The sequence below is a fragment of the Cervus canadensis genome, chromosome 11 (assembly GCF_019320065.1).
Source record: "Cervus canadensis isolate Bull #8, Minnesota chromosome 11, ASM1932006v1, whole genome shotgun sequence".
NCBI classification, from domain to species: Eukaryota; Metazoa; Chordata; class Mammalia; order Artiodactyla; family Cervidae; genus Cervus; species Cervus canadensis.
Window position 1 is genome coordinate 77,018,575 of NC_057396.1, and position 71,750 is coordinate 77,090,324.

Here is a 71,750-nt window from a genome sequence, read left to right on the forward strand (position 1 = left end):
CTCGCATTAAATACCGTAACCTGCGCCCTCCCCCACTACACTCGGAAAGGTGAGGGCAGCAAGCTGCGCTCAGGACAGTCGGGTGAGGTCCATCAGCTGCAGTCTTCCTAGGGCTGGCATCACCAGGGACCTGGGCCCTCATCGGGGGAGGGGGTGCGGGGCGGGAGAGGGTGGTGACCGGGCGCAGGCCGCCCCGCCCGGGCGAGACCAAGCGGCAAGGGCAGCGCTTCCGCCTGCGGCGCGGCGGGCAGCGGCCTCGGGAGGTGCGGCGGTTCCCCCGGGACACGGAGTGGAGGCAGGGAAGGGGGAGTCGGAGCGTGGCTTACTGCAGCGGCCTCAGGAAGACGGGCACGGGTGGTGCAGCTGCGCGGGGCAAGCGGGCTCCAGTCGGCGTCTGCCGCAAGCCTCCGCGCACCCGAAGGCACGGGCCCAGGCACCCGCGGCGGGAGCCGGACGCAGGCTGACCGCGTGCCGCCCCCACCGCGGTGGCCAGGACCGAAGGGAACCCGAGCGGGGAGGAGACTAGGGCGGCTCAGCTGAGAGCCGGGCACCGGCCAGCCAGGAGCTCCGAGTTTACTACGCGTGCTGCACACCCTACACTTTATTAGAACAAGTAGAACCCATCAAATTAATCACAAGATGGATGAGGAACAGACTAAAAACACATCAGCTGGTTTGTGGTTAGAGAAGGGATCGTGTGTCAACTAAATTTCTCAGCCTAAACTCGTTCTTTAAGGACCCTTTGGAGACCACATAATCGTACAAATCCGGGGTGTGTGCGCGCATATATATATATATTTCTACTTCATCAGCTTTCCTACAGTCATATTAATAAGGGGCGAGGAGGGAAGGAATCCTGTGGCAGGCTACGACCTACTCTGAGCTGGAGCAGTGGTGGGGGGATGAAGGGAGAGGTTATGTTTGTGTCTCGAGGGCAAAGAAAAGGCAGAATGGAGAAGAATCTAGTCAAGTGGGACATGCAGGACTGTCACACAGAAGGTAAGGAAACCAGCACAAGGATGAACCCAGCCACATTTCACAGAGCAGTGGGCAGTACCTGGCATTCAGAGACTACCCCTGTGAGTGGGGCTCGGTCCCACCAGACGCTCTGGGGAGTGAGCTACCTTCCCTCCCTCGTTAAAAACCACACTCCACTGGTGACGGCAGCTGAGCGGGAGGCAGCCAGAGGCCAGGACACGCGTGGAGCCTTTACCGTATCCCCTGAACTAGCCTGCGGCACAAAGAGAGAGAGGAGACCGTGTGAATGAGTTCAGAGAGCAGTCGCCTGCCCCAGAACCCCAGCCCGGCGTGACCTCTCCTGGACCCCAGCTCTCATCTCACTGGGAGGCTCTGCTGCGGCCACAGCGCTTTCATCCAGCAGACATTCGAGTATTTCACAGAAGTCTTTAATCTCTTCCACCGGATTCATGACATCCTACGCCCCTCTCACCCCCAGCCTCCTCAACGTAACTTCTAAAGTGCCAACTTCAGTGAGATGTGGAATTGTCCTGTTTCCAACTTACTGCAGTTTTGACTCCAGCAAGTTCAGTTTCTGTCGGTCAACATAACGAGAAAAGAGGGATACTAGGTTTGTGGGTATAGAGATTGGCTTGGCCAGGCCCGTCTGGGGAATCCGCAAAAGTTCTCGGGTTGCCACGAACATCACCTCCGTCCTGACAGGGAAAACCGATAATAATAATAATGTAAGAAAGGAATACAAAAGAGGACCTGAAAGAACTACAAAGAAGAAACACGGCCCAGACTGACCACGGGTTGCTTTGCGCCGATTCTGAAGCGGGGTCTGAGCTCTGTAGGTCTTCCCCGCGGCTCAGGACGACGAGGAGCAGTGACAGGCCGAACTGTGAGGAGACAGAGGGCGTCAGATAGCACTGCGCCGGCGCCGCGCCATGGCCAGGCCAGGCGGTCAGGGGAGGCGCTGAAGGCAGGCCCCCGCGCCGTGCTGCTCTGAGCCACTCAGAGCCGAGGCGGCCCCTCCTGACCCAGCAGTTCAGGCCCTCTCAAGGGCAACAGGAGCCCCTGGCTCCCCCATCCCACCCTTTGACTACAAGCGAACTCTTCCCTGCCCCAAGATAAGGCGGGGGGGGGGGAGGGGGGTTAGCTTTTCTCCCAGAAGTATAAGGGAAAGTCACATGAAGACAAATTTTGAAACAGAAAATTAAAGTTTATAGAACAAACAAAAAAATACAAATAAAAAATAGAGTTTGAATTAAGAAAACAGGTGTTAAAGCCCTGTGAGAAAATATACAAAGAAAGGGAAATGGAATGATCAGGCTGTGAAGAAAACATTTCCTTAAAAAATGACATACATATCTGGAAATATAAAGGCTTAGAGGATGTTAATGAGAGTTTAAAAGATAAAAAGAGAGAGAGGATAAACAGATTCATCCACCATATCTAGGACTGTTAAAATTTAGCAACATGCTGTAGAGAGATATATAAATATTTATTTTACTCTGTGGGCAGTAACAGCAGAAATCATGGACTCTAAAGGGGCACAAACATGAACAAGACCGAGGTTAAACGCGTGAATCATGGCTATCATCAACCATGAAAAGAAGCTGGGCAGATTCTGGGATTCCATCCCCCCCTCTCTGAGTTCACCTCACCGAGGATAACTTTACCTTTCCACAAAGTTCCCTTCATGTCACTGTCAGAGACTGCCTTTATCAAAATTAAAGCTAAGAGACCAAATAACATGGAAGGCACATAACCTGGGGGCCCCGGTCTTACGTCCCAAGGCACTGTCACCCTCTCAGTCTCTGGGGTGCTCACGGCCCTTCGAGCCAGGCTCTCCAGGTTTGCAGGTGCCAGAAGAAAACCCTTGGGTCTCCTTTTCCCTTCACTGTACCGGATGGTCCCCAGTGAGCGCCACTGTGTACCCAGCATTAAACTGCATCATTCACGGCTGCCTGCTCATCTAAGCAACGCTGACATCACCTCCACTTTACAGATCAGGAAACCGGGGCTCAGCAAAGTGAAATGATCTGTTCATGGTCACAAACCTAGGACACGGTCGACGAGGAGTGGAAACCTGTTCTAAAAGCTCACGCTCTTCTTCTGTATTTACGCTTCCCCTGGGAGTCTCTGGACCTTTAATCTGATATAAAGGAAACAGGAACTGGGATGTCTCGTGGCAGAGACCACTAATTACCTACATAATCTGCTTTCCTCCTGCTAGATCTGACTTCACCCGTGGTGACAATGGCATGAACTCAGAGGTGTTCCAGCTTTCCCTGCACTTGGGTGTGGCACGTGACGGAGAGCTGGCCATTGAGATTAAGTAGAAGTTGGTGGTTACAGCTCTGGGAAGAGGTCCCAGTGAGGAGGCCAGCTCCCCCAAGCCCCTCAGCCCTCTAAACCCACCTCTCCTGATGCAGAGCGGGGCCCTGCACCCACACCCACCATGGACCCGAGAGGACGCAAGCGGGGCAGCCGCTGCTGGGACGGCACAGTGGGGGCCGGAGGAGTCTGCACCCCGACAGAAGCAGGTTTTCTCCACGTGCGGTACAGAGCACCCTGTCCTGTGAAAATCACTACATCTCCAGCTTCTGTCACCACGAGCTAAATGGAACTCCCGGCTGAAGGTTTCAGTTCCAACCCCTCACCCTCCTCTTCCCCCACCCCGACGGCCACAGCGCTTACTTTCAGCCGTAACTCAGACTGCGACGGCTCGCAGGGCTCAGGGCTCACCTTGTTCTGGAGCACAGCACAGAGGTGTGGGTTGGACGGAGCTGGGGCCGCTGCGCTCTGAGGTAGGTTCATCAGCTGCTGCAGAAGGCTGGTGACAGTCACTGGTGGAAGATGGTAGAGGAGGAGAGAGAAGGGACTCAATAGGCATGGCAGCACCTACGGAAAACAGAACGGACAGGCCGTCACAGTCTGCTACTGTACTTCAGCCTCACTGCCCCAGGCAAGCTGCAACAGAGGAGCCTGACAAGCAGCAGATGCTGTCAGCATCTCAGCAGCGGATTCCATGGGAACTGCTGAGGATTTTCCCACTCGCACAGAACAGCGTTACCTGTGTGAACCAAGGGTGCAAAATCACTTCTTAAACACATGGCAAGATACATGATAAAACATCGGTATTCATTCTGCAAATACTCAGATGCTCACAACATACCAGGCACTGTGGGCTAAAAACATGGTAAACAGCACACACCCTCAGGGCTCTAAACAGAGAAGCCGTGAGTAAACGGGCGACTTTAATACACCACGAGAGGCACTCTAGCACAGGTAAATTCTGAGAGTTAGAGACTTACTGAGAAGTATTTTCAGACTTAAGTGTATCTTGATTTATCTTTATAAAAGCTCAATGAGGAAATGGAGAATGATCAACCAATGTTTATAGATCAGAGAAGCAAGTGATCAGAAACTCAAGACTTTGATTACAAAGCTAGTAGCTAGAACCAGAATTCAAGGCTGTTGGATACCAGCCTGCTAGTTCACTCATTCTGCTTTGCCATAAGGCCCAGACTGGGAAATTAAAATACAGAGCTACTGGTGTAACTAGGTTATGACGCTTGAAAGGAAATCGAGGGTGCTTCCAGCACTCAATGACCATAGCATAAAAAATGATGGCTGGTTCTACTTTAAGTAGCATTCAAGGATAGAGAAGACTCCTTATCATGATCAACTATTCTAAATAAACAGCTTTAAAAATTAAAGCATTCTTGCGTGCGCACTAAGTCACTTCAGTTGTGTCCAACTCTGTGCGACCTATGGACTGTAATCTGCCAGGCCCCCCTGTCTATGGGCGTCTCCAGGCAGGAATCCTGGAGTGGGCTGCCATCCTCGCCTCCAGGGGATCTTTCCGACCCAGGGACGGCACCCATGTCTCTTCCATCTCCTGCACTGGCAGGTGAGGTCTTTACCACAAGTTCCACCTGGCAAGCCGGAAGCGTTTTTAAACATACACAAAAGTACAAACAACAGTACAGTGAAGTCCACGTACCCACAACCCAACTTCAACAACAATTCAATCAATAACAGGCTGCCAACCTCATTAAATCTACGTTCTTCCCATATCACGTCATCTTTTTCATAAACAGCAATACTTCAATTCTCTCACAATACTACCGTAACCGTGGAAGTTTAACTCCTTAATTATCATCTAATATCCATCTCCAAACTCAAATTCGTCCGACTGTCTCAAAAATGTCTAGGAGCTGATTTGTTCTAATGATGATTCAAATCAGACCCACACGTTGCATGTGGCTTTAAGGCTTTTAGAATCTGTTAACAGGTCCTCCATCACTTGCCCATCTCCTTTTCTCCAGCCATTTATTTGAAGAAATTGGGTCATCTGTCCCAGAGTTTGAATCTGGCTAATGGCACCTCTGTGGTGTCACTTAACAATGACCCGATCTTCAGTCTTTCCCCCATAAAAACTGGTAATTAGGATCAGAGGTTTGATTGAACTCCAGTTCAGCAGAGGGGGCAGGGTGGTTCGCAGCAAGGACACCCCACGGAGGGCCAAGAGCTCCCTGAGCGGGGTCAGGGAGCGCACAGTCACGCTGCTCCCCTCCCTGGGGCTGACGGTCATCTGTGGGTTCAGGTGTGGCCAGCCTGCCCTGACCAAAGAAGTGAGAAAAGCCCCATTCATCTCTAACCTCACGCTTTCAGCTCCAGGAATGGCTGCTGCCCAGATGGACTGTCTTTTCCATTAGGAGCTGTAAAACAGTAATTTTCTTGTTTCTTTGGAATTAGCTGAAATTCTTCCATAAAGAAGAACTTCCTAATATCAACACTCTAGTCACCTTGACATTTGGCTGTAATGTGGCAGGGAAGTGTAATTATTATTTTCAGTAAATTATTATTTTCAGAATAATGAGTTGATGGCCGAGCAATCTCTCAAAGTGTTTAGTACATTTTTTTCATATCATTATGAACTCATTAAACATATCTAATCTACATCAATCCACTGGTATTAATTTTTGTTTCTGACACAAATTATCCCATTGTGACCGAAAGGAGGTTCCTTCAAGTTGGTCTGTGCATCTTTTACACAGAACCACAGTAATCTTTCAGCTTTCTTGGTTTCTGACATGATATTCCATAATTATCTTGTACGTTTTATGCCTCAGACCTGGAACCTGCTATTACTTCAAACAAACAGTATTTAGAAATGTGGTCTATTACTCTTTAACACATACAGGTAAAGTCTTAGCCTCTATATTCAACCAAGTTTTCCTCACTAGCAGGTAAGCTCCACTACAGCAGGCCTCTCGGGGTTCCTAACTCCTAGCACCAAGAACTAGGCGCTGTACTTATAGGTCCTAATCTGTGTGCCTGGTACACAGAAGTGCTTAGTAAGTATTTGCTGAGTGAAGAAATTCTTTCAATTCTATTATTTCAGAAAGAATAATTTTCACGTCTTTCGGGTTCACTCTCAAATTCCATTATTCTGAATCTCATACTTAGTAATACTAGCCCTTTGTGCTAACTGTATCAATTTCTTGCTTTGAACTACTAATACTATTTCGAATTTTGCTAATCTTTCAAGCACTGTGATAGGAATAAGCAGAGGGCAATTCTTACAAACTTGATAATCATATTTCAAATTCTAGCCCATGGCTTCCCTAGTGGCTCAGCAGTAAAGAATCTGCCTGCCAATTTAGGAGACATGGGTTTGATCCCTGGTATGGGAGGATCCCACATGCCTCGGAGTAACTATGCCAGTGTACCCCAACTACTAAAGCCCGCACACCAGAGAGCCTGTGCTCTGCAACCAGAGAAGTCCAAGCACCGTAACCAGAGTGGCCCTGCTTGCCGGCACTGGAGGAACGCCCACGCAGCGACAAAGACCCAGCACAGTCAAAAATAAATAAAATTTAAAACACTACTACTAAGAATAAAGAAAATAAAACCCACAAATTCTAGCCCAGTTTAAACTGCTTAAAAGCACTGGCCCAATTCCTGTGGGACACCATTCAAGTAAGCCTACAGGTCAGTGTTAAGCCACTAATAACAGCCCATGAATGATACTTTATATCCAGCAAGGTAACCAAGATCATAAACTGCAAATACTGAGCGGTCAGACCCAGCTGGGGGCCTGATCTTCTCTCCGTAAATACCGATTCAGCAAGTCAGGTAAGGCCGAACTATTTGCTTCCAAAGCAGTTCTGATACAGATCACAGCTTAACAGCTGTGTCAGATAAGATGGAATTACTGCTTTCCTCACGTTTAGGAACATGGTCTGTTGGATAAAGAAGTGGCATTAAAATTACAAAGGAGTAGTTTTTGCTTTAAATACTCAAATCATTAAGCCAAAGATTAGGTAAAAGAACACAAAAGGGAAAAGGGGGAAAATAAGAAGTCTGGCTTCTAGAAATCTTATCCACTGTGAAGACCCAAAGGAAAGAGGACCCCCACATGGCAGGTCACCTCATCCTGGGCGTCCTTCTTGATGAGGAAAGGGAGGTTCCTGGCTGTTGTCATGAGAATGTCAGCTGCTTGCTCTGTGGAGAGGAAAGGCAGAATCCGGGCCACCATTCTCTTCCCCTTTCGGATACACATGATCTGTACAAAGTGGTCATCACTTGGCCTGCGGGGGAAAACTTAGGTCAGCGAGAACAATGTAAAAACCCACTTTCCCCTCTCACATGTTACTGGATGAACACACTGCATTTATTTTCGCTCTGCAATGATCTGTACTACAAAACAGTGAGAATTACTTTACCAACTCTCAACCAAATAATAAAAAGTAAATTCTTCGAGTTTCATGAATACTGAAAATCATTTCAACACTTGTACATTAAAAAAACTAATCAAACTATAGGCATTGATTTCCTTTATTAACTTTCAAGTAACTACACAAATGACATAGTTAAAACAGCAAAATCTGAAAATATATATAAAAAATAATAATATTCATAATCTCAGAGATAATTTGCTAGTGTTATCATTTTGAAGACATTTCTGTTGTGTATATTTCTATCTTTCACTTTTTAAAAAGGGGGGGAACCCATATAATTTATATGGCTTGTTACTTGACTTTTTTTACTCAACAACTTATGAGCACTTTTCCATGGCAATAAATAACACTTTACACAGATTTTACTGGCTGCATAATAGTCCAATCTACGGAGAAACCCAGATTTATTGACCAAGCTCCCTGTCAGTCCAACCCTGAAAAGATGTGCTAAAAAGAAGGTCCTTTTCAAAAAGTTTTGTTTTGCGTATGTCCTGGCTTAAAAGAATCATCAATTCTCTTGAACGGGCAAAGACAAAGGGAGCGTCCTCTTGCATTCATCAAATAAATATTGTGATTTATAGAACATTTACCATTGGCAAGATTGTATTCCAGATACTGGGTGGGAGAGAGATGACAGAAAGACAGAGAAATTACACTAAGGAGCTTAGTCTCCACTGGAAGACTGATTGGCTTCCATAGCAAATAAGAACTGTATGGTAATCCCAAGAAAGTATGAATGTTTACACTTTCCATCTTAGTGGGAAAGAAAATACATAGATTACACGGTTGAACATTAGTAAGCATAAACTAGATACAATCTGTAAGCTCAACAAAAGAAACTAAATAATGTTTCCCACTGTCTCCAGCATCCAGAACTGTTCCTAATAGATATTGCAGAGGTACTTGCAAAATAAATGGATTTGAGATACATATATTTCTTCTCCCCCCGCTCAAAAGGATTCTAAAATGTTTTATATGGGGTGGCATTTGAGTTAGGCCAAAAGGAAAGACTCTGAGCTTACTGCAATGGTAAGGAAGGGTAAGGGCAGAATGTATAAAGCTCAAAGGAATCTAGCGATACTAATGTTTTTACCAAAGGACACAATTCTTACCTCTCCTGTCCAGGCAATTTCCCCCTTAAGTTGTCATACATGCAACAAACTTTGTGCTTTCTTTCATCCATCAGGGCAGGTCGCTCTTCTTCCACACTTAGGAGGTAACGCCTTTCGTAATCCTCCACGTCAAGCAGTAAACTGTAGGTCTGAGAGAGACACAGCAGGCCTCAGCAACTCAGAGCATCAGGTAAACAACCTCGCAGCTTAGGACTACCAGGCAACAACACAAGAGTGAGAGCCCACGGAAATAAGAATCAGAGGGAAAAAACCTGCTCTTTTAAACCCAGAGAAACACAGTGAAACAACTTAAAAAAAAAAATTCCTTCAGGTATCATTCCCTGTCCCTTCTTGACCACTTTCCAAACTTTCCAGCAGCAGCAGCAGCGTAGTAATGTAAACGATGGGAACCACGGCGCCCAGTGACGCCCTCTGTCTGTAAAAGCGGTAACAGCTAGCTTGACTACAGGGTCCCAGGCCCTGTCCAAGCACTGTGCAAATACTCACTCACCGGATACTCACCACAGCCCAGTGAGAAACAGACTCCTACCCCTTTCATTTTTAAAGATAAAGAAACCAAGGACAGCACAGAAAAGTTAAATAACCTGCCTCAAGTCACAGACTTGGTGAGAAATGACTAAGACATGATTCGGAGCCTGTTCTCAGAGTCTGTGCTCTTAACTCCTATACTCATGCCCCAAAACATGGTGTTTTATACTTCAACACTAACTGCCTACTACTGATTTTCCTTAGAACCCAGGACAGTGCCCAGCACTCAGGGAATGGTCAATAAATATACATGAACTGACTGAACAGACAATCAATTCACAGGCAGAACAGTGTAATTTTTCTTTTCGTTTTCTTAGAAAGATGCCCTGCCCTAAAACACTGAGCCGTTAACTGAACAAGCTTGGACAAAACCCCAGGACTTCTAACTGTAACTGCAGTGCCTTCTCCATGAGGCCATAGGTGAGGTAAACCACATTCCTTTCCAGCATGCCCTATACACAACAGGCACTTTACACAGACATGTACATTAATTAAAATCACAGGACACTAACCGATTGCTTACTTTCCCACGTGCTGCGTACACATATATTTCACAGTTTGCTTAACTGAAACTACAGCAACTTTAGCAATGCTAAAACTTACTTTCTCAATTATGAAAAGGGTTTTTCGTCTTTTGTCCCGAACCTGTTTTTCTTTTGTCTCCTAAAAAAAGACAAGACTTTTTAATATGAACTCTCATGTTAAGAAAAATTTACTGCTGGTAAATTCTATAGGTAATTCTATTTGTCACAGTACTGTGAGGATTAATAACCAAACAAAAGTAACGTGGAGAAAGGTCACAGAGTTGACTGAATTAACCCACATATAAACTATTAACTAAATTCATAGCTAAGCAAAAGGTATTGGAGAATGCAATGGAAAATGAAGATATCATAGGAAAATCTTAAACACATAGAAAATGATAGTTTTAAAAATTGGAATAAACAGCTAATGCTGTTTGTAGCCAGGGTTACCCAGTTCAAAGGCTCCTGCCACCCCAGGTCCTGCCTGGCTGCCTTAGAATTTCAACCCAGGGACCCTTGAAGAAGCAGCGCTGACCCAGACTTCCTTAAACACACAGTTCTGTGGCTACTTACATCATCCTCACTCCGAGATGTCACAACAGCATCAATCATTTTTCGGGGATTATTCACACTAGAGACAGTGAGCTTTCCCAAAGAGCCCTCAAACTGCACTGCAAGGACAAAAAATTGCCAACAAGTAAAAACCCAGCAACGCAGGCAGACAGCATTCAAAGATCATTGCAGTCTCTCTTTTCTGGCCCCACTGCGTGGCCAGTTGTTGTTCAGTCGCTGAGTCGTCTCTGACTCTTTATGACCCCATGGACTGCAGCCCACCAGGCTCCTCTGTCCGTGTGATTTCCCAGTCAAGAATACTGAAGCAGGCTGCCATTTCCTTCTCCAGCGGATCTTCCTGACCCAGGGAATGAGCCTGCGTCTCCTCTGTCCCTTGCACTGGTAGGTGGTTCTCTACTACTGAGCCTCCAGGGAAGCCCCACTGTGTTGCATGTGGGGATTTTATTTCCCCTGACCAGGGATGGAACTCAAGCCCCCTGCAGTGGAAGCACAGAGTCATAACCACTAGACTGCCAGGGAGGTCCTATGTTCTCTAGTCTTTACTCAGGACCTAAAAATTTACTACAAAAATCAATGTATTATCTAAGGCAATCTCAAAATCTATCCTTTCCCAGTTTTTTTTTTTTTGGTTGTAATAATAAAAAGTCTGAAATATCTTCCCCTTATCTATTTTATGGATACTAGAAATTACAACATTTTAAGAAGTCATGGAATCTCAAGCAGAAATGGACTTAAAAGGTCATCTGTCAAACTATTCACTCCATGTTGAATAAGGCGGACCTCCCCACCTGTCAAGGACGACAGCACCTTGCACGTCAAACATCTCCGTCCCGTCATCTGCACAGTTGCCGCTGTTCTGTCAGCAGCACAGCGCATCTCTCCGCTGTGGGTGTGGGGACAGGGACCTCACCTGGCTTGTAGGTGTGCTCCAGCTTGGCCACCTGAGGCGTGATGAGCTTGGTACGCTCCTTTTTCGGGCCATCACCTTGCACTTCTTCAGCAGCTGACAGTTTCTCCAGTTTTTCAAAGTAATTCTACCACGTGAGAAGATGATTTCAGTTGCACCAAGCACAGAATATGACTGCTCTTTACCACGAAACAACTTATACCAGTGGCAGCAATACTACTCGTACTCTATAAACGTATTCGTTTTTAACTTTTGTTAGATTGCCAAGAATTTACTTTATCAAAAAATCCCAGCCTTCCAAATTAGCATCAATGAAAACATCATTAGACTGCCAAAATTCTTAATTTAAGAACCACAGTACTGATGCCAAAAAGATTTGAAAATATTGGTTTGAAAGTCTCTACAGTTTAGAAATAAAAGGCATATATGCAAACCTTTCAGTGAATATTGTGATTCTTCGGCTTGAAAAACGGGACAGATTTCTTACTCACTTGAAGACTACCTCAGAAGAAAATTCTACCAATATTTAAATGGGTACCTTCACCAGGGTAAGCGACTAAACTTATCTTTCAAATGGCACAGAGGACATACCTGGTAATAAAAATCATCCAGGTAGGGATCAGTGCTTTGCAGTTGCATCATCTGGATTTTAGAGACCCAGTCTTTTTCTCGCTGCAGCATGAGGTTGGCATACGGATCCTTTCGGATATGATCCTGATGACTGCTCCGGTGACCCCCTCTGTCTCCTGCACCGTTGAGATTCCGATGCTGACTGGAAAAGAAATACAGGCCACATGCACTCCAAGTGGATACATGAATTACGTCTTGTAACAATACTGCAGTAAAACAGGCCAACTAAAAAAAAAAAAAGATTCCCCTTTGCTTTTATTAAAAGAGGAGCGAAAAAGAATAGAATCTTAACAGAATTTGAGAGGAAAGAGCTATGCAATACATAATGAGAGGACTAGCCTATGATCTGAGTGCCTTACCGTTAGCTAAGCACTTTCACCTATGGACTTGTGTATAAGCCCCACAATAACCCTATGAGGTTTGTAGGTTTATTTTCCCCACTTAAGACAATAAATTGAGCTCAGAAGAGATCAGGTAACTTGCCCAGAGCAGTACTCCTGGCAGCAGTGGGAGGTCTGAACACAGGCCAGCCTGACTCCATGTCTACATACTTTTCACAATGTGTCGAAAATTATGATATACTTTAAACAGAAAAGTCCAGCAAACATTATTCAAAAATCCATTTATTCACAATCTGGACTTAATGAAAAAATTATTGGGTCAAATTTGCTTCAGATTTTTAAAAATTAATATTAAAGTAATACAGTGCTATGTTTACAGTTGAAGGCCCACCTACAGCCCTTGAGATCACAGTTTCCAGCTTCCCTTCCTTCCTGTAGGAACCACTATCCTGACTTTGATACATATCCTTCATGAAATATTTTTATACTTTTATTACTTGTACATCTACCTTTAAATATCATACAGTAGTATTCCATTTTACATAAACGGTATTAGGCATAAAATTCTGCTCCTTGATTCTTATTCAATATTATGTGTTTCATACTTGTCCACACTGATAATATACCCAGGTATATTCTGAGAAGTAAAACTGCTAGGATTCAATGTATCCACATTATCAACCTTATTGTTTATTGCCAAATTCTCTCTCCAAAGGCTATATATACTCCATTTCTGCTAACGACAGTGTTGAGACACTTCATGTTTTGCTGAGGATATAAAATGGTTATCTAATTTCAATCTGCACTCTTCTGATTATAAGTGAGCCTAAAAATCTTTTCGTTTTTATGAGCCATGTAGGTTTCCTCTATTGAAAAATGCACACTTGTGTTTGATGCCTTTTGTTATATGGAAGTTTAATATATTTTTACAATTTCATTGAAAATATTTGTAAACACCTTTATTCAGTGATAACTGCTGTACAAAGAACTGTACAATTTAATGTATACAAGCTGTTAAGTCTGGACACATGCAAACACCGGTGATGCCATCAGCATAAACAAGGCACTAGACATATACACCCACTCCTTGGGTCTCTTTGTTCTTCTTCCCTTTTTTGGGGGTGGGGGGGTAAGACACTTAACATGAGATCTACCCTTTTAAATTCTGAAATGCACAATACTATAATGTCAATTGCAGGCCTGAGAAGTTTCGTATTTTAACAATCAAATGTATTATCAATCTTTTCCTTTATGGTTTGTATTTTTTGTGTCTTAAAGGCCCATACTAGTTTTTTACCTCTGCAAAAAATATTCTGTAATTTTTTTTTGAAAGAAAAAGGAAATTATACACAAAGAACCATAAAAGGGAAGGCTGAGAAAATTTCAAAGTTGTGTATAATTCTCTTATGTATAAGAATGATGATAAATGATGATAAAGCTCCAGGAAAGCAAGGGTTTGGTATGTCTTGTTCTTTCAATCCCCCAAACTGACCACAGTAGCTGGTACACAGCTGGGGCCACATATATAAATATATATTTGAATGAGGATTAAACAGAGGCAAGAAGAAAGTGACTGTTGGCTTTACATAAAACCCAAACATAATGCTAGAGACTATACTTCAAGACCGCCTCTGAGCCGAGATGGTAAACAAAATGCAGTTAAAAGTATGGGAAGAACTTGGTAAGAAGTGAGTATAATATGTTGACCACCCCCCACCCCAGATCTGCATTTCAGAATTTTGTTAACTTGGAAATAAGTTGATAAGCTCTAGTCATTCAAAGCTTGTGCATTAAAAACATAAAACAGCACATATGATCTGACTTAGCCAGTTGAAATAAGCTCAATATTGATTAAATTTACTTAAAAAGCAAGCTAAATTAGGTTTCAAAAATGAAACCTAAATGAAGAAGCCACGAGAGGAGATAAGCACTTACCTTCTACTCTGCTGCTGCCTCTGGTGCAGGAGCCGGCGGTGCTGTGGGTGAAGGTGGGTTGTGTCTGGTCTAAACACTGGGGCCTGCGATCTAAGAAAAAAGGCAAAGATGATCAGTTCTGTCCTTCTGATGACCTGAAGTTTTAAAGAATGTGGTCAACACTGGATCACTTCACACAGGTTCACCCAAGGGAATGCTGGTGTCTACGCTAAGATCTTTCAGAAGGAAGATATAGCTGTATTTTTATGTATTCCACAAAAGACAATTCTCAACTCCTAAGAAGACAATCATAAAATCTGAGTAAACCAGCAGTAAGCTAGTTTAATTCTCTTTGCTCCTAACTGTTAGAGAAGTCTCTATCTAAATTTAATGTACTCAAATTCACATTTGGAAATGACACTGAAAATATACATGTGATGGTTAATATGTCAACTTGTCTAAGATACCCAACTGTTTGGACAGTCACTCATCTAGATATTGCTGTGATGGTATTTTGTTGATGCTATTAACATTTACAATTAGCTAACTTTAAGAAATAGAGAGATGGCCCTAGATAATGTGGGTGGGCCTTGCCAATCAGCTGAAGGCCCTAAAAGGAAAACCAGTTTCCCAGAGAAGGAATTTTGCCTCAAGACTGGAACATGGGAAGGCCTGACTGAGTTTCCAGCCTGCTCACCTGCCCTACAAATTCAGACCTCAGGTTGCAACCACAAGTCCTAACAGAATGTCCAGCCTGCTGGCCTGCCCTACGGATTTTGGACTTCCTAACCCCACAATCATGTAAGCCAATGCCTTAGAGTAAATCTGTTCTTTATTTATGTATACCCTATTGGTTTTGCTTCTCAGGAGAACCCTGAGACAACGTGATATATAAAAAACACAATTTCACTGAAGAAGCAACTTAAACCTCTCTTATCGTAAAATCACAGTGGAAGCAAGCAAGTAGCTAAGCACTTTGATTAGCTGACAACTCAGCATCCATATCTCTGTTCCTCTTTTTTTTTTTTGGCTGCATGATCTCAGTTCCCCTGACTGAACCTGGGCCATGGCAGCGAAAGCATGGAGTCCTAACCACGGGACCGTCAGGGACTTCCCTCTCTGCTGCTTAGTGTAAGACCATTCTTGTTAAGTGAGAAGCACTGTGTGCATGTATGTGTGTGTGTGTCAAATGGATACATAAGACATAAGAAACTTTAGAAGAAATGAAAAAGGTGACTAATGTGCAAATGTAAGCAGGAAGCATCTTGTTGTTGTTTAGTTGTTCAGTTGTGTCCTACTCTTTGTGACCCCAAGGACTGTAGCTCATCAGGCTCCTCTGTCCATGGGACTTCCCAGGCAAGAATCCTGGAGGGGTCGCCATTTCCTTCTCCAGGGGATCCTACCAACCCAGGGATGGAACCCACCTCTCCAGCACTAGCAGGCAGTTCTTTATCACTGAGCCATCTGGCAAGCCCAGGAAGCAAGTGACTCGAGGGAAATGTGATTCATATGAAACCTTGGAGACCTTCAAACATTTCTGTGTTTGGCAACTTGAGGATCAAATAACATCTCAAAATACATCATTTGAAAATAGCAAAGAGACTTCTACCTTCTACCACTAAACGTCAATGATCAAGACGCTCAGTGGACAAGGAATAGACAGCGGCACTTTCTGTATACCTTAGGTTTTGCAGGTGGGGTCCTGGACCGGGGGGGTGCTGCTGCGGAGGTGGCGGTGTAGCGGGGGGTGGGGCGCTGAAGAAGGCGCGGAAGCCTGGCGCCGGGGGGAGCATCTGCCCGACTCGCCCTTGCAACAGCTTGGGATTCATGGCAGCAAGCGGGCTGCCCACGAATCCAGGGACCCGTGCAAACTGGCTGGGAGACATCCGTCCGGGCTGTAGCTGCAAGAACAAGATCTTGGATTTAGTTGACTGGCAGGTCCCCTTACTTTCATCCATAGAATAGTGAATACTGCTTCCATCAGTAACTTTGCTTGAGAAAGTAATGGGGGGAAGAAAGAAGAGGCAGTAGGAATTGACTAGTAGCAAAAAAAAAAGGGGGGGAATGTGAGCTAGTGAACCTTAGGAGGGTAAGGCGAGCTCTTGACGGGCTGAGCTAATCCTAGGCTTACCTGCGCTCCTCCAAGAAGCTGTGCTCTCTGGAGGGGGCTGAGGACAGGAGGGACACTAGGGGGGAAAGGGTGGCCCAGCAGGGAGGAGTTCTAAAAAAAAAAAGGAAAAGAAAACATTAGAGTCATACCATAAAAACAGGGAAATAACAGCGGAACTCAATAGAAATGCAGAATAGACGTGGACAGGAAAACTCTCAAAGGGTGGAGCTGAGCTGTCCACTGAAGGAATGTAAGAGAGAGCAATGCTAGAAATCACCAAGCACTAGGATTATGTAACGTGAAAAAGAAAGCAGTAGACTGAAGGACTGTAATAGCACGAAACCAGATCATACCAAGTTTAGATCTTTAAAGATACGAAATGAGTTGAGGTAAGAAATAGCTGAACACGATGAACCATTATCTCCTGACCTGGGGACTCTAAGATCCAGAAATTCAAGTATGGAGATTATGAAAAACATTATCATTTAGGAGGCATCAATACACCAGGCACTGATCAGAAAATACACACTGCACGTCTTCACTAGGTTGCAGAGTGACATACCGGGACACTGCAGAGCTGGTTTGGAGACATCCTCTCACCATAGGGAGCAGGATACCGTGGTGGCATTGGGGGCCGAACATGGACAGGCTTTGGACACAGAATCTACGAGGACAAACATACATACAACTACACTCAGTGAAGTCAGTTTTTCCTCCACCTATACTCCCTCCCCTCGAGCACTGGCAGAGACACAGAACTCAATGCAAAGCCCTACTTCTAAGCAAACTGCTATGGCTCTGGTCCACATGTAGAACCTTCAGTCACTTCCTCTCACAAATATCAAGCAACGTGCCACTTTTTAACTGAGGAAGATTTAGCTAATTCTCCAGTTATCCCCACCCTTCCATGCTATCTGAGGGAGGTACCAGCAGATATTCTGACTTGCAAATTCTCTCCAAGAGGATATGTTTTGGTAGCAGTGAGGGAGATGGAATGATAAGAAAGCTGGAGGATTAACTAAGTCCTATTCTGAAGCCCCTGTGATATGGCCGCCATGCTCAGCTCTTTCGTGTCCACTGTGACTCCACCATTTCAGAGGATATTGAGCCTAACTAGGCCATACCAGTACCACCCTCCCCCCATACCTTCCACATTGGCCTTCCTTTCCAGCTGCTGGTTTCAGGTGGAGGGAAGTCTATGGAACAGGACTGCACAGGCTCTAGGGAAAGCAGGGATATCTTAAAGGTAAAAAGGGATGTGGACAATGCTCTGTGTTCCCACTCCCCCCAGCTTTCAGCCACCTCTCTGCCAAGGTTGTGGGCAGCCAGCAAAACACTTTAAAAAGGATATTTACACTAAATGTGGTTAACTACCCTTTTTCTCCCCCAATTAAAAGGCAGCAGCACCAGGAGCAGCACCAGCAAAGGGCATTGGGGAATGTGTCTCTTATTTGTGCTAACTTCTCCTCTAACTGGCTATTTTTCTTTCTAATCTAATGCCTACCCCACACTTCCACCCTCCTCCCAGTAGCACATTTCCCAAAGAATTGTGCCCAGATTCCCAGTATCCTGGGCTGAGTGCCTGTTGATGAGAGGTACCTGCTGGTTGAAGCTGGGCACAGCCATCTGCTTAGGTGGGGTGCCTATGGGGACAGCTTTAACAGGAGGACTCCCAATGACAGGCGAGGTGGACCGCCTTGGTAATGCACGCTCGGAAAGGTCCCGATCGTCTTCTGGGCCCTGGGGGGGCCTCTGAGGCAAGGCATATTCTAACACAGACACTGTAGGCATTTCCTATTTGAGGAAGTAGTGTTAAAAAAATTAGCTAGCTCGAAATCTCTTAATCACCTTTCCAGATGCCCAATACCTTGAGAAATTATTTTTAAAATTTCTATTTAGTTTCATTTCACATCCAGTAAAATTTACCCTCTGTGGCATATAGAAGTAAATTCTGATAAATGTACCAAGTCCTGGACCTACCACCAAAATCAAGACACAGAAGTTTTATCACTCCCCAAACTTCCTCAGTACCACCCCTTTGTAGTCTAAATCTCCCATTACCCTCAACCACTGCAAACATCAATCTGTTCTGTCCTGACAGTTGTGCCTAAAAATGACTGTGTGTGTGTTCAGTCGCTTGGTTGTGTCCGACTCTCTGCGGCCCTGTGGACTGTAGCCCGCCAGGTTCCTCTGTCCATGTATTCCAGGCAGGAATACTGCAGTGAGCTGCCATTTCCTACTCCAGGGCATCTTCCTGGCCCAGGGGTAGAACCCATGTCTCTTCCAGCTCCTGCACTGCAGGCAGATTCTTTATCACTAGCGTCACCTGGGAAGCCCCTAAAATGATTGTAATTGAAATTGAGATCATAAGCTGCCAAAATTTTCAAGTTCCAACGGCTCCCTTTCAACCATTTCCAAGGAAAGCACAACCAAGTGCGCATTACCATGGAGTCTGAGGCTCAGCTGTGGCTGCTGGACGGTGAGATCAACACGAGGCCAGCAGGGAGCACACATCTATACATCGCCCCAGCAAGGCGGCGGGGGGGGGGGCGGGCAACAACAAGAGCCAGGCTGTGGATGCTAGGAATTTTATATAATGAAAAACGTCTAGTACCTGAGCAAGCAGGGGTCCTCGGATTCGCCTCAGAACTTCGGATCCATCCCAGATGCTGGAATTCAGACTTCCTGGTTGGGGCTAGCAAGAAAGGAAAACACACACATAGTGTGGAATAGTGCAGACTCTCTGGGCAACTTATCAGTTTGTGCAGAAAAAAGCTCCCAAAGAGCTGCAACTGTTGAAGATAAAGAAACTATAGCATTCTGTGAAAGAGAAAGTGAAGTCACTCAGTCCTGTCCGACTCTGCGATCCCATGGACTGTAGCCTACCAGGCTCCTCCGTCCATGGGATTCTCCAGGCAAGAATACTGGAGTGGGTTGCCATTTCCTTCTCCAGGGGATCTTCCCGACCCAGGGATCAAACCCGGGTCTCCTGCACTGCAGGCAGATACTTTACCATCTGAGCCACCAAGGGAGCCCCTATATAGCATTCTAGAAAATACCTTATATCCCAATGTCATCTCCTGAATTGCTATCATAAGGAATAATATCACCAAATTTCTATGGCACGTGTAATTCTCTCAGTATAATAAATGAAATCAAATAGCAGTCAGTTCAGTTCAGTTCAGTTCAGTCCCTCAGTCGTGTCCAACTCTTTGCGACCCCATGAATCGCAGCACACCAGGTCTCCCTGTCCATCACCAGCTTCCGGGTCTACTCAAATTCATGCCCATCGAGTTGGTGATGCCATCCAGCCATCTCATCCTCTGTCGTCCCCTTCTCCTCCTGCCCCCAATCCCTCCCAGCATCAGGGTCTTTTCCAATGAGTCATCTCTTCGCATGAGGTGGCCAAAGTACTGGAGTTTCAGCTTCAGCATCACTCCTTCCAATGAACACCCAGAAATAGCAATAGCAAAGCCCAATACTCTGCTTCAATTACTAGTCTGCTCCAGCTCACAGCCACTTACTTGCAACACTGGCCTGGTCTGTACCGCCCTCATGATAGCTGGGTCTTCGAGTTCATTTTCAATCACCATCTTACTGAGCCTCTCTGCCAGATTTTCCTCATGGTCACCCAACAAGTCCATCTCATCCCTTTCCCCATTGCCGGTTTGTTCATTAACTGCTGCAGGCAGCTTCTCTTCCAGTTCAGCCAGGCGCTCATGCGCTTCCTGCCAATCATCATCTACGAGGAAATCAGAAAAAGAAACAGAGTTCATATTGGAATAAAAAGTTTCATGAAATTCTTCTATTAACCAAATAAACAGTTCCAACTCCAGAAGACAGGTGGGAAGTTAAATTTCCACCTAGACACATGAAATAAGGTTTAAATTAACAGGGTGCATTTGAAGGGGGCTTCTCACTATTGAGAACAAACATCCTATCAGGAATAAAATTCAAACGTTTTGAGTAATAGATTAATACATTAGCAATGGCATCTAGATTATATTCTGAAACTGATTTCTAAATTGGTGATATATACGTATACTACACCTGTGGGTTTGAGATTCTGTGACATTTTAGGCAAAAACATGCTAGCATACAACTTTCTCTTAGATAACTGTCACCTTCTTTACAAGCTTTTAAATCCATTCATTTCATCCAGTTAGTGTGTTTTGAGCATCTATTATGTGACAAACACTGTTCTAGGTGCATGGCATACATCGCCATAAGAAACAGACAAGGAAAGTGACATTTGGGCAAAAATTCAAGAGTTAAGAAGTTAGCCATGTGGATATCTAGGGGAAGAGTGTCTCAGGCAGAGGACGGTCAGTATCGAGGACTTAGGATGGGAGACTGACAATTTTCAGAAGCAGCAAGGACTGTGTTTGGACTGAACAAACAATGGTGAAGAGTAGAAGAAAAACGAGGTCGGTGTGGATCAGAAGGAACTCTCGAAGGTCCTTTAGAGCTGCTCTGAAATGGGGCCCCTGGAGGTCAGGATGTGGCTGGACTTGCTGAAAGAATCGATCTGGCTGATGTGCTGAGAACAGATTTGGAGAGAAGAGGGTCACACTACGGAAAGCATGGAGGTCTGTTAGGAGGCTACTCCAAGTACGCCCAGGGTAAAGGTGAGGGTCGGCCCTCTTCTTTAACTGTCTCCATTTCTGTATACTACTATAGAGTCTGTATCACTGATACTAGGTTAGTTTCTCATTGTTTATGATGACAGAGCATCATTTCGCAGATGAAAATCTTCAGAAGCCTTTATCAGCTTCTCCAGAACTAGACCTCACCTCCATCACTTCTCTCATTCCAGGCTCCTTAACCACATCACTCATCATTCCCTTCTACCTCCATCATAAAAGCGCTACTATTTTGCTCCTTTTAGCACTCAAATTCAGATACCTTTCTTTCCCTCCTCACTGACGCTTTCTCTAAATAATCTTTTCATTTTAATTCTTACCATCGCCTCATCTAACCCACCAAAACCCCATGTATTCTCTTGCATAAGTTACGTATTTTTATTCTTATTTTAGTTTTGTATGTTATGCAAAATCCAACATAGAGAGACAATAGGTAATTCTCTTTATAACTAACATCACAACACAGAATTCTGAGAACTGTCCTTAATGACAATCCTCCCCATTTAATTTTTCTATATATCTCATTTAAAGAAAGGAGAAGGACTGCAAACAACATGCAAAGAAAAAAAAAGTGTCTTGTATATACTCAGGGTGTAATAAATGATAGTTACTTCAAAAAAAGATTCAGACTTTCATATGCAACTTGTTAAAAGTATCTCTCCTCTTTTTTCCTGTTTACAATACATGTTTGCTAAAAAAATTTAAACATTATACAAATATGTAACTTCATGAAACTTCCCCACAATTCTTCAGTAATGTTAAATTTTTAAAAGTAGAAACATGTAACTACTGATAAAAACAAGGTTAAGTGGGATTTCCAAATTTATAATCTGATACGATCAGAACCACTGTGTAGTCTTGGAGCACTGTGGTAGATTTGAATGTACTATGTACAGTAAGGGAAAAATATAGTTTAGACGAAAATTTATAGTACTAAATCATCAGTTATTAAAAAAAACAATAGCATAATCAAAAATCAATTGTGACAATATTTTGTGCCATCTTTGCTAAAGAAGAGTAAGCTAAGCATGCTCTGAAGACCAACTGCTTTTTCCAACCTCACTGACTCAACAATGCCAAAAAAGGGGGGAAAAAAAAAGAAGTAGTCTATAATCCCAAATTATGGGATTTTTAAAAAACATTACCCAAATTTAAGAAACTGATTTGTTAATGGATTAATTCTAATGTAGAAGAGTTTCCATTCACTTCTCATAATCCTATTTACTAACTTTACTATATGTAAAGTTATAATCTACTTGTCCTTAGTAATTAATTTAAAAAACACTGATTAGTAGCCATATTCTGTAAGAAAGGCTCTGTTGTGAATTGTTACTTTTTCAAACATGTAAGTAAAGAAATCTATGCCACAGAACACCATCGTTGTCATTTTAGGTATTTCTTGTTTTGTGAAGCAATGTCAGAGAACACACATGTCCTTGGTGTAAAAGGACACTTCACTCTGTATCTTCTTCGAATGACTGAAAAAGAGAGTTACTTACACATGCCCTTGTTTGTTTGACCTCAACCCACGCTCATCAAAATGACAAAGGGTAGGGGAAAAAAATAACAAGAGAAATGAAGTGAAAGATATACCTATTTTCCTTCAACTAATTAACCTATACTCTGGGACTTCCCTGGTGGTCCAATGGCTAAGACTCTGTGCTCCCAATGCAGACAGCCCTGGTTCAACCCCTGGTCAGGGAACTAGATCCCATATGCCACAATGAAGATTCTCATGTGACAAAACTAAGACTCAGTACAGCCAAATAAACACAAATGTTTAAAAAAATTAACCTATACCCAGATGTGAGTTACTAAAACCCTGTCTGCTTTTATAAACACGTACTTGTTGTGGTAGTTCCCTTCAAATTTGTCTCAGGGATATATCTGAATAAAAACAAAATAAAGAAGAAACAGAGTTAATTTAATTTTAGAGCAATCTCAGTCTCTAAAGATTTCAGCAGCTATCAGTAAAAAGGAGGAAGAAAGAATGAGGATCCTTCCACGTGGAGTCAGAAGATTTCCAAGGATTCCCCAAAGACTGTTAAAACATAACTTGTAGTTTACACTGATTGTATTTATAGTTACTTAACCTCTCTGGCACTTTCCTTCTTCATTGGCTAAAATGACGATAATAATAGTACCTACTTCATAAGGTTGCTATGAGGATTAATAATATATGTAAAACATTTAGAATGGTCCCGAGCATATAATAAGCACCTTGGAAGTGTAAGCTTTCATTTTTAGAGAATGAGTTGAGGTTACTGTGGCCCATTTATTGCTCAAAGATGATGCAAATGTTTTTTTCCATGCAAAGACACTGACTAGTTTCTTACAGAAAGGTGACATCAGAGCATTTGTAGCCAGTGACTTAAAATAACTACTGTATTAACAGGTACTACTCAATATACTCACTCCTGGAGTTAAAAACCATCAAGTCAAAACATATATCACAGGTCTAACATTCTACCTTCTTGTTTAAATTCTCTACCCACCTATGGAAATATATTAAACAAGTCACAGGTAGATTTAGAAAGAACTTTTCTTTTATAAATCTGTATACTATTTATATCGAGGTGTCAGGAGGAACTAGGATTTTAACCTTACAATTGCCTCAATGTTAAGGGCTCACATTTGAAAATCTTTTCTCCACTACAGACTCTGTAGACCAAGAAGTCCTTAATCATCCTTGTGCCTCAGGGTACAAAAATGGGCTACCCACATGCTATTTCACTGCTCTTACTTTTTACCACCTGTTCTTTTACTGTGTAACCCTAGGGGCTTTTTCAATGTGTGTGCATTTTTCGCTTTTCCATCCCATAAAATACAATTCTGCATACTTTAAAATACTTTTAAGGCAATACTTTCCTTATCTTGGGAGAAACACAGAAATTCAGGAAAAAAAACTGTCAAGCACTCTGGAGGGCAGGGAGAAGGCAAGACCATTTCTCTCCTGTCCAGGTTCAAAACTGAGGACATTTACTATATCTCACCTTAATATACTTCATTTTAATACAGACTAATTTGCTACAAAATGGTAACATTCAGTACAATATTTTAAGAGAGAAAGAGTTCCAGAAGCAAGCACACACTTGTTTGTAGCTTTATCGTATTCTTTAGGTTTTCACCTAAAGTTTCAAATATAATCTGCAATTCCCATCAGTTCCCTGCTTTTGTCATTCTCTGTTCTTCCTCCCCTTCCCTGTGATCTCCATGGAGAAAGAACAGCATCTTAGATCATGTCATCCTCTTGGATGAGCTCATCCCTTAAATTACGGCTGTAATCCAAAAGGTCTTCAGTTCCCTGTTGTAATGAGCCTTGCTTCTACCTTAAATACTTCTCTTGCTGCTCCCAAAAGCAGCAGTTTTAGCTCTCCAGTGAATTCTGTAAACCCTGACTGAACAGAGAACATTTTTTCATTTTTGCCAGTTCACTCAACTCGGTCTAAGCTTAAACAAACTTAAGCCATTTTGGTCACTGCAAAACCAGTAGCCAATATGATATTTTTAAAGACCTCTTGTTTGTTTTTAATGTTCTACATTTTGGGGTTACCCCATACTGATAAGTTTCCTCTTCTTCTTCCTTATTACTTAAGTTTGAATATTTGTTGCTTAGACAGAGTTCAAAGAAACTCCATATATTCACACATCCCAGGGTAAATGTGGTCATTGTTGTTTTTCAACACCATCAGTCAAAGCAAAGGGTAGCTGCATCTCTCTCTTTTTTTTGGCCTCGCACATGCTGGATCTTAGTTCTCCAACCAGAAATGGACCCCAGGCCCTTGGCAGTGAGAGTTCAGTCCTAAGCACTGGACCACCAGGGAATTCCCTTACCTATTCATCTTTTAAGTACAGTTTAATTTTAACTTATAAGAATGCTTGTTCTAGAATCTCAATTTTCGAACTTTATCATATAAACTTGCCCCCTAAATTTCTCATCTCAGTAATTATAACTGTGACCTCTACTTTAGTTTGGCTGTTTAATTTTTTAACCTCTTCCAACTCCCGAAATATTTTCTATCTCCAGGGATGAGAAAATCCCATCTGTGCACAGCACTTTTCTAACTTATGAAGACTTTCTATCACCGAAATTCTTGGAATCAAAAACTCTATTTTACTGAATATACTACAGTACAACAGCAGGAGCATGCTATATACTATTGATCAACTAAATTTTAAAACATACATATCTGAATCTGAGTTTTCTTCTAGGCCACTAGTTTTCCTTAAGTTATATGTTCCAGAAAAAATATTTCCTTCTTCTAAGACTATTTTAAGCCTTTATAAAATGTGCACTTCTTTAATCACTTGATTTTCTCATAGTGTCAACTGAGGGCCACAGATCATAAAACTGGAAGGGACAGGGCTTAGAGAAACACCTGGTTATGCAAGTGAGGCAAACAGAAGCCGAGAGGAGCAGGGTAGATGCTCGGCGTGAAGAACAGAAGTCTGCCAACTCTGTGAATGAGGATACTCCTGCTAAGACAAAAGTATCAATGCTGATAAAAAGACAGCATTTGAAAAGAGCAGGAGACCAAGACATTATAAAAGAAAGCTGTCACTTACCAACTGCACCTGACCCAAATGTATCATCATTGAATTGATCAATCTCTTCGTCCTCCTCTCCCAGGCCCTGAAATGCATCTTCATCTTCATCCAGAGGACAATCCTCCAAAGACTAAAAAAAAAAAAAGAGAAAAAAGATTAGCTATTCAGGAAGTTCACAACTTCATTTTCAAAATGTTCTAAAAATGTTCTTCTTACCTTACCAATCAACACAATAGCTTCATTATGACTTTCTGTACAGATGGCATTTTTTCTATCCCCCAATTTCCCTGACATTGGAAGATTCAGTACCTTTTCTTTCAACTTCTCTTTCCTATTTATTTAACCTCTTCCCCCAAACTTCCATTTCTCTATTTATCAAGGCTCTAATAATAGCATTTCCTCATGCAACCAAGAAATTAGGCCTGCAACTTCCTTTCCATCACTGGTTACAATGACAACTGAAAATGAACACTTGCCCGAGTTATTATTTTTCACTTAAATTCTCATCTTCCCCATGTTCATGTCATATTCTCAACTATGAATCCCTTTTAAAGCTTTCTCTTCATTTTCCTTCACCCATTTTGTTTTTCTATAGGCTCAAACTTTGTAGAGAAAGCTAAGTTTTCAATCACAGTGAACTCTTGAAAAACTGTGATGTGACAAGTTCGAGCTCCGTCTCTACTCCTCCAAGTGATGCCAACCTGGACAAGCCACACCCCTTCTGATTAATTCATTCAATACTTCCTGAGCACCTACTGTGTCTCAGGCTGTGTTAAGACTTTAAACCACAATCTCTTTTAAGTGGTAATGCAGGGACAATACCATCTCCTTCAGAGGTGTTGTGAGGCTCAAAGAAGGCAAAGTTTTAGACAAACGCTGGATATTGCTAAACAATGCTAGATATCACCATAACAACCTAGGTGTGTTCTAAACATTCCCTTCCCTCGCCCTTCATTTCACTTCTCAACTGATTAATTTTCCAAGTTTTCTTGGGAACTTTGCCTACTGCATCTCATCACTTCTCTCCATATTTACATAAAGCCAGTTTGATCTTGAGCCATTCCTATCAAATAGCAGGTCTATGTGTCCACAGTTTTCAAAGACTCAGGGTCGGAACTCCACACTCTCTCTGCAGTCACATTTCTGATATATCTTGACTGACCACCTCTCAGCAAGGCTGTTCCCAAATGAAAAGTTAGGTTCAAGGGCCAGTCTACCCATCTTAAGTACTCCCAAACCCAACACGAAACAAGCAGGCGACTGCCTCCACATCAGAAGCAACTTCTCGAAGCACTCGCAAACCACGAAAGTCTACCGAACCAAATCACTGCTTCTCAAATTGGAGAGGCTCTTAGGGATTACCTAGACCAACCCTGTCAGTTCTACAAATCCCAGAAACCCTGTCCAAGGATCAGAAGTCGCTAGAGGTCACACGGCGAGTTAGCCTCAGGGCCAAGACTCTCGACAAGTCCCGCATTCCCGGGACCTTCCCCCAACCCACGTCTCCGTCCACTCTCCCCCAAGGAACTTCTGCGGGACACAGCCCTCCCCAACCCCCAGTCCTCTTCAGTCAACAGTCCTCGGCCCCAGTCAGAAGGCAAGTCCGGGCCCCGGGGACCTGACGGTCGCCCGTTTGTGAGAGGGAGACGCTTCCGTGTCCAGGGCGGGAAACGCGTCTCTGGCCTTTCCCAAGTGACTCCTCCACAGGAATCACCGGCTGCGGGAGCAAGGCTCTCCCCTCGGCGCTCCTCCGGGGCTGGGGGCTGTGTGGTCACGGTACTTCACGGGCCCGCCCCACCCCAACACAGAGGTCAGCTCTCTCCGCCGGCCGCCGACAGGGCTGTCCCGCCCCCCCCGAAGCTGGCTCACCACCCGCGGCTGAAACCCGCGACCCCAGAACCGACGCCCTCCAAGAGGTCCCCCGGGTCCCCCCGGCCACCCCCTCCCCCCAAGAGCGCGGGACCGACGCGCGTGAGAGACAGACAGAAAGAGAGCTGGGCTTGTGCGGGAGCAAGGGAGGGGTCACTTCCGGTCGCGGCGGCTCACCTCGTAGCGGAACATTCTTGGGGAGGGGGGGGAGGGAGCGGGGAGGGGAATGGGAGAGGGAGGGAAGAAGCGCCGACTCTCCGGGCTCCTCCGCGCGCGGGTCCTCCACCGGCTCGCGACCCCTGGCCGCCGCCGTACGCCAGCGCGTGCGTGGGGACGTGCGCAGGCGCGCCTCGGAGCGGGCGGCCGCCCCGGCGCCCGGCGGCGGCGGCTGCGCGGGGACAGATTTGGCGTCCCGCTTCCTAGTCTCAGCGGCGGGAAGGAGGTCCCGCGGCGAGAGACTGCGCACGCGCCGCCCGTCGGGGGCTTCCTCGCGGTCTGGGCTTGTAGCTCCGCCCCCCCCCCGGCTCCTCTGCGCTCGGCCGGCGCTCAGGTTCCAGTCACGAGTTTTCCGTCACTGACTGGGCGGAGAAAAGCCTTGTGATTGTCACAGGACAGGGCTTTGAAGAGTCCCAGGCTTAAGGTAGCCTGGGCTGGAAGAAATGGAGATTCCTAGACTGTCTTTACGACGTCCAACACTGTCTTCGAGTTGCTCGGCGTTCCTCACGACTGACCGTTTGCGCCGAATGCGGGGGAGGGGCGGGGGGAGACGTTCAGGTCTTCGGAAGGGGCTGCGTTCGTCGCCACTTTCAGCGGCACGTTACCCGCTGAGCCGACAGCAGATCAGGGCTGTGATTTATGTGTGTCTAAGTGGTGAGGGCGTTAAAAAAAAAAAAAAAAAGCCGAAGACTAGGTTAGGGAGGTTCCACCCGAGAGGTATTTTTAGGCCCCAGGCGCGCGGAGTGGGAGAGCGGAGAAGGGCAACTCAGCCGTGGGCAGCACGGTCTTCGAGGCTGAGGGTGCCGCTGGGAGACACCAGCTCCTGAGAGGATCAAGCCCGGGAAGGCGTTTGCCCGGGGCGCAGTGCTTCCGGAAGCCTGATGGGGAGATTTACCTCTCCTACGCGGCCCGCCCTGCCCTTTCGGCCCCAGGACTCTCCTCGAGGATTAAACTCGCACCACGAAGAATTAATTCGAAGAATTAAGGAGGGCATTTCGCAACTGCTTTCTCCTGGTGTCTCAGAGTGCAGCCTCGCCTTAGGAGTGGCATAAATTCCTTACTTGGTAGTATGACCAGCTTAATCAGAGTCTGAGGAGTGGAAATTGTGAATTTGGAACAGGAAGTTCTGGGTGGGAGGCAATGCTTTGTCGCTGGCTATTAGGTTTGGAGCAAGTTACCTAAACGTGTCTGAGGCTTAATTTCTCTGTAAAGTGGATTTAATGATACCTGCTTCACAGAGTAGTGGTTCAATGGCACGATGATTCTAATACTACTACTCTTGATTGCGGTTTGTGAGATAGTGATACTGCTAATCGCTAAGTTGTGTCGCTCTTTGCGACCCCATGGACTGTAGCCTGTCAGGCTCCTCTGTGCCTGGAATTCTACAGGCAGGACCACTGCGGTGGGTTGCTATTCCCTTTGGATCTTCCTGACCCAGGCATCGAACCTGGGCCTTCTGGATTGGCAGGCAGATTCTTTACTTTCTGAACTTGTGAGATGGGTACTATTATTTTCTGTATAGATGTGGAACTTGAGGATTAGAGATGTTAAATAATTTATCCTAAACCACTTCCCTTGTAGCTCAGTCGGCATAGAATCTGCCTGCAGTGCAGGAGACCCAGGTTCAATCCCTGGGTTAGGAAGGTCCCCTGGAGAAGGAAATGGCAACCCACTCCAGTATCCTTCCCTGGAAAATCTCACGGACACAGGAGCCTGGTGGGCTGCAGTCCATGGGGTTCCAAAGAGGAGTCGGCAAGACTTAGAGACTAACACTAAACCACCCATAGCAATAGCAACCAGGTCTCTCTGATTCCAAAAATCCAATCTGTTAATCACTGTGACGGTTTTACAAAAGTGAGTGTTTACATGGGCCAGACCTAAAGCTTGAAATGGAGCAGGCTAAGTATAAGATGAAATTAGAATCCAAGCATTCATACATTACACAATTTCATATGCTAGGTACCAGCAAGTCTTAACAATGATCAAAGAATTGGTGCCATGTAAACCCGTGCATACCCCACTCCAGTACTCTTGCCTGGAAAATCCCATGGTCGGAGGAGCCTGGTAGGCTGTCTGAAGAGTCAGACATGACTGAGCGACTTCACTTTCACTTTTCACTTTTATGCATTGGAAAAGGAAATGGCAACCCACTCCAGTGTTCTTGCCTGGAGAATCCCAGGGATGGGGTCGCACAGAGTCGGACAGGACTGAAGTGACTTAGCAGCAGCAGCAGTAGCAAACCCGTGCATGCATGCCCAATCGTGTCTGACTCTGTGCAACCCCATGGACTGTAGCCCACGAGGCTCCTCTGTCCATGGGATTTTCCAGGCAAAAATACTGGAGTGGGTTGCCGTTTCCTCCTCCAGGGGATCTTCCAGTCCCAGGGATCAAACTCAAGTCTCTTGAGTCTTCTGCACTGGCAGGAGGATTCTTTATCACTGCACTACCTGGGAAGCCTGGCAAATTGTGACACACAGTCAAATCTGGCCAGCTGCCTGTTTTTGTCAGTAAAGTTTTGTTGGAATGCAGCCATCCTTATTTATTTACATATTGTTTTTGGTTGCTTTAGGGAACCAAGGGAGAGTTGCATACTTAAAATGGAGGCCATTTGGCTAACAAAGCCTGAAATATTTACTATATGGCCTGTACAGAAAGAGTTTGCTGATTCCTGATGTTGTGGATCCTGTTTTCTGATGATTATGTTAGAAATCGGAAATTAAAAAAACAAACTCCACGCCTCTAATTAATGAACTACTTGAGAAAACATAATGGGAAGTAGGACACATTTAAAACTAAGCTATAAACTTATTAACATAGACTTTTAGGATACAGCTAAAGCAGTTTGTATAGAAAATAGGATAATCTCAAAGAATAAGGAAAAAAATTATAAAGAGCAGAAGTGAAAGAAACAGAAAGCAAGGTATCATAGAGACCATCAATAAATTTACCTGCTTTTCTCTCTGTGAGGCCTGTCTTTAATGGAGGTTCAAGAGAATCCCTTTAGGTAAATAGTGTATTTTTTAAACTACATAACAGGCCCATTCTTTTCTTTTTAAAAATATTTATTTGGATGTGCAGTGTATTAGTTACTGCATCTGGGATCGAATTCCCTGACCAGAGATTGAACCCAGGTCCCCTGTCTTGGGAGCACAGAGTCTTATCCACTAGACCACCAGAGAAGTCCCAACAACCCCATTCTTAAGATGGAGAAGGTACAAATTATTTTCACAGGTAATTCTGGAGAAATATGATATGAGGTCTCTGGAAAGTGTCCCTTGAATGGATGGAATAAAAGTCTCTCCTTCATGCCAGATGTATGAAAAAGGCTTTTGACATCAGAGAGAGGACATCAGTTAGTGAAAGCCACCATGCTTTAGCATTGTCTGTTCTTTTTCAGAAGTTGTAAATAACCCACTGTGGTATTTACAGAATCTAGACATCCTCTTTTTTTTTTTTTTAAGATGATGGTAAAAGAACATAAAATGTACTTTCTTGTGAGACTAGTTTCAGATGTTGTATTCATTTTCATTAAGTAATGTACAGCTCTACAATAGTGGTTCCTAGCCTCAGCATGAGGGCTTATTAAAACAGGCTGCTGGGCCCCATCCCCAGAGTTTCTGACTTTGTAGTTATGAAGTGGGACCTAAGGGTTACATTTATACAGTTCCCAAGTGATGCTGATGCTGTCGGTTCTGGGACAACACTTTGAGAACCACTGCTTTAAGTTATTACCTTTGAGTGCTTGTAGAGGATTATAGAGAGGGAGAAAAAGAGTGGCAGGCTGCGCAGAGGGTCATTTCTCACATAGTCAACAAAGTTGTGATGGACATCCTAGAAAGTTATGGGAACCCTTGGTGCAGCAGACCTTAGACAAAAAGATTAGCAATATAATGAAAATAAAAATGTATAAGACAAAAAACTTGTGGTAGATTAAAAGAGCCTGCAGATTCTTTGACTGTTCTCTCATCAAGAGGTGGGTTCCTTGAATCTGGACTGTGATGGCTTTGACCAAGGGAGAGTGGGGGGAGGCGAGCTGTGTCAGCTCTGTGTCTAGTCTCTAAGAAGGTTGACACTGTGGGTCCACCTTAGATGCCTATTTACCTTGCTGAAGAGATCACAGGGGAAGGCTCTGAGACTCCATGGAGAGGAAGAGAGGTCCAGCTGCAACCAAATCACCAGCCACACTAGACTGATGAATGAAGCTGTCTGGGACTCTCCAGACCAACTCAACTACCAGCTGAATATCATCGAGTGACCCCCATCCAACCCCACGTGGAGTAGAAGGATCACTCAAAGCCTTTCCCAAATACCTGACCCATGAAACTGTGGTGATAGAATAAAATGGTGGTTTCGAAAAAAAAAAGAAAAAAAAAAAAAGAAAAGAAGAGTAAAATGGTGGTTTTAAAACACAAAATTCTGGAGTGGTTTATTACTACTAGTAGGTACCTGAGACATCTCTTTAGAAAAGTTACACGGAACTTGAAAATAAGAAAAAGGGTTACTATGTGCCCTTTTTGTGTTCTAACAAGAACATTGTCTAATGAGCCTGCTTAAGGGTAACTTGAAGTTCTAGGGGAGGTAGTTCTATTTGACTTAGTATTGACTGTTAGGGAGGTGCCAAAGTTGGTACAAGTTAGATGTTATTTTGTAGAAGATTGCTAAATTGCAAATTATTTTTGTCCAGTTGAGATGACTTCATTTTGATAGAAAAGGTAATCCCAAAGGGGACCATTTAACTGCCTCCCCAGATATTAACTGGTATGATATTTAACATTTGAGTCTTATTCAGCATTCTTTTCTCCACTCAGTTTGGTACATGTTTTCTTGTATTTCTTTTAAACCAGCCTCACTATCTTGCTGGTTTTCTCATTAATGAGATAAATACATGGCCCATACTCATACTGGTTCACAGACTGGTCCCCATACACAGAGGATGAGGAGAGACTGAAGAGGGTCATGCCAGGTTGGTAGGTGGTAGGAAGCACCTACAAAGCAAGAGGACTTACATACTGAGTCTGTCTGGGGCAGTCAGAAGATGAATAGCTCACCACACTCACCTTCCAGAATCTTAAAAGATTATGTAGAGCCCTGAACAGAGTCCAGTCATGCATACCATCCAGGTGGTCTCAACAACACCTTACTCTCTTGTCCTTGAAATAGCTCCCACCATGGGAAAGGTGGACAGAACATACCTTCTGAGTACAGTGGAGGGGGTGTGGCACATCCAGTATCCAGGGTCCAGTTCCGGGGTCAGCATGTGATCATGTCCTCTTGGTGATGACCTCCAACAGCTTGTGATACATTTGACAGTCTATTATGTAAAAAGCTGAGAATCTGTTATGTACTGTCTTGATCATGGCCTGGTTGGTTTATTAGGTATGAGTTAAGTGTTGAATGGTAGTGTATTAGCTTACTCTCGCTGCTGTAACAACTTACCACAAACTTAATGGGTTAAAGCAGCACTAATTTATTCTCTTGCAGTTCTGGAGGTCAGAGTCTAAAATAGGTTGTAGTACTGTGTTCTTGCTTCCAGAGATGACTAGGAGAGAATCTGTTTTCTTACTTTTTTTAGTTTCTAGAGGTTGGCTGCATCCCTTGGCTTACAGCCTCATCCTCCATTTTCAAAGCAAGGAGCATAGCATCTCCCAGACTCCATCTGTCTGTCTCCTTCTGTTGTCACATTTTTCTCTCCCTTCCTCCTTCCTCCCTCTTATAAAGTAATCTGTGGTAACAGTGGGGAGGGACTGCATATTGATAAACCAGGGTAGTCTCTTCATCTCAGGATCCTTAATCTCATCTGCAAAAATCCCTTTCATACAGGTTCTGGGGGTTAGGACTTGGGGGACCATTTGGGAGACGTTTTCAGCCTACCCCACATGGTATGTGTGAACCATTGTGGGGTATCCAAAATGATTTTTGGTGGTATAATGAGGAAACATTTTAACATTTAAGTGTTGGTTCTGTAAACTATTTAAAGATGGAAAGAAAGATTTCACTAGGTGGAACTATGAAGGGCGTTGAAAGGAGAATCAAGAATGAGTAGGGGAGCAGGATCTCAGAAGGGGCAGCTTGGTGCTGACAAGGCCTTGGCAGTAAGAACAGGCTGCAGGGACATCTCTGCTGTGTGAGTCTGCGAGTGGCGGGCTCTCAGAGGTGGTCTGCTGGGGTAGACCATGGCACCAGCGGATAAGACAGCAGAAAGCCAGTCTTGCTGCGTGTGTGTCTATTACGGAACTGCTGAGAGGGGGGCGCTTACACTGCTGCTGCTCGTTACTTCCTGTTGACTCAGCACTGCAGAGCAGAGGTGGGGCGCTGAGAACGAGTCCCCTCATCATTCACACCAGTGGTCCCCAACCTTTTTGGCACCAGGGACAAGTTTTGTGGAAGACAGTTTTTCCACAGACTGGTGGAGAGGGGGAGAGTTTGTGGATTTTTCAAATGCATTACTTATTGTGCACTTTATTGTTCCTACATTGTGATATCATTATACAACTCACCGTCACTTGCCACTTGCTGATAGGGTTTTGATATGAGTCTGCAAGCAACTGGTTTACGGTGGTCCCTGTGAGTCAAGCCCCTCTGGAAACAATCCGTATTTGCAGCTGCTCCCCAGCACTAGTATCCCTGTCTCAGCTCCACCTCAGATGATGAGGCGATGCATTCTCAGACCTGTTGGGAGGCAGAGCTCGATGGTAACAGCTCTGGGGAGCAGCTGTAAACACAGATGAAGCTTCAGCTTCCTCTCTGGATGCTGGTCATTTCCTGCTGTCCGGCCCAGTTGGGAACCCCTGATTTACACAACTCAGGAAAGGAATGATTTTTTTTTTTTTTTTTTGGCTGCTTGGTCTGCAGGATCTTAGTTCCCTGACCAGGGATTGAACCCGTGTCCTCAGCAGCAGCACTGAGTCATAACCACTGAACAGCCAGGGAATTCCCAGAAACTGTTTCTTATTCAGCATTTCATTCTCTTCGCAACACCTGCTTCAGCACCTAACTATAATTGTTCAAACATTTCTGAGTTCTTCTTTTTACTTATAAATCAACATATAGAAAAGAGATGGTTCACACACTTCACACACTATACCTTGTAGGTCCAGGTGCTCTTCAAGTACCCTGTAGTATCACCTCCTCACCTTGATTTCCTGTGGTTTCTGCAGAATCATCAGAACTGGGCTGGATGGCAGCATCCCATTCAAAATATATATTTGCCCATTTCACTGGCAATAGCTAATACTAAAGAAATGGGGATGGGCAGGGTCAGGAGAAAGGGAGCAAATCCCGTGAAAGCTTAATCAGCTCCTACGCTTAACTTCCTGTCCAATACCTTGGCTTTCCTATGCCCGAGCTTAGTGGTACCATGTTTCTGGCATTACACTCCCATACTTCCCCACACCTAAATGAGAGAGGCTGGGCTTCCCTGGCTCAGCAGTAGAGTTCACCTGCCAATGCAGGGGACGTGGGGTTGATCCCTGGGCTGAGAAGGTCCCCTGGAGTAGGAAGTGGCAACCCGCTTCAGTACTCTTGCCTGGAGAATCCCACGGACAGAGGAGCCTGGCAGGCTACAGTCTGTGGAGTCGCAAAGAGTGTGACAGGACTTAGTGACTGAACAACAGCAACAAATGAGGAAGGATAGGTTAGCTTCTAGTTTCTGGCCTTTTCCTGGGGCACTTGGGAGAAGTAGAGAGAGATTCAGACTATTTCATGAGCCTGTTGTTACTGGAGGGACCTTGGCTGGATCTCTTTTTTGGGGCCAAATTCACAAAAGGAAGAGAAGCTTGTTCAACAAAGTCTGAAAATCTGCAAGCATTGCATGAATACTACTGAAAGCCTGGCAGTGTTCCACAAACAATCATACAGAAGCCCAATGAAATTATAAGGGTGCTTAAGCACTCAGGCACACTTGCTTCCCTCACTTGTTAACTGACAGGAACACAGTTTGATCAGGAAGATGTCTGCACTGTGGTTTTCTTTAGTTTCTTCCCTATTGAGTAAGATAGATTATCATAGAAAACACAAGATGCGTAGTATAAGACACAGGACATTTAGGATTTGGTAGTGAATTTGGGATTATATAACGTGCATAGCAAACCACCCTGGATTTAGTGGGTTAAAACAACAATAACGATTGACTTGGCTAATGAATCTGCAGTTTGGCTGGGACCATCTCTGCTCCAGGTGGCATCAGTTGGTACTGCTTGAAGGCTGGGGGTGACTCAGTGGTTGGTTGCTGGAATCATCTGACATTTCACTGACTATCTGGCATTTGATGCTACCAGTCAGCTGGGGGCCCAGTGGGGTTTTCAGCCAGAGCACTTACTTGTGGGCTTTCTATGGGGTTTCTTACTTTCTTCACAGCATGGTGGCTGGGTTCCAAAAGCAAGTGTCTCAGAAGGGTCCGTTGGGGGTGTGTCCCTTTTATGATCCAACCTAGAAAGTCACAAAACATCACTTCTGCTTTAGTTACAAGTCCATCCAGGTTGGAGGGAAAGATGGACCCCACTCCTGGAGGGGGAAAGTGTCAACATTATCATGTGAGGAGAACACGTGGGAAGGGATGTGTGACATCAAGGTCATTTTTGGAAAATACAATCTGTCACAAGGACTAAGAAGTAGAAACTCAGGCCCTTTGGATAAGACGGACTCAGAAACCTCTGGAGACAGAAGTCAAATCTCACAAGGTAAATATTTGTCTCCCCTTAAGAAGTCACCACCACCACCACCAGGACCGCTACCTGTGTTTATTATAACTGTGTGTGAGGAAGGGATATATTCGGAGGAGGTTTGGGGAATCTTTGTAATTTGGGAGCTTATTAAATCTCTGGTAGGTGTACGTCCTGATTCCTAGGTGGCCTATAGGCAAAGGATGCATAAAATCCCCCTGAAACCCAACCTGTTAATAGCTGCCATGTTCATCTCAATCACTCCCAAGACAATGGGGTTTGTGTTCACTAACATGTCACGTTAGTTATCCGTTGCTGCATAAAAAATACCCCCCGAATAGCTTAAAACAAAAGTCATTTATTATCTCACAAAGCTTCCAGGTTGGGCATCTGGGAGCAGCTTAGCTGGCTCTGGCTGTGTTTCGGGAGGTCGCACTCCTCTGAAGGCCTGCCTGGGGCTGGAGGGGCTGGACCCAGGGTGGCTCACTCACACGGCTGTTGGCCAGAGGCATCGTTCCTCCCTGGCTCTTCATAGGAGGCTGTGGTTCCTTGCCACGTGGACGTCTCCATGGGGCTTCCTGGTTGTCCTCAGGACTCGGGAGGTGCTCTTCGAGTGAGTAACGTGAGTGTGAGCCGCAGTATCTTTTATGACCCAGCCTCAGAAGTCATTTGTCATCATTTCTGCCACATTCTTTTTGCTAGAAATAAGTTAAGTACACCCCGACACTCAAAGAGAGCGGGATTAAGCCCCACCTGGTAAAGAGAGATATATTGAAGAATTTGTGGATGTATTTTAAAACCAGCACAGCCTATGTGAAGGCAAACTCCAGACCTTTTCATCGTGGCAGTTTTCTGGAGAGATGAACAGATTCTAATATTGTGATGTAAGTGATTATAAAACGGGCTTTCTCAGCTGGCTCAGTAGTAAAGAATCCACTGGCCAATGCAGGAGATGCAGGAGACGCGGGTTCTATCCCTGTGTCAGGAAGTTCCCCTGGAGAAGGAAATGGCAACCCACTCCAATATTCTTGCCTGGAAAATTCCATGAACAGAGGAGCCTGGTGGGGCTATAGTCCATGGGGTTGCAATGAAATGATTATTAAATAGAATGCAAATAAGGTGGTATTGGTGCAGGAATTTACAGACTGCTTTATGAAACAAAGTAAACAGCTAAGAACGTAACATAAATGTGCCTTTCAGTTCAGTTCAGTCGCTCAGTCGTGTCCAACTCTTTGCAACCCCATGAATCGCAGCACGCCAGGCCTCCCTGTCCATCACAAAATCTCGGAGTTTACCCAAACTCATGCCCATCGAGTCGGTTATGCCATTCAACCATCTCATCCTCTGTCGTCCCCTTCTCCTCCTGCCCCCAATCCCTCCCAGCATCAGGGTCTTTTCCAATGAGTCAACTCTTCGCATGAGGTGGCCAAAGTATTGGAGTTTCAGCTTCAGCATCAGTCCTTCCAATGAACACCCAGGACTTGTCTCCTTCAGGATGGACTGGTTGGATCTTCTTGCAGTCCAAGGGACTCTCAAGAGTCTTCTCCAACACCACAGTTCAAAAGCATCAATTTTTCAGCACTCAGCTTTCTTCACAGTCCAACTCTCACATCCATACATGACCACTGGAAAAACCATAGCCTTGACCAGACGAACCTTTGTTGGCAAAGTAATGTCTCTGCTTTTTCATATGCTATCTAGGTTGGTCATAACTTTCCTTCCAAGGAGTAAGCGTCTTTTAATTTCATGGCTGCAGTCACCATCTGCCTTTAGTGTGTTATAAAGATGACATCTCAATTCAATGGATAAAGGAAACATGGTTTGAAAATTACACTAAAGCAAGTGGTTACTTATTTTGGGAGAAAAGTTAACCTTATAGCACAGCATAAAACAGAATAAACACACAGCACATAACGGAATGATAGATCAGTTCCTTGTGAAATTTTAAACATAAAGCAGCAAGAACAAAATATGAGTGACTATTTGTATGATTTCAGGATAAAATTTCAGGATTTCTTTACTGTAAAAATGGAAAAACCTCAAAATTTAAATGCTGAATTCCATGATAATAAATATATCATACATATGTATATATGTAATCATTAACAAAATTTTAAAATATTTTCCACACATATGAGAAAGTGTTGACTTAAAATACCAAGACGAAAATAAATCTTAAAGTTGTTTAAGCATCTTAGAAAAAAATCACACAAATTTAAGTGGCTGTAAATATATAAAAAGATGAATTAATAAATGTAAACCAGATAAATAGTTGCTACTGTAAAACCATAAAGTTGACAAACAATAAGAGAAAAAGAAAGAAAAAAAGGAGAAGGAAAGAGAAGGAAGGAGGAGAGAAGAGAGGGAAGGAAGGAAACCAGCCCAGCGTTGATCATAAATTATAAGGTCAGTACCTTTGTGGAACAACAGACTGGTTCCAAATCGGGAAAGGAGAATGTCAAGGCTGTATATTGTCACCCTGATTATTTAATTTATATGCAGAGTACATCATGAGAAATGCTGGGCTGGAGGAAGCGCAAGCTGGAATCAAGATTGCCAGGAGAAATATCAATAACCTCAGATATGCAGATGAAACACCACCCTTATGGCAGAAAGTGAAGAAGAACTAAAGGGCCTCTTGATGAAAGTGAAAGAGGAGAGTGAAAAAGTTGGCTTAAAGCTTCAGAAAACTAAGATCATGGTATCCAGTCCCATCACTTCATGACAAATAGATGGGGAAACAGTGGAAATAGTGGCTGACTTTATTTTTCTGGGCTCCAAAATCACTGCAGATGGTGACTGCAGCCATGAAATTAAAAGACACTTGCTCCTTGGAAGAAAAGTTATGACTAACCTAGACAGCATATTAAAAAGCAGAGACATCACTTTGCCAACAAAGGTCTATCTAGTCAAAGTTATGGCTTTTCCAGTGGTCATGTATGGAGGTGAGAGTTGGACTATAAAGAAAGCTGGGTACCAAATAATTGATGCTTTTGAACTGTGGTGTTGGAGAAGACTCCTGAGATTCCCTTGGACTGCAAGGAGATCCAACCAGTCCATCCCGAAGGAGATCAGTCCTGGGTGTTCATTGGAAGGACTGATGCTGAAGCTGAAACTCCAATACTTTGGCCACCTGATGCGAAGAACTGACTCATTTGAAAAGACCCTGACACTGGGAAAGATTGAAGGCAGGAGGAGAAGGGGGCGACGGAGGATGAGATGGCTGGATGGCATCACCAACTCAATGGACATGAGTTTGAGTAAACTCCGGCAGTTGGTGATGGACAGAGAGGCCTGGCATGCTGCAGTCCACGGGGTTGCAAAGAGTCAGACATGACTGAGCAACTGAACTGAACCTTTGTGAATGGGGCTTTGCTCGTGGCTCAGTGGTAAGGAATCCACCTGCCAATGCAGGAGACTCAGGTTCGATCCTGAGTAGGGAAGAACCCCTGGAGGAGGACATGGTGACCCACTCCAGTGTTCTTGCCTGGGAAGTCCCAAGGACAGAGGAGCCTGTTGGACTACAGTCTATGGGATCCCAAAGAGTCAGACACTGACTGACTGAGCGCACACGTTAGTGAATAATCTGTGGGAGTACAAATTAGTGGTCCTTCCAGAATGCAATTTGGCAGTGTGTAAGTAGGGGGTTAAAATATTTTAACTTTAAGGAAGTAATCAGGGTCATACACAGTGACTTATATGTAAGGCTTTTTATCACCGTGATACTTAGAACAGTGAAGCGTTGGTAGCCATCTATTTTTTTGTTGTTAAGTCGCATGGGCTTAGTTGCTCTGAAGCATGTAGAACCATCCCGGATCAGGGATCTAACTGATGTCACCAGCATTGGCAGGCAGATTCTTTACCACTGAGCTACTGGGTAAGCCCTGGTAGGCATCTAAATGCCAGTAAAAATAAATGGATATGTTATGACAGTCAAGTTTTTGAAGGCTACTGAGTGTGGCAGATGTTAGTGCTACAAGTTAGAGAACGAAGCAGGGTATCAAAGCTCATTGGTCTATGATATCCCTAATGAATAAAGTACCCAAATCTTATCTGAGGTTTAACTGGTGAGGCTAGAAGGACTTCCTGGTGGTCCAGCGGTTAAGACTTTGTGCTCCCAGTTCAAGGGGCATGGGTTCGGTCCTTGGTTGAATAACTAAGGTCCTGTATGCCACACCAAGGGAAAAAAGGTGAAACCATAACAACATAGACTGGCAAGAGTGGAGAGGAGGACGGTCTCATTCCAGTTCTGCCAAACAGCCATTGTTAGTCCCTTCACCCCTTCTTGAAATGTCCCATTCGTAATGAGAAGAAAATGGAATGAAGATATTGTTTCTAATTTTAAAGCATCACGCATTACACTTTTTTCAATGACATATCAGATATTAATGTATTATATTTTTACAACTTCTCAAGACTGATTGACCTCGAAATAAACATTTCCCCAAATTCAGTCAACAGAGAGGAGATAAAGAAGAGTTTATGAGTGGAAATTTGAAGAATCATTAGTGCTCTTAGGGGGACTCTCAGGTACTCCACAAATAGTTATTGAATAACCAGTATTTGCAAATCTCTGAATAGCATCGTGGAGAGATTACAAAGAAATAGGAACATTCTTTGCCATCACTTGATCATTAATTCAATAAATATGTATTGAGTGTCTAGTTAGGCACTATTTTTGACTTCCCTGGTGGCTCAGCTGGTAAAGAATCTGTCTGCAATGCGGGAAACCTGGGTTCAGTCCCTGGGTTGGGAAGATCCCCTGGAGGAGGGAGAAGCTACCCACTCTAGTATCCTGCCCTGGAGAATACTACGAACTGTATAGTCCATGGGGTTGAAAAGAGTTGGATACAGCTGAGCAACTTCCACACTAGGCACTGTGGTGGATCAGTGAACAAAACAGAAATACCTGCTGATCAAGAGTGTACTCTCTCATTGATTTACTTTTGTCTGAGCCATGCAGCCTGACCAGGTATCGAGCCTGGGCCCTTGGCAGTGAAAGCACTGAGTCTTAACCACTGGACCATCAGGGAAATCCCCAACTCGCTGTCGTTTCTCATGTTTTAAGTGATACTGTCTTACTTTCAGCAGCTTAAACTATACTTGGGAGCTAGATACAGGAGCTCTTCTGTTACTGTCTCCTGGCAGCAAAGTAAGTCGTAAACCCAGTGCCCCAAGTGCGTGTGTGTGTGTTAGTCGCTCAGTCTGTCCGACTCTGTGTGACCCCACGGACTGTAGCCCGCCAGGCTCCTCTGTCCACGGAATTCTTCAGGCAGCAATTCTGGAAGGGGTTGCCATTTCCTTCTCCAGGGGATCTTCCCAACCCAGCAATCGAACCCCGGTCTCCTGCCTTACAGGCAGATTCTTTACCATCTGAGCCACCAGGGAAGCCCCAATGCTTAGAGGTCTAATCCCTAAATCCATCATTTTCTGGAGGACTATTTCCGGCCGTTTACATGAGCCCAGAATCTCCCACACTTCCGAGTTCCGTAAATGTCTCTTCATTACCTTACGTAGTGCGTCTTTCAGTTCCGTTTCTCAGATCAGGGGTGCGAAGGTGCAGAGACAGACAGCAGCGGCCCGTCTCTGGGCTGCAGCTGCAGCCGGGGCGCAAGTGGATGAGGCCACAGCGGCCGTCCTGGAGGAACCAGTCGGGGGGAGAAGCAGGTGGAGAAGGCCTCGGGCCGTCCCTCTGCGGCGCGGATCTTCAGGGTGGCGGCCGCGCTGACCACGTAGCAGACGGAAGTCAGGGAAAGGGGAGGGTTAGGGCGACGACACCGACAGTGGAGATCAGGGCCTCTTGCCTTCGGGTATCTCCACGTGCCACCCGCCAGATCGGGAGTGCATCGCAGCGGAGGTGCGTGATTCTGTTGTGGCCACAGAAGGACAGGTGGAAAATCTGAGCTGTCAGCTGTAAGGCTGGGACGAAACCGAGGACCAGGGCGCCCACAGCCAGCTGGGCGCGCAGCTGCCATCTCATGGCGAGGGTGTGACGCAGGAGGGCCCGCAGAGCCTCAAACCCATCATAAGCCTTGGTCTCCACGAGGATGCAGTCAGCACAGCCCAGAGAGACGAAGAAGAGCGTCTGTGTGCCACACGCGCGAGAGAGATGGGACTGGCCCCGCGGTCAGGAGGCTGGCCAAAGCCAGAGGGGCAGCAGCGGAAGAGAAAAAGGTTTCCAGAACCGCCAGATCGGCCAGAAAGAAACACCTGGGAGTGTGTGTGAACGCTGTGCCCAGACGGTGAGAAAGACGGTAGCGTTACCAGCGAGACTGCCAATGTACAACAGCAGGAAAGCCGCAAGAGCCAACACTTGCACCTCCAGGATGGGAGAAAATGGGTGAAAGCGGAACTGGATCTCTGGTTTTCATCCCCCATAAAGCTGGTGCATTGGGTTTTCTAGCACAAGAGAAGGAAATATATTAGGAAAGAAAGTGTTGCGTGCTTTAGGATGATGGTGAAGGCACTGTTTTAGCGCCTAAAGCTTTAATAATTAAATTTTTTTGATTGAAATATAGTTGGTTTGCAGTGTTGTCTTAGTCTAAAGTGTGCAGCTACGTGATTCAGTTATACAAACATCTTCGTATGTGTATATGGGCCTCCCCGTTGGCTCAGCGGGAAAGAATCCGCCTGCAGGGCAGGAGCTGCAGGAGCTGTGGGTTCGATCCCTGGGTCGGGAAGATCCCCTGGAGAAGGAAATGGCAACCCACTCCAGTATTCTTGCCTGGAAAATCCCATGGACAGTGGAGTCATGGGGTTGCAAAGAGTCAGACACGACTGAGCGACTTCATATTCACTTTCACTTCAAGGTTCATGGATGGAAAATATTCCTCTTATAAGCCTGAAAGTGAAAGTGAAGTTGCTCAGTCATGTCCAACTCTTTGTGACCCTGTGGACTGTAGCCTACCAGGCTCCTCCGTCCACGGGATTGTCCAGGCAAGAGTACTGGAGTGGGTTGCCATTTCCTTCTCCAGAGGATCCTCCTTGTGTCTTATAAGCCTGGTACAGCTTAATTCCTTTGGGTTTAGAAAACATGGCCATAAAGACGTGCCATCTTATTAGCACTCCTTCGTTTGGCTTTTGTTACTTCCCTGGGGGCTCAGATGGTAAAGCGTCTGTCTACAATGCGGGAGACCTGGGTCCAATCCCTGGGTCAGGAAGATCCTCTGGGAGAAAGAAATGGCACCCCACTCCAGTACTCTTGCCTGGAAAATCCCATGGACAGAGGAGCCTGGTGGGCTACAGTCCATGGGGTCACAAAGAGTCAGAGCTCAAAGCTCCCACTGTTTTCCCATATGAGGAAAATATCCACTCTGTCCTTCTCCCTGCATCTCTGCATGAAGGAGATCAGGCCGGTGTGCATTTTCCATCAGGGCGCTCACTGCCCTGGGCTGCACCACCGCAAAGGGACGGAACACCGAAGGTACATTTCTCCAGACCAGCGCTCCCCCATTTTGGCACCAGAGGCTGGTTTCCTGGGAGACGATTTTTCCCTGGACTGGGGTGCAGGGGACGGGAATGGTTTGGGGAAGATTCAAACACATTACAGTTATTGTGCACTTTATTTCTACTATCACATCAGCTCTACCTCAGATCATCAGGCATTCGATCCTGGAGTTTGAGGACTTCTGCTCTAGACTACTGGGAGCATGCTGGGCTAGAACAGACTCTCAAAGGGAAACGAGAATTTAAAACAACAAGCGTCTTGCTTCTGATGCTTTGTAGTGGCTGTCACACACATAAACTTTCCTCCCACCCAGCAGTCATCATGTAACAAGCCGCCCAAATGCTCATGTGTTTTGTTCATTACTACTTGAACTTGGGTCAGAGTCACCCTCATGGGAAGGACATTCAGATTTTTACCGAACGGGCAAGATTTGAAGGGTCTCATAAAGACTCTCATTCCTAAATTTTTTTTCCCCCTGATAAAAAAGAAAATTCACCCAGCTAAAATGAAAATGTGAGCTAAGAGGGATGGGTGTGGGCATGTAAATTAAGAGGGCCAGGTAAATGCTTTTGTATCAGTCAATAGCACCTTATCTGATTTTATTTGCCAGAATCAATTTAGCTGTTCTTCAGGCCCTAGAAAGGGTATTTGGGAGGAGAGGGAGACATTCACTGGGTATAATCCTTGGGCTTCCCTTGTGACTCAGCTGGTAAAGAATCTGTCTGCAATGCAGGAGACCCGGTTTTGATCCCTGGGTTAGGAAGATCCCCTGGAGAAGTGAATGGCTACCTGCTCCAGTATTCTGGCCTGGAGAATCCCATGGACTGTTCAGTCCATGGGCTCACAAAGAGTCTGACACGACTGAGTGAGTTTCACTTCACAAACCTTGGGGCATCACTAAATGTCTTCCAGCAACTCAGGGACAGTTTGTTAAAGACCACTTTATACTCCGTCAGTGTGTTTACGTTCAGATAGCTTGTTTACCTATTGTTAAAATGTTCAGCAGATAGGAAGTTAGCTATCACTACCTCCATCTTGGGGCTGGGACACAGAAAGTGTAATTAACTTGACTCACTATCTTTCAGGGATTTACAGCATTTAGATCTCCTTGTAGGTAGCAATGATGACGTACATCTTGGCTTGATTCTTGTCCCCAAACCATGAACCATCTGTGATCCTATCACTGAAAACAGTCAAGGAACCCAGGACAAACCAGTGAATGACTTTTCCCAGGTCATAGACCTTTTATACACAGAAGCATGACCTTAATGACATTTAAAACTAGAGGAAAAGATAAAAAGAATTTCACCCCAAATTTCTAGCTAATTCTTTGAATCTACAAGGTGTCTGTGGTTGGGCTACTCTAAAAATACTACTGATTTGAATAAAAATTACATGAGTGAGACTTGGCTGAGCCTATAAGCAGTTCATGTATCCACAGACTCAAAGCTGTGGTTATAGGCACCACAGGGGCCAACCTCTGGTTCCTTAAAACACAGTCATACCAACTGGTCCACAAAATTAGCAATAAAGTCTGGTAGGGTTAAGAGCTATTTAGAAGACTGTAATAAGAACTCTATAACCAACCTGTCTTTTGATAGATCTAACTCACTCTGAGTAGCACATGCCCAGGAAAATATTTTAAAAGAAAAAAATGCTATTTGTGTGAAGGTATTTCTAGTGATTGCATTCATTTGAATTTTAAAAAAAGCTCAGTAATTGGAAACTGGATAAGTATATTTTTATATATTATGATTGCTATCATAGATGGTTATATAGCCATTGAATAGTATTGATATATGTAAAACCATATGGAAAAATGTTTAAATGAGACTCAAAGTGTTAAAACACAAATTATTGTGTTTACTGATTGAACTTGTGTAAAAATTTCTCTACATTAGAAAGTATCAGAAGAAAGAGAGAAAGTGAAGTCACTCAGTCGTATTCGACTCTTTGTGACCCCATGGACTGTAGCCTACCAGTATCCTCTGTCCATGGGATTCTCCAGGCAAGAATACTGGAGTGGGTTGCCATTTCCTTCTCCAGGGGATCTTCCTGACCCAGGGATTGATCCTGGGTCTTCCGCATTGTAGGCAGATGCTTTACCGTCTGAGCCACCAGAAAACACTGTAATTAATTAGAGTTTAAGAGGTTCTTTTTTTTTTTTTCTATAAAATACTGATGTGTGAAATAAAAAATAAAAGATTAATTGGTAAAATGAAAAAACAAAACCTTGAGTCTGGAGTGGAGAAGACCTGGAGTCAAGAAGGCTTTGCTAGCTGTGTGACTGTGACGCCCTTATCTCTGTGCATTTCAGCTGCATCTTCAAAGTACAAATAATTAGCATCTACCCTACAAAATTGTTGTAAAGGTTAAATGAAGGAATGATTTATACAGGGCCTGGTGTTGTCATAACAGGCTAGGAATTATAATTGATTGATCAAAACTGCACTAGTGGCCCTGTGTGAGTTTTATCAGACAGCATGAGTTATTCTGATGTAATATCGTATAAGAACCCAATGGTCATTTTTTCTGCTTTCGTTTCTTTCTGTACAATAATATGTCTTCCCACATCTGATTATCTGTACGGGATAAGGTATCAGCACGTTGGTATGGCATTGTTATCACTCCAAGTTGAACCAGTCCCACCCAGTCTCATGAAGAAATCCAGTGACCATAAAAATATTCCTAACTCTGTGAGAAATTGCCAGGGTTCCTTTACCTTCCTGGGTTTTAATTACTGTAATTGATGACTAAGAGTGTATATATATATTTTTCTCTCATTTCACGTTCTTCAAGAAGGAGGGTCTCGTGGCTCTTGAATCTTGTGCATACCATTGCACACATAGCAACTAGTACCAGAATGTAGGAGGCAATGTAGGAATGAATTCATGAATGAATAAATCAATGATTTCTTACTTTTATGTGCTGGGAAAGAGAGAGAATATATATCATAGTCTGGGAGATTTTGAGGTTCTTGTAAAGACTAGTTCAATGCAGGGCCTTATTTTGATCCTTTATAAGAAACAAAAATTAGGAGGGAACTTCTCTAGACCATCCTGAATCTTGGAGCCAGAGCCAAAAGAATTTCCACTTGAGACTTTAGGACCACACAGATTCGTGTTACATAATGGGATCTTAAGGAGTTGACCTGTCTACCCAGGAAAATATCATTACCATTCTTTTAACCTCTCAGTTCTTTTCATTTTGAAGTTATCGGATCCTTTCTACTCTGAAACCAAACAGGAAGTTGCTCAATTGATTCCCTTCGTCTGTCTTCACATGCACTGAATTGGGAGAACAAGGTTCTGTGATGAATGGCAAGTCTATAAGTCTGATTATCTGGATAGAAATCAAAACAAAACAGAACAAAAGAAAGTCAAAACTGTCTGTGGTGCTGCCAGCCTTCCATATTTTTCAGATGTTATAAAAACCAAAGACAGATCATCTTTATTATCCTAAGGAATAATTAGGATCATTTCATTGTTAGGAAGAACTCTAAATGGTATCATCTGTATCTTTACTATTGTCTGTATCGTCATAGTTGCATCTTAAACACAGAGGTGAAGAATCTGACACCCTAAAAGGCAGCTAAAAGAGATGCTGGGTTTGGCTGAGAACTTACCTTCCCATAGAAGAATAAACCTGTCTTCTAAGCCAAGTATAATGCTAAAGATTTCCCACTGTCCCTAAGCCTTACAGCTCCTGTAGGGATCTCTGACACTAATCTCGTGGGGATCCCGAGATCCCTGCCCAGAAACAAGTGCCAAGTTATGGTATATGCCTTGTCACTGCTACTCCTTCTCAGAGATCAGACTTGCCTGCAGGAATTTCTGTTAAGTCAAAGCTCTTCTTCAGCAGTTTGGCATCTTGTTCTGTTTTATTTAGAGTGAGGCATTCCCCTTTCAGAGCTTGGACACCAGAAGTGTTGAACAACCAACAGGTAAATTTACATCTTCAACAGTGGTTGGTGGCCCTTAGCAATTTCAAAGCAGGAAAAGCCAAAAGCCTCTATCAGTCGCTGTTAGTAGCTTTTAGAGTCGACCTGACACTTTTCACTGGTACTTTGCCTTGATGATGTCACTCTCTCCATTGTTTTAAAAACAGTTCCTAAGCACACCTGAAAGGGCTTCTCCCAGGAGGTGCTAGTGGTAAAGAATCCGCCTTCCAAGGCGGGGTAAGCAAGTTTCCATCCTCGGGTCAGGAAGATCCTCTGGAGGAGGAAATGACAACCCACTCCAGGATTCTTGCCTGAAAAACCCCATGGACAAGAGGAGCCGGGCGGGCTAGCGTCTGCGGGATTGCAAAGGGTCGGATGCGCTGAGCACAGGGCACGGGTACTCCCGAAACTAACACCGCGTTGTAAATCACCTGTACGCCAATAGAATTTGTTTTAAAAAATGAAAAAGCTTTGAAAAATAGTTCCTAGGGTGTTACATGGATGTTATACTCTATGATAGTGTTGTTAAACCAGAAGGCAACAGCTAGAATAATCTCTCTTCTAAAGATCACTAGTGCTATTTTTATATAAAGAAAATGAATATTAAGTATTACAATATCTAGTTACCTAAAGGGTTGAGAGATTGGATCAAACATATGATTATGTTGATTCAAGTCCCTTTAAATTTTATGTGATGAAGGCAAAATTTTGGGCTAACAGAATACCTCTTTATTTTTCAGATATTCTAAAGTTTTGTAGACACAGTAAAATACTCATTTAAAAATAATGTAAAATATACATATATCACAATAGGTAATTTTTTCCAGGTGCTCTTGCATTACTCTTTTATTCTAAAAGTGGGCAGAGCACACCCTTTGAAAGAATAACATAGCCCAAGGATACAACATAAACAGATTAAAACCAAATGGGGCAAAGGTGGTGGACAAATTGACTTCCCTTAGAGCTTGAGTCTCAGCATGTGATCATTGTTAACACGTCAGCAAGCTAAGTGACATACTTACAGGCACCAGGACGCTTCCAAAGCCAACTATTAAAGACCAAAAAGTGGGTGATGTTCCAATTCCTGGAAATTCCTGCCCCTTCCCACAAATAGTTAGAATAATCCTCCAACTTATTAGCCTATGAAATTACCCAGTTCATAAAAACAAACCACACCATATTTCAAGGTCACTCTTACCTTCTGAGATGGCCCATACCCTGTCTATGGAATGTGTTTCTCTCTAAATAAGCCCACTTCTTCCCTGGTGGCCCAGACGGTAAAGTGTCTGCCAACAATGTGGGAGATCCAGGTTCAATCCCTGGGTGGGGAAGACCTCTTGGAGAAGGAAATGGCAACCCACTCCAGTACCCTTGCCTGGAAAATCCCATGGATGGAGGAGCCTGGTAGGCTACAGTCCATGGGGTCACAAAGAGTTGGACATGACTTCACTTTCACTTTTCTTACCTAAAAGCAAAAAACAACCCCCCCTTATTTAAAACTAATGTAAAGTGTATGTAAAATATACATATATTACAATAGGTAATGTTTTCCAGATACTTTTGCATTAGTCTTTTATTATAACACTATTTTGTGAGCTTGAGATATTGTTTGTGTCTTACAGATGAATTAATAGGCACTCACCCAGGCTAAGTCAGGTACAGTGCTTGAGACAGGACTGAAATCCAGATTCCATACCTTGAAGTCCTTTTCCTTTTCTTTTTTGCACAGCACATTGCTTGGTACTGAATCTTACAAAAGTCTTAAGAGCAACAGGTTAACACAGAAAAGCCTCATCTTCTGAGCCTCAGTGGTACAACCCCAGGAGGAGGTTTCTTTTATTATATTAGGCTTCCCTTGTGGCTCAGCTGGTAAAGAATCCACCTGCAATGCGGGAGACCTGGGTTCGATCACTGGGTTGGGAAGATCCCCTGGAGAAGGGAAAGGCTCCCCACTCCAGTGTTCTGGCCTGGAGAATCCCATGGACTATAGAGTCCATGGGGTCACAAAGAGTCAGACAAGACTGAGCAACTTTCACTCTTTCTTTTCCGGTGAAACGACCTGTTGTCGTAGACGGCAGGGTGAACCTTTGTTGGTTTTTTCCTCTCCCCCGTCTTCCTGTGGCTTGGCCTGAGACTTGGGCGCTGTCAAGGGAAACTCCCTTCAGCACAGGGTAAACAAAGCCTTGTCAGCCTTCTGACCCAACAGGAGAATCTCGGGAGCTGGCAAGTACCAGGAAGATTTTGGAGAGGGAGGATCTTGGGGAAATGACCGGATAGGATTGTTTATGAACTCCCGAGCTTACCCCTGAGCCACAGATGAGTGGAGGTGATTCTACACAGCAAGACTTTGGGAACTGAACTAAGAGATAAATTGCTTTTCAGGTGCCAGACTGGCCACAGGGTGGTGGAACATGTGTGGAATGTATCTGAATATCCCACTTTCGCTTTGAAATATCCCTTCTCGCTGAAAATGGAACTGACATTGGAACCACAACATGAAGGGGTGGTGGAGATAAGACAATTTCCTGCCCTTTGACTGTAATAACCAGAGAAATCACGGCAACTTGGGGTGATAGGAACCAGGCCAGAGAAGCAGGATGGGAGGACAGATGGTCAAGATTTGGGGAGAGCTGTGAATGCCGCTGATGTCCCAGCTGGACCACTTCCTCGGGCAGTGGATCTTAACCTTTATTAAGTATCAGGATCACTTGGAAGGCTTATTAAAACTCAGGCTGCTGAACTCCACCTTCTCCAGTTTCTGACTGAGTAGGTCTGGGTTGGGGCCCGAGAGTTTGCATTTGTAACGGCTTTCGAGGTGATGTGTATGCTCGTGGCCTTGGAAATGCACTTCGAGGGTCACTGCTGTCAAGGAGCATTGCAGAGGGACCAGCTTGGTCCCAGGTGCATATTATTAACTGGAATACGAGAGATGCCAGATAGAATCCTGTGTGATTTAACATTTCCAACTAACAGTTAGGTGTTTAGTGTTAAACACATCGGAGAAGGCAAAGGCACCCCACTCCAGTACCCTTGCCTGGAAAATTCCATGGACGGAGGAGCCTGGTAGGCTGCAGTCCATGGGGTCACGAAGAGTCGGACATGACTGAGCGACTTCACTTTCACTTTTGACTTTTATGCATTGGAGAAGGAAATGGCAGCCCACTCCAGTGTTCTTGCCTCGAGAATCCCAGGGACGGGGTCGCACAGAGTTGGACACGACTGAAGTGACTTAGCAGCAGTTAAACACACACACACAGACACACACAGAGTTTAGGTCCTAACCCAAGCTCAAGAGGCTTCCCTGGTGGTCCAGTGATCAAGCGTCCACCTGCCAGGGCAGGGGGCGTGAGTTCGATCTCTGGTCCGGGAACTAAGACCCCACATGCTGTGGAGCAACTAAGCCCGGGCCCCACAACGCCTGAGCCCACGTGCCTGGAGCTCTGGGCAATGGAGAAGCCACCGCAGTGAGAAGCCCGTATGCAGCTAGAGACCCCACTCTCCGCAACTAGAGAAAGCCCGTGGGTGGCAACAAAGACCCAGTGCAGCCAAAAATGAATAGATAAATAAACAAATGAGAAATAATACATATATGTAAAAAACTCCCCCCAAAACAAAACTAAACAAATAAGAAATAATACATATATGTAAACAAACCCAAGAATAAATAAACAAATAAGAAATGATACATATATGTAAAAAAAGAAAAAAACAAACAAAAAAGGAATAATACATATATGTAAAAAAACAAAAATAAATAAACAAATAACACACATATGTAAAAAAAACCAAAAAACAAAAATAAAGAAGAAATAATACATATATGTAAAAGAAAGAAAAAACAAAAATAAATAAGCAAACAAGGAATAATACATATATGTAAAAAAAACAAAAAACAACAATAAACGAATAAACACATAAGAAATGATACATATGTGTAAAAGCAACCCTGACGCTACCCCCAGGAGCAGCCCCTTCTTTCTGCTCCCCCTCCTCCCCCCACACTCACTCCTCACTCTCCCCCTTCCCTCCTCTGGGAGCTGTTGCATCAAGTATGAGAAGGATGTCTGAGTCTCCGGAACTCAGGAACAGCTCCTTCCATCTCCCCCCTCTTCTTCCCTTCCCTCCTCCCTTTCCCAGCTCTCCACTCTACTTCCGCCTTAGTTTAGATGCACTTACAAAGCATAGCTGGAATTTCCATGAGAACAATTCCAATTCTCAGCACAGTGGTGACTCAGAGGAGGTCACAGAGACTTTCTTCAAATAATTATTAAATTGTTGCATCATCGGACACCTGGTTCCATCGCCTATAGATACTCATAATACCTTTCGGCTCACTTCTCAGCCATACATTGGTGAATTTTCCAGGTGAAGAATGGATCTAGGCGGGGTTCACTGATTCAGTTTCAGTTTTTGTAAACTGAACGTACAACATATATCCATTAAGCTAGATCAGTCTCTAGAAAATCAAACGAAAGAGCACTTTTATTTGCAGTGAAGCCCACCCACCTAACATTGGGTGCGGCCACTACACAAGCAGGCCTCTGTACTTTTTTGTTCTTGGGATTTGGGAAGAAAGAGACAGAACTTGAGAAAGGTAACAGATGAGCTAGTCTCAGCAAGTTCCATGAGAAACAGGAAAGAATCCTTTTGAATGTCAAGAAATAATTATGTTTACAATCTTTCTGACATCAGGCAAAAAAGAATGAGTTTGTTCTAGTCCTTTTTCATAATTTTCCTTTTTAGAAACATATCCATAAATAAAGCTTTCTCAACCTACCCATATATACAGCATATCTGAACTTAATGATTGGAAATAGTGGCGCAGTCTTAGGTACAAAAAAAAAGTACATTATTTGTATTATTAAAAAACTGGACACACCTAAGGTGTTCAGTTTGGGGAGAATGGTTTGACTCTGTATTAATCAGCTCTTGCTTTGAAGATGCTGTGTAGCAAACCAATCCCAAACCCAGTGACTTACGAACGTGAATTTACTTATTTACTTTAAAAAACTGTGCGGGTGATTGTGGGCCAGCTTGGGTTGCTCTGCTTCAAGCTGCAGGTGGGATAGACTTGTCTTCAGACTGTGTTTCGTCTTCTGCACACGTGTTGTTTTCGGTCCAAACTGAAGGGTCATGCTCCCTGGGGCATGGTTTTCTCATTGTGACACAGGAAGGTAAGGGGATTAGTCAAACCAAGTCAGCCTGTCTGAAATCTGTGCTCCATGGCGTGTGCTAACCTTCCCTTGGCCAGAGAGAGTCGCATGACCAAGACCAGCGTCCAGGGAGCCTGCAGGCTTACCCTGCCCAGTCCAGGGAGCAGCCAGGTCATGTGGCGGAGGGAGAGAGTGCAGAACTGAGAATGATAGTCTATGCCTAGGACACACCTTTTCAATCACAGAACAAGATGTGTGTGCATGTGTGTGTGTGCGCGCACGCATGCAAGTGCACGTGCTCAGCTGATAAGTCGTGTCCAACTCTCTGTGACCCCATGGACTGTAGCCCGCCAGGTTCCTCTGTTCATGGAATTTCCCAGGCAAGAGTACGGGAGTGAGGTGCCATTTCTTCCCCCAGGGGTCTTCCCGATCTGGAGATCAAATCCACTGTCTCCTGCATTACAGGTGGATTCTTTCCATTGCACCACCTGATAAGCCCACACGATGAGATATTTTTCTTAAAAAAAGAAAAAACCAAGAACCCACAACTTTTTATTGTGGGTAACATTAAAATGCTGAAGCTGAAACTCTAATCTTTTGACCACCTGATGTGAAGAACTGAGTCACTGGAAAAGACCCTGACACTGGGAAAGATTGAAGGCGGGAGGAGAAGGGGACGACAGAGGATGAGATGCCTGGATGGCATCACCGACTCAGTGGACATGAGTTTGAGTAAACTCTGGGAGTTGGTGATGGACAGGGAGGCCTGGTGTGCCGCAGTCCATGGGGTCGCAAAGAGTCGGACACGACTGAACGATTGAACTGAACTGAACTGAACTGAATGTCAAAATATGAAAATAGCAAGAGGAGTTGAGGGAACCCCTAGGTGCCCTCACTCAGCCCCAGCAGTCACCAGCTCCTGGCTTCCCTTCCTTTATCTGTATTCCCATTCACCCACCCCCACCCCAGTCGGGTTGTTTTAATTCCTAGATATCATATACTATAGGATCTATAGGTAAGAGATAATTTTTAAAGAAAGCATCGGCCATAATCCCTTGAACAATAATTTCTTAAGAACATGATGGAATCCTAGTTATAAAAAACTATGTCAATTATAGGTTTGAATGATGCAGGAAATGAACATAACTTTTCGTGAAAGAGGATAGCGTGTTATTACAGGTACCTCAAAAGCATGCTCTATAAGAGATCAAGTGCAAATTCAACAAAAAGCTAGTAACAGTTGTTCTTTAGTAGTGGGAATAAAGATGAATTTTAAAAACTTTTAATTTCTATCCACTTAAGCACTTTCTTCAATAATTATGGATTACTTTTATAATGATGTCAAATTTCAGTTCAAACATAAACTTAAATTCCTGGGCAAGGCAGTTTACCTGTTTGGATATGCAATCTTCCCTAATAGACCTGTAACTAGTTTACAGAAAGGGATGCACAAACAAGTAGAAAGAGAAATATACTTGTCATCAAAGGACCTTGGGCAAATCATTCAGACTCTCAGAATCTAGGTGGATTCCCCATTTGTCAAATAAGGATAATGTAAGAGCAAGCTAGAAACATTTTGTTCTTGAGGATCAAGTACATGTGAAAACATTTGGTAAATGGAAACTTGCTATACAGTTGGAAGATATTACTACTATTTCTGAGACCAGATTCCAAGCTAGACCCTGAAGGCTAATAGCCATGATAGCAGGTTTTAGATGGCAGGCTCTGAGAAACGGTCTTGTTCTTTCATTTCATGTGGTCAGCTGAAAAGAGCACTGGGCTGATGACAGGGTGGGCTAGGGTTCTAGGTCTGGTGTTGTCACCGACGAGTGTTGGAACCTTCTAAGAGTCCTACTCACTTTTTTTTTTTCTGTAAAATTAGAAGTTTGGATTAGATAATGTTCAAGAGCTTGAACATTTGCTTCCAGTCATTAGGTTGATTTGTTTACTATCTGCTGGGTTGATATTCACACAAATCTGTGAAAATATGGTGAGAGGGAATGGACCGATTAAATCATGGAATATAAATTCTCATAAAGCAGATGTAGATTATGGAGTTTCATATTTAGAACCACACAATACACCAAAACATCATTTACTTGAGAACTTGTGAGCTGCCTTCAGTGTGAGCTGGGCTTAATCAGAGCGCTTAAGTTGACAGACTGCGCCTGCCCCTTACTGGCTGAGCGACCTTGGGCAAACCCCTTAAGTGTCTTGATGCTCCATTTCTCAGCCTGACAAGTATACGTTATAATGTTTGTTTCATAGGGATTCTGTTGAGGATAAAATGATGATATTCTTGAAAGAGCTATGCGTGTGGAAAAGTACTGCACATAGGCAAGATTTCTATTCTGATGGTCAGGGGGTGAGTCATCTGAAAATACAGCGTGTCCTGTTTTCACTCGTCTTAATGAATGAAGCTGGCACAGGGAATAACCAAAGGCCATTTATTTTTTAAAAAGTAAACAAAAGGAGTAGTTAGTTTCAAAAGCTGGACAAGAACCAGAAATGGGAGCAAGAGATTTGTCAGGAGACCAGGGCTTCAGCTCAGTAATCACCACTCCCTGGATTATTATCCTGAGCCTTACTAAACAGAGTTAGAACCCTTAGGGATACGGGCAAGCTATGATAATTCTCCGGGGACACTGTGTGACCTCAAGACGTAATTAACAGACTCAAGAAAAAAGTTGAATTTGTATTACATTAACGAAGAGAACTCTGATAATAACTGGGAACAAAAGATTCAGCACACATCTAAATAAAAATGCCAGTTCTCAAATATTGGGGTCAATAGTTCAGAGATTTTTCTTGTTTCGTGCATTGGCACAACTCTTTTTTAAGACAACATGGTTTGCATTCTTTTCCCTTTTTCTCATGTCTTACAAAGCCTTGGTGTTCTGGTTATTTTATTCCTCGTAATCATGATGTCTTGGGAAAATATAATTTTTTTTTTCTCTAATGGTAAAATAAGCAATTCTATTAGTTCATCTGGCAGTCCAAATGTCTGTCTCTCTTTTGGAGTGTGCGTCCCTATTTATTTTCTTAGAAAACTCCAGTTCATCTTTCCTCAGACACTCCAATGCCGCATCCTCTGTGAGGGCTTGTGTGGTTCACCCAGTATCTCACAGTACTTTATGTGTGTTTAAGTTTAGCCCTTGTTGCATCAGATCACAGTGATTTGTTATCATGTTTGTTACCCCCTCTGGCCTGTTAGCTCCTTAAAGGGAGGAGCATGTCTTTTCCCATCTTTAGGTCTCAAGATCTCACACTAAGTCTGATGTTGAATAAGGGAAGAACTCAGTGGCTGAACACGTGGTCTAATTTTAAAAAAATATTTGGCTGCTACAGCTTTAGGTGGGGCACACAGAATCTTTGATCTTTGTCATGGCAGGCCAAGGATCAAACCCTCTGCATTGCGGGTGTGGAGTCTTAGCCACTGGACCACCAGGGAAGTCCCACTTAGCCTAATTTTTGACCTGTATCTCTTCTCTGAAATGGATAGATGCTCAAAAGACAGAGCCAAGAAAATAAATCTCTTGATTAGTATTCAAGTCTTTTCTTGCTTCCTCAGTGGTAAAGAATCTACCTGCCAATGCAAGAGACCTGGGTTCCTTCCCTGGGTCAGAAAGATCCCCTGGAGAAAGAAATGGCAACCCACTCCAGTCTTCTTGACTGGAGACGCCCACGGACAGAGGAGCCTGGGGGGCTACAGTCTATGCAGCTGCAAAGAGTCAGACACAACTGAGCGGTGACTAAACCACAAGAAGAACCGTCCCCCATTACTTCATTGCTTCCTTTCTTTTATCTCCCCCCGCTTCTCTCTTGTAATAAGTAAATGGTTCATTGTCAAAAAATAAAGCAACACATGGATTATAACCTAAAGGGCAAAATAAATATTCATGATTAGATGCTGCTATAAATACATAATTGAATAAAATTAAAGGAGGAGAACAGACAAATCTCCCAAACAGTAGATACTTCCCTCTCAATTTGGGGAAGAAATTGGGGGAGAAACTCTGTATTATATGGACATGAACTTGAGCAAATTCCGGGAGATAGCGGAGGACAGGGAAGCCTGGTGTGCTGCAATCCATGGGGTTGCAAAGAGTCAGACACGACTTAGCGACTGAACAACAACAAATTCTATGTTCCTCAAGTGTGAAAGTAAGTGGTGACTTCCTTCCCCAAAAACCAATATGGAAAGGGAGAAAAAAGGGTACGTTTACGCTGGAGAACCTGACAAACGCAACCTCCATCGGGTGATCAGAGTGATGTCAACAGTGAAGTCATGTTTTCAGTATGTACCCTTGACGTGATGTGATTAGAAAGATGCTTCACCCCCGTGTCTTTCTTCCCAAAACTTGGAACCCCTGGTCTAACTGTCAGACAAATTCAATCTGAAGGAAATTCTACAAAATACCTGACCAGAATGTCTCAAAACTATCAAGGTTATTAGAAACAAGGATAGTCTAAGAAACTCACAGCCAAGAAGAACCTTAAGGCACATGACAACCGAGTGTTAGGTGGTATTCTGGATGGGATACTTGAACAGAAAAAAGGAAATAGCTGAATAAAGTATGAAATTTAGTTCTTGAGAAATGTGTCAATATTGGTTAATTAGTAATGACAAATGTACTTTAATAATGTTAACAATAGGGGAGACTGAGTGCAGAGTATAGATACTCCCAGTCTTTTCTAGAACAGATATGCCCCTGGGACTTCCCTGGTGGTCCCGTGGCTAAGACTCCAAGCTCCCAGTGGAAGGGGGTCCAGGTTGGACCCTTGGTCAGGGAACAGGATCCCACATGCTGCAACAAAGAGTTTGCGCACCACGATTAAAGGTCCCACATGCCACAACTATGACTGCATGGCCAAATAAAGAAATATTTATTTAGAAAATAAAATAAATATTCCCCAGTTATTTCCTAATATGTTACCATGTTGATTGCTTTTATGGAAATAATTGCAGTCTATAAGTATCTTTTCTGTTGTTTTAGCACCAGAATTAGCAGGCTGACACAAAACTGTGACGTAAGCAAAGACTGTTTACACTGCGTCTTTCATTTCCTTACTTCTCTATGTACCATGGAACCCCGCTTAGAATTTACAGCCACAGCTTCCTCCTAGAACTCAATACGACACTGCACATAGGCCTGTTTCTTAATAGCATCTTTTTCTTGTCTTTTTTTTTGAGCAGAGAAAGGTTTATTTCAGGACCAAGCAAGGAGAACAAGCGGCTTGTGCTCAAAAACCCAATTCCTCTTAATGGCATCTTGCATCATCCTTAACCTTGAGTCAACTGATCAACACTGTACAGAGATCCCACCTTGAAACACACTTATCTTCTTTGGTTACTTTCTGTCTTTCCCATTAGACCATAACTTCCATGAGGCATGTATCGGAGATGCTCAGTTAGTAACCGTTGAACAAATGGAGGAAGCAAAACCGGTGGTTATAACCTAGGCTTGTAGGATCATTGCTACTGGAGCAGAACTAACATCACATTCCATTTTATTTTATTTTATTTTCATTTATTTTTATTAGTTGGAGGCTAATTACTTTACAATATTGAAGTGGGGTTTGTCATACATTGACATGAATCAGCCATGGATTTACATGTATTCCCCATCCTGAACCCCCCCTCCCACCTCCCTCTCCATCCCATCCCTCTGGGTCTTCCCAGTACACCAGGCCCGAGCACTTGTCTCATGCATCCAACCTGGGCTGGTGATCTGTTTCACCCTAGATAATATACATGGTTCGATGCTGTTCTCTCGAAACATCCCACCCTCGCCTTCTCCCACAGAGTCCAAAAGTCTGTTCTGTACATCTGTGTCTCTTTTTCTGTTTTGCATATAGAGTTATCGTTACCATCTTTCTAAATTCCATATATATGCGTTAGTATACTATATTGGTCTTTATCTTTCTGGCTTACTTCACTCTGTATAATGGGTTCCAGGTTCATCCATCTCATTAGAACTGATTCAAATGAATTCTTTTTAACAGCTGAGTAATATTCCATGGTGTATATGTACCACAGCTTCCTTATCCATTCATCTGCTGATGGGCATCTCGGTTGCTTCCATGTCCTGGCTATTATAAACAGTGCTGCGATAAACACTGGGGTGCACGTGTCTCTTTCAGATCTGGTTTCCTCAGTGTGTATGCCCAGAAGTGGGATTGCTGGGTCATATGGCAATTCTACTTCCAGTTTCACATTCCATTTTAGACAGAGGATTCTTCATGCCTTCCCTAAGGAGAGGAAGTAGAGCACTTGCCCCCGACCTGGGCTTGTTTGTCTTCCCTCCCTCCCTCCCTCTCACCTTCCTTCATCTCTTTTCTTCCTCCCTCTCTTCCTTGCCCACTTCCCACTCTCCCTCCCTCCCTTCCTCTTCTTTCTTCCCTCCTCCAGTCTTTCTTTCTTTCAATAATAAAAACAATAATATCCCCGAGCATCCCGTGAGGTGTGAATAACACAATATTGCCTAGAGTTGTGTAAATAAGGTGGTGCCGTATGTTGCTAGGAAGTCACTTCTAGGAGACTCAGACTTTATTGACAAGTTGTCACTGAACCAGAAGCACCTGGCTATTAAGGATAAAGAAAGTCTCCTTCTGCGCACAGCTGGGGGCTTCCCCCATCCCGGGATCTCTGAAGGCAAGGATGACAAGGAGGCTGGGAATCCTGAAAGACAATCACAGAGGAAGAGTTGGGTGTTAGGCCCTGAGCATAGTGCATCTTCCTGGGTGTTTAATAAAGAGCAGTGGTGGACAGCTAAGGAAGACTGTTTTTTATATGGTCTGTGTTAGTCTTTGAGGTATTTCTGTGCTTTGACTGGTGTGTTCAGTTTCTTCCATTAGGTTATTTAACCTAATTCTCCAGATGATTTTTTTTTGTTTTTTGAGTATCATGCATTCCGTTCAGTTCAGTCACTCAGTCGTGTCTGACTCTTTGCAATCCCATGGACTGCAGCACGCCAGGCCTCCCTGTCCATCACCAACTCCTGGAGCTTGTTCAAACTCATGTCCATTGAGTCAGTGATGCCATCCAACCATCTCATCCTCTGTCATCCCCTTCTCCTTCTGCCCTCAATCTTCCCCAACATCAGGGTCTTTTCCAATGAGTCAGCTCTTTGCATCAGGTGGCCAAAGTATTGGAGCTTCAGCTTCAGCATCAGTCCTTCCAATGAACACCCAGGACTGATCTCCTTTAGGATGGACTGGTTGGATCTCCTTGCAGTCCAAGGGAATCTCAAGAGTCTTCTCCAACACCACAGTTCAAAAGCATCAATTCTTCGGCACTCAGCTTTCTTCATAGTCCAACTCTCACATCCATACATGACCACTGGAAAAATCATAGCCTTGACTAGATGGATCTTTGTTGGCAAAGTAATGTCTCTGTTTTTTAATATGCTGTCTAGGTTGTTCATAGCTTTTCTTCCAAGGAACAAGTGTCTTTTAATTTCAAGGCTGCAGTCACCATCTATAGTGATTTCAGAGTCCAAGAAAATAAAGTCTGTCACTGTTTCCATTGTCTCCCCATCTATTTGTCATGAAGTGATGGGACTGGATGCCATGATCTTAGCTTTTTGGTTTTTTTTTCCATTTATTTTTATTAGTTGGAGGCTAATTACTTTACGATATTGTAGTGGTTTTTGCCATACATTGACATGAATCAGCCATGGAGTTACATGTGTTCCTCATCCCGAACCCCGCTCCTACCTGCCCCCCCTTCCCATCCCTCTGGGTCGTCCCAGTGCACCAGCCCCGAGCACTTGTCTCATGCATCCAACCTGGACTGGCGATCTGTTTCACACTTGATAATATACATGTTTCGATGCTGTTTGCTCAGATCATCCCACCCTGATCTTGGCTTTTTGAATGCTGAGTTTTAAACCAGCTTTTTCACTCTCCTCTTTCACTTTCATCAAGAAGCTCTTTAGTTCCTCTTCGATTCCTGCCATAAGGGTGGTTTCATCTGCGTATCTGAGGTTATTGATATTTCTCCCGGCAATGTTGATTCTAGCTTGTGCTTCATCCAGCTCGGCATTTCTCATGATGTACTCTGCATATAAGTTAAATAAGCAGGTGACAATATACAGCCTTGACGTACTCCTTTTCCAATTTGGAACCAGTCTGTTGTTCCATGTCCAGTTCTAACTGTTGCTTCCTGACCCGCATACAGATTTCTCAGGAGGCAGGTAAGGTGGTCTGGTATTCCTATCTCTTTAAGAATTTTCCAGAGTTTGTTGTGATCCACACAGTCAAAGGCTTTGGTGTAATCAATAAAGCAGAAGTAGATGTTTTTCTGGAACTCTCTTGCTTTTTTGATGATCCAACAGATGTTGGCCATTTGATCTCTGGTTCCTCTGCCTTTTCTAAATCCACTTGAACATCTGGAAGTTCACAGTTCATATACTATTGAAGCCTGGTTTGGAGAATTTTGAGCATTTCTTTGTTAGTATGTGAGATGAGTGCAATTGTTTATTGTGGTGAATTTATGAGATATTCAAAGATATATTAGGTATGGTCTCTGGCATCAGTGAGGTCACCGTCTGACTTAGGAGATAAAACACTCTTTTACCTCCAAAGTTGTCGTTAGGGAGGCCAGAAATGTTTCCCTAACAACAAAATCCAAAGTGAGACTGTCCCTTGAAAGTGATGCTATCATAGTTGAGGACGGACAGACGATAAGAGTCAGGGAAGGTTTTGTGGTGGAGGTGAGCTGGCCCTGAAAGAATGACTGTGAATCAATGATGATTGAATTAGTTTAATGTTTTTAAAATCTCTAGATCCCAAGCTAACAGAAATAATTTCTTTCTTCCAAGAGGTCAGAGTGCACCTAGAGAGGTAAATAGGAGCAGTACCGTGTTACAGATGCAGCGAGGCCGTTATATTCCAGCACAGAGGGTGCTCAGACACAGTGCCATCACATGTTCTGGCGTGAGAGGGTGGCCAGGGAAGCCTTTTTAGTTGACGTGCTGCTGGGCTAAATAGCTCAGAATAAAATTACATGTCCTTTAAAACTAGGTAAAAGGCGGGCGTCCCTGGTGGCTCAGTGGTGAAGAATTGTGTGCCGATGCTGGGGACACAGGTTCAATCCCTGGTCCAGGAAGATCCCACATGCTGCAGAGCAACTAAGCCCACGTGCCATAACTACTGAGCCTGTGCTCTGAAGCTGGGAGCCGCAACTACTGAGGCCATGGGCCCGAGGGCCCAGGCTCTGTGACAGGAGAGACCACGGCAGTGAGAAGGCCAAGCATCGCAGCTGGAGAGTCGCCCCCCTCCCACCCCCAGCCACAACTAGAGAAAGCCCGCTCGCAGCAACAGAGACCCAGAACCACCAAAAATAAATGAATAAATGACCCTTTTAGAAAAGGTACGTAAAAGGGAAGGGATGGTGGGATAGCATTTAGGTTTTAACCATCTTCCATATTTTAAACAGAAAGGATGGAACATAGTGAGTAAATTCAGTAAATCACTGAAAAATCATTAAAAGGGATGGAGAGGCAGGCTCTAGGCTCAGACTCCAGGAGAGACTCTACAACACAGAACTGTCATCCCGAGGAACGAGGCTGTTTATCGGAAAGGGTCAGGGGAGCAGGGAGTCCCCAAAGACAGAATGTTTGACCCCAGAACCACAACTCAGGTGCTCGACTCCCAGCAGCAGAATGGAAGCCTCACGCTCAGGACACTTCCTTCTCCAGGTTACTGGACTTTAATTCATGTCTCAAGGGACTGCATTTGATTGGTGGAAAGTAAATAATATCCTCGTTGCTAGGGAGTCTGGGAAGTCTAAAGCTGGTACGTGAAGACTCACCAGAGGGTGGTTGGAATGGGTTATGTCTAGACCAAGCTGCCATATCCTGCACAAGAGATATGGCAACTGCAAAAGTCGAAGACCACCTGGTCCATCGTCCTTATGTGTGTTAGTTATAAATAGTTGTTTAGCTGCTCAGTCATGTCCAACTCTTTGCCACCCCTGGGCTGTAGCCCACCAGGCTCCTCTGTCCATGGAATTCTCCAGGCAAGAGTACTGGAGTGGGCTGCCATTTCCTTCTCTAGGGACCTTCCCAGCCCAGGTCTCTTGCATTGGCAGGACGATTCTTTACCACTGCACCACCAGGCAAGCCAGGTTATAAATCACAAACTTGAATATTCTGCACGTGTTTGACTGGTGTGAGACTATTTCTGATCTGTAATTTGCAGTCCACTTAGACAGCCCACTTACCTGAGATCCCACCTACCAACTAAAGATCCTATATGCCCCTACTAAGACCCGGCACAGCCCAATAAATAAATAATAAAAAAATGAAGTAGTGATTCTCCTTAAAAAAACAAACTAGTGATGACCAAGAGCCCATAGGAAGTTACTCAAGACAAATATGCCAAATGCACCTCACTTTAAAATAAGGCTTCTTTCGCAAAGAGTTGGACAAGAAAAAAAAAAAAAAATAAGGCTTCTAAATGGCTAGGTTTAAATAAGTGTTTTAGTGTATTTTGATTGTATGAAAGGATGTGATACAATTTCTATGATGTCCTTCTAGAAGAGATGGTTTAGTTTGGATTGTGTGGTGAATTGGTTACTTTTTGCTGCAAAAGGAACCACTCCAAACTCAAAACACCAGTCATTTTATTTTCCGAGGCTTCTGTGGGTTAGCACCAGACATCTAGTGGTTTGACTGGGGCTGGTCTAGGGAGCCTCAGCTTCACGTCCAGTTTGTGCTTCATGGGGTGTCGCCCTAGCCCTCGCTTCTTCACAGGTCAGTCTTAGGACAGCGAGAGGACAGGCACCAAAGGGAAGGGTGAGCCTCTGCCTGTAGCACCTTTGCTGACGTCCCGTCGACCAAAGCGAGTCACATGTCCACGGAGGACCGAGGTCACCTAGAAGCACGGATACAGGGCAATGGGGCGCAGCAGGGGCGGGTCACGACGGTGACGGTGAACCACCGCTGGCACTAACTGAGCGGATTTCTGTCTAGTTGGACGACAATTCCCAAAGAGGAGGACTGCATTGGCCCTGTCCTAGTCGAGATATTTGTTAACGACTTGGAGAAACAAAATGAAATACAGTTATAATTTTGGCCATGACATAAAATTCTGATGAATGAAATAAATCCTGAACATGACTTTGTCAATTTGGATCACTCCAAAACCAATAAAAACACAATGTATCAGTGTTAAATAAAAAGTTTTGCGTGTACGTTAGTAAAATAAATTATGGTCAGGCAGCATTGAGAGTCGTATGAAAACTGTACTTGGGGACTTGCCTGGTGGTCCAGTGGTCAAGACTCTGTGCTTCCAATGCCAGGATTGTGGGTTCCATTCCGGGTCAGGGAAGGAAGATCCCACATGCCTGTGTGGCACAGCCAATCAAAGAAAGAAAGAAACAAAGAAAACTATGTTTGATTCATATTTATGAGGCTAAAATGATCAAGATTAATAAATAAAAATACAGTTCACAGGTAAAAGTAATAGATAATAGTTGAATTTAACTTAGATGACCATTATATCTACTACTGTGGGCAAGAATCCCTTAGAAGAAATGGAGTAGCCATCATAGTAAACAAAAGAGTCCAAAATATAGTACTTGGATGCAATCTCAAAACCAACAGAATGATCTCTGTTCGTTTCCAAGGCAAACCATTCAGTATCACAGTAAACCAAGTGTATGCCCCGACCAGTAATTCTGAAGAAGCTGAAGTTGAATGGTTCTGTGAAGACCTACAAGACCTTGCTCCTTGGAAGCAAAGTTATGACCAACCTAGACAGCACATTAAAAAGCAGAGACATTACTTTGCCAACAAAGATCCATCTAGGCAAAGCTATGTTTTTTCCAGTAGTCATGTGTGGATGTGAGAGTTTTACTAAAAAGAGAGCTGAGCACCAAAGAACTGATGCTTTTGAACTGTGGTGTTGGAGAAGACTCTTGAGATTCCCTTGGACTTCGAGGAGATCCAACCAGTCCATCCTAAAGGAAATCAGTCCTGAATATTCATTGGAAGGACTGATGCTGAAGCTGAAACTCCAATATTTTGCCTACCTGATATGAAGAACTGACTCATTGGGAAAGTCCCAATGACACTGGGAAAGATTGAAGGCGGGAGGAGAAGGGGATGACAGAGAATGAGATGGTTGGACGGCATCACCGACTCAATGGACATGAGTTTGAGTAAACCCCAGGAGTTGGTGATGGACAGGGAGGCCTGGCGTGCTGTGGTTCATGGGGTTGCAAAGAGTCGGACACGACTGAGTAACTGAACTGAACTGAACTGAAAAGGAATAGTTCCCTCCGAATAACATATTCCCAGTGGATTTTATTTCTGGGTGAAAATTTGTGGAAGAATATGGAGCTAGAGAAAAATCTAGAAGGTGGCTTGTATGATGAAATGTTTCAAATATAATCTCCTGGAGGGAAAGTTGACGGAGTACTTGCTCTAGAGAAAAGAGGACTGAAGACAGAGAAGAGAAATAATCAGCTCTTCTCACATGTGGAAGAAAGGTCTTAACAGGGTGAAAATAAGAACAGTGGGAGGAAGTTGTCTTCAGACAGATTTTAGCTCAAGGTAGGTTACGGTACTTTAATAGCTGGAGTTGTCCAGGGAGGAGTGGAATATCTTACAAGTTAACGATCTCTCTCCCTGGAAGCTCAAGTGGAGTCTGGAATTCTCTCTGAGATAGAAGAGATTCTCAAGGAATCCAAATTCAACATTGTCCACCTTCTTCCTCCCCTGTATTTTCACTTATTAAATAATGCTTTCCTCCATTATTATTATCCTTTTTATTCCTGGGGTGCTCTTTAAACACTGTCAACAGAATCATGAGTTTTCATTTTGGTTAACAAAACAAGACATGTAAAAAAAAAGTCCACCTTCCTTTGGTTAATTGCAAAGCCTCCCCCCGCCCCCCCCATTCAGGGTCTGCTTGGCCAATATTTGGAACATACTGTTATGACCTTCGAAGGAACAGGTGTACTCTTTTAGTTCAGCTTTGTCTCCTCAGAAATAAGGAAACTGAAGTCTAGAGGCTTAGGGAGACTTGTACAAGATAACACATATTCCTACTGGCAGAGCAAGCCTAGAACAAGGAGAGCATCACTGTGTGAAGACAGCTTAGTCTTTAGATTTCTGAATACTTGTGTTCTCATCCTGGTACATGTTCTGCTAGATACTGTAGTTTTCTTTTCTAAAGTAAGGAAGACAATGATACTTATAATGGGCTAAGTGAGAGAACCCACATAAAGTGCCTCGTTCATAGATGTCCAGTAAGTTAATGTTGCTACTCCTCCATCCACGCCCAGGACACCGTGTTGCCCTGTGTGATAAAGCTTTATTTCAGTTAGTACCAGCCACATCCTCCGGCGCTCCTAGAACACCATGTCTCAGCTGAGGACACTCTTGGCTCCTGCAGACCATCCGGGCATAATTATTAACAGCCTCCCATTTCATTCTCAGAAGTGTCCTGATTTAAATAAGTCATAGAACTATCCTACCTGGAACCTGCTTAGTGCCCTCCTGAGGGCATTTTTCAATTCTTCGTTCCTCATACTATAGATCAAGGGGTTTAAGATGGGAGTGATGAAGGTGTAGACCACAGACACCACCCGGCCCGTCTCAGGAGAGTAGCTGGACCTGGGGGACAAGTATATGAAGCTGGTGCAGCCATACTGCAGGAGGACCACGGACAGGTGGGAGGAGCACGTGGAGCAGGCCCGGCGGCGCCCTTCCGCGGACCGGATCCGTGAGACGGTCGCCACGATGGAGACATAGGAGACGAAGATCATCGAGAGGGGAATGCTTAGGACGATGAAGCTGATGACATGCAGAGCCGTCTGGTGAACACGCGTGTCCGCGCAAGCCAGCCGCATGACGGCAGGCATGTCGCAGTAGAAGTGGTAGATTTCACTCTTGGTGCAGAACGGGAGGCGGAAGATTAAAACAGTCAGCGGTAGCGACAGCAAGAACCCTAGTACCAGGGACCCCACCACCAGCTCCACACACAAGGGCCAGCTCATGAGGAGGGTGTATCGTAAAGGGTAACGGATCGCTATCAACCGGTCGTAAGCCATTACCGCGAGCAGGACGCAATCAGCCCCTCCCAGGAAGACGAAGAAAAACATCTGGGCGCCGCATCCAGTGATAGAAACGGGGGTTCTGCCCATTGAAAGAAGGTTTGCCAAGGCCAGGGGGGCGATGGAAGATGTATAGAGGATTTCCAGAGCTGCCAGGTTAGCCAGGAAAAAGTACATGGGAGTGTGGAGGGAATGATTGATCTGAACAGTAACTGCAATGAGGGCATTTCCACCCAGGCTGGTCAGGTACATCGCCAGGAAGGCCACAAAAATCACCGCCTGGACCTTAGGGTCAGCTGAGAATGGACGAAAGAAGAATTGTACCTTTGCGGTTTTATTTATTTCCTCCATGGGTACCGCATTGGACCTATGAAAACGGAAGATGACATGAGTCTCTAAGTGTCTCTTTTGAATGTAAACTTTCTGTTTTCTGTTGGGGTACAGCTGATTAACAGTATTGCGATAGTGTCAGCTGAACAGAGAAGGGACTCAGCATACATATACGGGTGTCCATTCTCCCCCAAACTCGCCTCCCACCCAGGCGTCCACGTATCACGGAGCGGAGTTCCGCGTGCTGTACGGTGGGTCCCGCCAGAGTCCCTGACCGTGTCCTCCCCCATGCCAGGCGTCTCTTCTACCAGGATGCTTTCCCGGCTGCTCCCCACACAGAGGGACTTCGGCCGCTTTCATGTCACAGCCGATCACGTGACATTACAATGGATACATTTGCCCCTCTCTCAGCTTTCTTCCTTTCCCTTCCTGTGCTGAAGACTGAGAAGTCCCCGGTGGTGGGGATTCTGACCACCTTTACTTTAATTCCAGTGTCTAGCACAGTACCTGGCAAAGAAAATTTCTCAAGAAGTACTTCTGAACAAACGAATGGATAAAGTCAATTTAAAGTTCAAGTTTACAAAACAGATAAAATTGGGCATCAATTCATCATGGGAAACTTGAAATAAAAAATTTGAGGAAGGTACAAGTAGATGCGTGTCAAAGTTTAAAGAAAACGGTGCGTTGTGATACCGTATCACAAGCTCTGTAGTTTGCGTACATACACGATTGATACCGTGTATAAAACAGATACCTAATGAGAACCTAGGGTAGGCAGGGAACTTTACATAATGCTGGGTGCTGACCTCAATGGAAAGGAAACCCAGAAAAGGGGATATATATGTATATATGTATGAACAGCTGATGAACGCTTCTGTACAGTAGAGACTAACAACATTATACAGCCAGAAAAAATTAAACAAACTGTAATTTAGTTTAAAACCTGGGGACTTTATGGATTTGTTTTGCTTCCTCTGCTTTATCCAATAATATCAGTATTTATTGGTCCCTGAACACTGATAGTGTCCTTCAGAACTTCTCATCTCTAAAGACTAATGTTATATGATATCACTTATGTGCAGAATCTAAAAAAGTGATACAAATGAACTTACTTACAAAAGAGGAACAGACTCACAGAGACCACACTAGGGGGAAGAGCTGGGGTGGAGGGATGGATGGGGAAGCTTGGAATTGGCGTGGGTTGTGCTTGGTCACTCAGGCGTGTCCGACTCTCTGTGACCCCATGAACTGCAGCCGGCCAGGCTCCCTGTCCGTGGGATTCTCCAGTCAAGAATACTGGAGTGGGTTGCCATGCCTTCCTCCAGGGGATCTTCCTGACCCTGGAATCGAACCCAGGTCTCTCACATTGCAGGTGATTTCTTCACCATCTGAGCCACCAGGGAAGCCCAAGAATACTGGAGTGGGTAGCCTATCCCTTCTCTAGGGGATCTCCAGACCCAGGAATTGAACTGGGGTCTCCTGCATTGCAGGCGGATTCCTTACCAGCTGAGCTACCAGGGAAGCCCAGGACTGGCACGTATGCACTGATACATTTAAAATTGAACAAGGACCTACTCTATAGCACAGGGAACACTGCTCACTGCTCCGTAACAACATACATGGGTAAAGAACTTGAAAAAGAAGAGACACATGTATAACTGAGTCACTTTGCTGTACCTGAAACTAACACAACACAGTTAATCAACTATAAAGTAGAAATCAAGGACTTCCCTGGTGTCCAGCGGTTAAGAACACACCTGCCAAAGCAGAGAATGTGGTTTGACCTCTGGTCTGGGAAGACTGCACATGCTGCAGGCCCCGACTTCTGCTCCTGCATTCCCCGAGCCCTTGCTCTGCAACAAGAGAAGCCACTGCAGGGAAGAGCAGCCCAGCTCACAGCCGCCGGAGAAAGCCTGTGAGCCGCAGTGCAGGCTCAGGGCGGCCGGAAAGAAGCAAGTAAACGTTTAAGCAACTAAAAGATTTCGCACATCCTTCGCTTTGGTCCCTTCCCGCTGCCCTGTCAGTTCTGTCCGCTGTTATCTTCCACTGGGATTTTCGTGATGGCCTTCCCTCTAATCTTCCATTTCTCTTCTTTTCTCTCTATAATTCATCTTGCTCTCCATGATCACATAATTCATCTGCTTAAGGCTTTTTAATGCCTTCCTGTTTATTAAGTGCCAGCTTTCACACCCTCTGCTGGTTATTCCAGTCTCTCTTGGGTCTGACCTCTTTAGGCTAACCCCACTGAGGGCGGCCCTTGGTTATCCCTGCTATGCACCATGTGGCCTACTCATTGGCCTCTTATCTATCTTTCACCTTTCTGCTTCATATAATTCTGTTCTCCTTCTAGCTAGAAAATCTCTCCCTTTTGCCTAATTCAGATCCTGCCCACTTTTAAAATTCTAGGTTATGTTCTTCTTTTGTGAAGTCTTTCTGGAACACTACAGTTTAAATCGCTCTCTCCTTTCTCCGAAATTCTTTGTCACTCATAGTGTTATGATTTTAGGGTTAATATACAGCCTTTACTGTGTCTGTATGTTCTGTTCCAAATTATATTTGACGTTCCTGGAGGACAAGGGCTCTGTCTTAGGACAAATTATCATTTATTCCAAGTTAAGTCCTAGGCAAAGTGACAGTACTGAATACTTACTTGGGTTAGCTTGCTTCATCCATTCCAGTGGTCCCCTACCTTTCTGGCACCAGGGACCTGTTTTGTGGAAGACAGTTTTTCCACGGACCAGCATTGGGGGAGATGGCTTGGGGATGATTCAAGTACATTACATTTATTGTGCACTTTATTTCTATTATTATTACATCAGCTCCACTTCAAATCATCAGACATTAGACCCCAGAGGTTGGGGACACCTGTATTACACCACTTTAGTAAGCATGTACTATTATCTCCCCAATCTACAGATGAAGACATATAGGATTAAAAAGGTTAAAAAGTGCTTTGAAGTCAAGTAAATGAGCAGTAGGAAAGCTAGCATTTGAAAATCTGTTCATGGAGCTTTTGTGCTTAATCTTTGTCTATACTACACTGCTTTCCCCGATGCTTTATGTCTCTGAAGTGGTGGCTTGGACGGTCAAGCATCAGCCTGCAATGCAGGAGACTTGGGTTCGATCCCTGGGTCAGGAAGATCCCCTGGAATAGGAAATGGCGGCCCACTCCAGGATTCTTGCCTGGAGAATTCAACTGACAGAGGAGCCTGGAGGGCTGCAGTCCATGGGGTTGTGAAGAGTCGGGTGTCACCGAGCAACTCACACTTCCGGCACTTTCAAGTGGTTTTGTTATTTGATTATACTTCAGTCACAGGTAGAACTCTGGATGGTCTATTGGAAAAAGAGCACCTAAGATCTGAGACCAAAAATGTTGGAGTACAGTATCTCTGGACTAGAGAGGCATAATTATAATCTACACCATGGTTTATCTGCATGGCCTAATTGACCTTAATGTTTTATCTGTTAGCACAAATTTGGACTCACCTGAAGACAAAAGTAAAATCTTAATTTGGGAGCTCTGACTGTGGGATAAACAGGAAAGGGGGAATAATGTTGTAACCATCATTCAGAGGGCTGAAAGCCTGTTTGGAGCAGAGGTTTCTGAGTCTCCTGGAGGTATTTGTACCAGTTGGAGGATTCCTACATCAGATGTACCCAAACAAATGTATTTTTGTCCTTATAAAACATTCTTGAATAATGCTGTCTATATGTCATTATAAATGAGTTTTATATATGAATTTATAAATTCATAAATAGCATTCATAAAATTAATTCATAAAATAAAATATACATTTTATGTTGTTGTTCAGTCACTAAGTCATGTCTGACTCTTTGCAACCCTATGGACTGCAAATTTTAAATATGTCTGTAAATCTGAGAAAATTATATGTCTGAAGAGACTATTTACTTTCTGAAAGAGACTCCAAGAGTATTTTCTGGCAGCAGCATCTGGAAAGATGAGCCAAAATTACGTCCCTTTACTGTTAATACCTTGAGTCATATGGAATTTGCTTCTGAAAGTTGATAATGGTAGCATATAGGCAATCTCACATAATACTTTTCAACATAATACTTTCACAGGCACAGTCAGAGTAAATCAAATGATATGTTCAGACCAACAGCATTCAACAAAAGGCATTATTCTCCTATTGCATAGTACTAGATAATATTTATTGGGTCCTGCATGCCATGCTAATCTTGTTACAGGCATCTTTCCCTTAGTGGTCCTTCAGTCTTTTATTGTCTGTATTTTTTTCAGATGAAGACAGTCAGGCTTAAAGGTTTTAACCAACTTGCCCAGCCGGCAAATGGGAAAGGAGCAATTCCTAGTTCAGGCTGAAGCAAATCTCGCTTCTGTCATGAAAGTCAAGCACACCTCGCTGAGCGGTGACCGTGTACGAGGCTGACCGGTGCGGGTCCGGGAGAGTCAAGCCCTTTCGCTCTAATTGTCCTTCATCAGCAAGCTTTCTTCCGTCAGGTGAGTGCCACAAACCTTTCT

The 71,750-nt window shown here is 44.1% G+C and overlaps 2 protein-coding genes across 6 annotated transcripts; both read right to left on the reverse strand.

Moving 5' to 3' along the window:
- Positions 1-586: 586 nt before the first annotated feature.
- PATL1 (PAT1 homolog 1, processing body mRNA decay factor) lies at positions 587-27,926 on the reverse strand. Of its 5 annotated transcripts, none has more exons than XM_043481570.1 (20): positions 27,613-27,926; positions 25,585-25,696; positions 19,900-20,117; positions 18,990-19,070; positions 17,975-18,169; positions 17,522-17,593; positions 16,938-17,039; positions 16,397-16,486; positions 15,946-16,166; positions 14,287-14,376; positions 11,972-12,152; positions 11,384-11,507; positions 10,474-10,571; positions 9,980-10,039; positions 8,828-8,976; positions 7,406-7,565; positions 3,712-3,867; positions 1,768-1,859; positions 1,524-1,673; positions 587-1,231 (listed from the first exon to the last, which is right to left on the reverse strand). In XM_043481570.1, exons 1-20 carry the CDS (start codon positions 27,625-27,627, stop codon positions 1,210-1,212), a joined length of 2,388 nt encoding a protein of 795 aa, XP_043337505.1. In that variant the 5' UTR covers positions 27,628-27,926; the 3' UTR covers positions 587-1,209. The 5 variants fall into 5 exon arrangements, with proteins under 5 accessions (XP_043337505.1, XP_043337504.1, XP_043337509.1 ...); XM_043481569.1 differs by lacking the exon at positions 27,613-27,926 and adding an exon at positions 25,783-27,491; XM_043481574.1 differs by lacking the exon at positions 27,613-27,926 and adding an exon at positions 22,865-22,905 and having other exon boundaries at positions 25,585-25,698.
- A 35,692-nt stretch (positions 27,927-63,618) lies between these two features.
- LOC122449395 (olfactory receptor 10V1) lies at positions 63,619-67,270 on the reverse strand. Its single transcript, XM_043480898.1, has 2 exons — positions 66,341-67,270; positions 63,619-63,732 (listed from the first exon to the last, which is right to left on the reverse strand). The coding sequence occupies exons 1-2, from the start codon at positions 67,268-67,270 to the stop codon at positions 63,619-63,621; spliced, it is 1,044 nt and encodes a 347-aa protein (XP_043336833.1).
- Positions 67,271-71,750: the final 4,480 nt, after the last annotated feature.

Bases quoted from the DNA above. Each gene is read 5' to 3' on its own strand.
- PATL1 (XM_043481569.1), bottom strand. From the start codon at position 25,860: ATGTCAGGGAAATTGGGGGATAGAAAAAATGCCATCTGTACAGAAAGT. The intron at 20,118-25,584 runs GTAAGTGACAGC...ATTTCCTCGTAG, and splicing joins ATTTGGGTCAGGTGCAGTTG to ATGATGATTGGCAGGAAGCG. The intron at 17,040-17,521 runs GTATGGGGGGAG...TTGTCCTCGTAG, and splicing joins AAGGAAGGCCAATGTGGAAG to ATTCTGTGTCCAAAGCCTGT.
- LOC122449395 (XM_043480898.1), bottom strand. From the start codon at position 67,270: ATGGAGGAAATAAATAAAACCGCAAAGGTACAATTCTTCTTTCGTCCA. The intron at 63,733-66,340 runs GTAGGATAGTTC...CCGTGCTTCTAG, and splicing joins GGGCACTAAGCAGGTTCCAG to GTGACCTCGGTCCTCCGTGG.